The following is a 70,321-nucleotide window of genomic DNA, read 5'->3' on the forward strand; positions in this document are numbered from 1 at the left end:
GTGGCTATGTGTACTTAAGGGTCAATTTATTCTTCATCTCATGTGCGTGCAATGGGAGGTATATAGAGGAGGTTTTGTGTTTCGTGGTGCTAATGTGGTGACTTGTTATCACGCCATCATTGTGGGATGGATGTTTGTAATGAGACACATTTTGTCATTCCTTCTAAATTGTGGTAGTTAGACCCACGTGGAGTTTGGTAACCTAAAAGTCACGTTTTGAACAGAAGAGTAGGTGTTCCTTAGGAATGGGCAAGTGAAAACCTTCCATTGAAAGCGGGTAGTAACCTTACAGGGATGGTTGACAAGAATCCTTCTGAGGAATATGAAATGTTGGTTGGAATCGGGCCTTCCGAGCCATCAATCTTTTGGTGATTTGCCGGTTGGTAGTGAGCGGAGGGATATCTCTTGGGTGGCTTGCTGTGCTAACCAAGACCATTAGCAAGTGAACATGTTTGGGCTTTATGTTGAGAACATGGGAATGGGGAGTTTGGGAAATGATGATTTTAGACATGATTGCATTTTTTAGCTTTTAAGACTTTTCAATTTTTCTTTTAAAATTTTTGATGTTATTAGATAAGTTTAAATTATCTTCTGAACTTTATTAGTTTAATATATTTTTGATATAGAGAAGAGATTGTATGAAACTGTGATTACACGTCATCCTTATTACTTTCCAATAGGAGAATGATAAATTTACTTTTTACTCTTGATTTTTAGCATTTTTAGTTGGATTTGAATTTTTTCAAGAGGGAAAGGCTGAAAATTAGGAGGAAAAATTTGAATTGTCGTTCTCATGTTAGAAAGGGATAGGGATGTCATGTACTTACAGTTTCACACAATCCTTTCTCATCTATGTAATAGCCTTGCCCTTTAAAAAATGGTAAATATGTTTCTTAGTCTCTTTAAAATTAATGGTAAATATGTTTCTTAGTCTCTTTAAAATTTATGAAATTATAAATTAATATAATGATAAAATTACACTTTAATCCTACCTAAAATTTATAATTCATCTCTAACTTTCTTAAAAATAATTTTTGTATTCGTCCTCTTTAACTATGTGATTTAACTATCTTATAAATCATCTTTTTATAAAAATCTTATTAACTATCTTAGTTGTGATAGATCAATAGCAACAAATTGATCGTATATTAAAAAAAAAAAATTGTGCATCCTTCTTTAGAACCTTCTACTCAATACTATCATTGTAATTCTCAAGAAAAGAAGCTATAAATCTCGTATACAAATACTTGCTAAACACAAATATTTCAATTATATATCTAAAAACATTCGGGGAAGGATGTCGGGGGATTGGAAAGATCAAATATCAGTTCCCGAAATCAGCTGGATACATGCACAGATGATTAAGGTCCTTAAGCTACCCAAATTTTATTACACAAATATAGATGGAACAGACAAGGATTTAAAACAAAATGTCAATCAAACTGATGGAAGAAGTCATAAATGAGGTTGTTAATCTCGTCGGGTTTTTCCATGTGGATGAAGTGCCCAACTCCTTCCATTACCACTACTTCCTCCAACATTGGCACCTCTTTCTTGAATCCACCATTGTGAATGTATTCTTTCATGCCGAGCATATAGTAAACCAGGTCCACATCACCCACTACGAACTTGGCAGCTACCTTTACCTCACAACCACCCCATGGTGCCATCAGTTCCCAATTTCTGCGCGCGCAGACACACACATGTAAGGTTAAATCGTGAGACAGAAGGTAAAAAGTACCTATTACGGGGATGTTTAAAGTCGGAAAAAGAATTAAATACCGATCAAAGTTACGGTAATAGTTGATTACACCAGTGAAGCCGCTTTTGTTAAACTTAGTGACATAGTAATTAACTTCTTCCTCTGATAACCAAGAAGGCAATGTAATTGGGGTATTTACTGAATGCCCGAATGGTTTCCCTTTAGGTAACATCAATGGATCTGGAACTTTGTATGTTAGCAATGACTTCATTACTGTCTCTGTACCCATCTCTGCAAACTCAGCTTCTACTTCTCCATATTCCTGTAATGTGTTTCAGTTGTATTTATTAGGATACTGTGAAATTACATATTAGAACCATAAAATAATATATGATATAAAATTTAACAAATCATAAATTAGGATCTGTCATGTCAAATCATTAAAAATAAATAAAGAACAAAACTAAATGCGGAAGCGTACCTGAATTCATCGATTTCTTGAAATCTTCGGATTTTATAGTTTTGATATTCCAAATTAGCACATAAATAATCTAGAGAATGTGACTCTTTCTTTTCTAAAGAGGAGATATTAAAAAGTTACTTTATGTATAATTTGCGAACCATAACCCTAATATATAACTTTTGTAAATTAACCCTAATTTCTAATTAGCTCATTATTAATTAAAATTAGTTACTAAAGTATCTACACATATTTAACACATACTTTATTTAATAATTAAAGCCCAATAAACCTTAATCAAATTAGATCACTTTTAATCAGGCGAACCTATTATGATAGTAAATAATAGCATGTAATTACCCTTATTATATATGTGATGTTCATATTTTCCAACAATCTCCCACTTGGACCACATATATATACTAATTACTCTACAATTAAATGTCATTATATAACCGTATGAGCTCAAAACTTTACTATCATTAATTATGTTAACATAGAATCAAGAAAAATTTTGTTACATATATCGTAACTAAATCCATCCCTAATCATGTATATTAACACAATCAAATGACATAGATCAAGTATGGATATGTAGCATGGAAATTACATGCAATATGATCTAAACATGCCTATTTCCAATTGGTCCTCCTTAAACCTTATTGAGATCGAACCTTACCAAAATTAGAGTGTAAATAAACCAAATAAACTTTATTTCTGCAGAAAATAAACTTAATATCCATAAATTGAAATAACTAAAAAAGTATTTATAATATAAAAGCATTTAAAAGTACAAACTCCCACTAAAACTAAATATCATTAAATGTGATTACACCCATATGAGCAGTGTGCTCATGAAAAACCTTGGGTGTAGTCCATTAGTAAGTAGGTCCACAATCATGGAGTTTGTCCCAATATGTTTTATGTCTACCTAACCATTCTGAACTTTTACTTTAACAACCAAGAACTTAAAGTCTATGTGCTTTTATTTTGATGTGCTTCTGTTGTTATTGGAATAAAGAATTATCAATTATTGTCACAATTTGCACCCTAGTGACAAAGTTTTGCATCAATATTCCATCAAAATTAGAGTCTGTATACCTAATAATCTCTAACCTATCAGACTTCTGATATGCGAGCATGTAATCTATTTTTTTTCTCTAAAGATACCTCATAACCCTCTTGGCTGCTATCCAATGGTTCATACCAGGGTTGCTTAAATATCTATCTAACATCCCGACAATGTACGCAATGTCCGGACGCGTATATACTTAAGCATACATTAAACTCCCCACCCTTGAGACATAAAGAGAATCTTATGCATTTCCTTAATCTCAAAATCATTCTTGGGGTACTAGTCGAGCATTAATTTATAAAACCAAATATAGAACCTTACTCCTATTGAACTTTTGGTATATGCAATTATCTACCAAATTCATCTCCAAACCAAATGAGATAATCATTTGGTAAAATTTGTAAAACTATTGACGAGAAGTTAGCTTCAGCCTATTGATGGAGTTCTTTAATTTGCAAATCATTAACTTTGCATCATCAGACACAAAGTTTTCTAGTTTCACCATATAAATGTATGATCAATGTTACCATTGAGAAACCATTAACTTAACATTCATTTGAAACAGTTTAAGGTCAAAATATTCCACTAAAGCCGTTATAACCCTTTCTCTAATTGACCTTTTTAATGACATTCGTTCTTATGGTTGTTGAGTTTGTTCTTCTAGAATAATTACCTCATATTGAATAGAGAGTTGTTCAACATTACCTTGTTGAGATTCTGGATTTACTTCTTGATCAATGATAGGTATGCGAACCTAAATATCGTCAAAAGTGATAGTAGGAACTGAGTTAGAATCGAATTCCTCCTCAAAAGCAATGATTCTAATATTATTTCTCCTTCCAAACTCAACATCCTCAAAATATATTGCAGTTCTCTTCTAAAAACGTTCCTAATCGTGGGACAATAAAACTCGGCCCTTAGATCTCTCAGAATAACCAATAAAATAGTTGTTTACTGTTTTGGAGTCAAATTTCTTTTCGTGTGGCCTATAAGACTTTGCCTTAATTGGACATCCCCACATGTGAAAGTGTTTTAGACTAGGCTTTTGACCTATCCAAAGCTCATAAGGTGTTTTTGCTGCTACTTTAGTGGGTATTGTATTCAAAATGTAAATTGTTGTCTTTAAAGGTGTTGACCAAATGATCACTTTTAGACTTATCATGTTTCAACTTTTATTCCTCTTACACACAATAAGAAATGAGCTTATTTAGAGTCCATTTATCCTTTTGATAGTTGTAACTAATTTTAAATTTGTTAAACTGTACAAGAATCGATACCAAAATCATAAAAACAAGCAATTAATCAGAAAGTTGAATCTTAAGTGCCTTAAGTCTTGAAGCAACATGGAACATCTCCATAATGTACTCCCTCACATTTCCTTAACCCTTATACTTCATAGACATCAAAAAAGTCAAAAGTAATGTCATCTCAACCTTATTGTTTTTGGTAAAACATTTCTCAATTTCATTAAGAAAACCTTGGCCTCAGTAATCTCTTCAGATTTTGTACCCCTAAAGGCTTTTGGAATGATGTGCTTCATGATCATTAGACTTATGCGATTTGAATGATCTCACCTCTCAAAATCTCTTCTAACATAAGGTGTGTTTTTCACAGTGATAGGTGTGAGCTATTCTTCCTTTAGTGTAAGGTCTATATCCATACACTCAAACACTATAAGTGATTGTCTTTTCCATTAATTCATTGGAATTAGTCCCATTAAGCATGGGTATAAAATTTATATTAGCAGATATTGTGGCAGTAGAAGATGAACTAGTTGAATATAGAACAAAATAGATAAAAACAAGCTCAAATGAATATTCATAAGTAAATAATAAGTTCAAAATAGTGGCTAATCTCATATTAAGATACCAAACACAACATTAATATCAAGCCTTTGGACAGTAATATTAACAGTCAGTGGTACTGTACTCTTGTTGTAGCAATCAAACATTGACAATAAATTATGTCAAATAATGAAATAATCTTTGGACTAACATATTGCTGACATAAAGTACCTTATAATTGTCACACATATATCAGCACAGATGTTGAAATTCTACCAAATATTAACTTACCTTTGGGTCAATTAATAAATGCATGAATCAAATAAACAAATAATCATCTTGATATTTTAAATAAATTAATCTATAAAATAGAGGTCACTTTGGTGGCATTTTGTTTCAACTAATCTATTTAAAATATTAGACATCCTTAATTTAATCCTCAAGCCAAAATCTATATTTATTTGTTCCAAAATATTTAAAATTTAAACTAAAATAATTTGAATAAAGGTAAAATCCATTTCAAGATATTTGACACTCCATTAATATTTCATCTTTGGACAAAATATTAACTTGTAAGTGATATCTTAATGTAGTAATCAAACATTGACAATAAAAAAACATGTCAAAAAATAAATCTTCCTTTGGGCCAATTTATTACTCACATGTAAAACCGAATAATTGTTACATGTTTATTACCACAATTGCACATGTAATATTATTAACCTTCATTTGGACTGATCAATATTAATATAACTTAAGTTACATGCACGCAACCTTTTATATTTTAAAACAAAATAATTTACACAAAGAAGATCACTTTGGCGACTTATTTCTTCGATTAAGTACTTATTTTAAAATATATAAACATTCCAATATTCAATTTTAAAATTTTCATAACAATTAAAGGTCAAAATTATTATTTTTATTGCAATACAATTTCCGGAATAACCCAAAATAACATTGTCTAAAGAGTGCAATAAAAAAACTGAAAACCTTACGCTTTGACTGTTTTTTTTTAAACCATATATGTCAAAACCAAATAGAAATAATGTAGTGATTCAAAGCTAAATAATTAACAAGTACTTATATTTATAATTTTGGTATAGACAAAGCATCAAACAATTCACGCATATACATGTATTCGAAATCAAATAGAAAAATTTATCCTACATATACCATGTAAATTCAAAATTGTATTAATAATTAAACAAAGATTTGCATGAATACTTGAAAAATACATTCAAGCTAACAAATCTCAAAAACAAAATCATAATAGTTGGCATATCCCACAATTCATACAATAAACCACATCATCATAATTTAACCAAATATTTGGAACCATAAAATGCCAAAACTTATATTATAGAACCAAATTTAAAACCAAATTCTTTAAGCATGTATTTTGATGGACATAAATTTGCACCAAACACCCAAAAAAATAATAAACTTGTAATCTATTCAAAAATGAAATGTCACTAAAAACTCATGCCTTTCATGTGAGCAGACAAAAGTAAATCAAAGAGGCAAACACTATAACCTTTTGAAAAGAAAACAAATAAGACTGCCTTCAGGCTTCAATACAGCTCCATCTCAGTGCACGAAATCAACATATATAAACCAAACATGAAAGCTTTGGGATTAAAAAGTTAAAAAAAGGGAATTCAATGAAAATTTAAAATCATAGACAAATAAGTGCAAAATTCTGACTTAACTCAGCCCCACTTCTATGATACTAAATATATATGGAGAATTTGTACGAAAACATCCCTAATTGCACAAATCAATTTTTATGTAATACAATGATACATTGAATTCTATTGCAAATATAATTCAAACGATAAATCTTGAATTATAATTCCATTGTAAATATTCATAATTAAGGGACAATAATGGAAGACCAAAGTTAAAAATTTAAAAATAAAAAACAAAAACAAAACCTTAATTTTCTGTACATAAATTGAGAATCATTAAAAACATCTAATTTAGATATCAAATCCATAAAATATTCATAACGAATTAATCTAAAAATAATAGAAAATCATTTTTCTCAATGATTTGATATGACGAATCTCAAATGCTACTTATTAGGATAGTAAAATAATAATTAATATAAAACTTAATAAAATCATAAATCAGTATCTGTTATATCAAATCATCAAGAATAAATAAAAGAGTAAAACTAAATGCGAAAGCGTACTTAAATTCATCGATTTCTTGAAATATTCAGATTTATGGTCTTAATCTTCCAAATTAGCATATAAGTAATTTAGAGAAGACAAATCTCTCCTTTCTAAAGATGAGATGTTAAAAAAAGTTACATTGTATGTAATTTGGGGAGTATAACTTAATATATAAGTTTTGCACATTAACCTTAATTTCTAATCAATGCATCATTAACTAAATATTAGTTACTAGAGTATATGTATAATTTGAAGAGTATCTATACATATTTTACCCATATTTTATTTAATAATTAAAGACTAATAAACTTTAATCAAATTAGATCACTTTTAATTTGAACTAATCTATTATGATAATAAATAATAATATTGGATTTCCATTATTATATTATAATTTCCATATTTTCGATCAAATTCTGGTTTGAAAGACATTAAAAAAATGTGATTTACCTGGAATCTACATATGTAATAATCATTCCCATAGACAGCTCTCCACCCATCAGTGGGCTTCATTTGTGGATTACGTGGAGTAAAGGGCACACTGAGGGTGAACACAGCTTTCACTTTGTCTGGCCTGAACAAGCACAAATACCAAGCAATGATAGCTCCCCAATCATGGCCAACCACGAACACCTGTTCGTCAGGGGCGATGGTGTTTAAAAGCTCAACCAAATCCCCCACTATATGGAAACAGGTGTAACAGGTGACTGAATCCGGAGCATCCGTGTCACCGTAGCCCCTCAGGTCAGGGGCCACAGCTCGGTAACCCTTGGAAGACAAAGCAGCAATCTGGTGACGCCAAGAGTACCATAGCTCCGGGAAGCCATGGACGAAAAGAATGACCGGGCCTTGCCCCTTCTCTGCAACGTGCATGTTTATGCCATTCACCTTAACTATTCTGTGCTCAACCCCTTCCATCTTTGGCCTGTTTTGTTAATTAAGATGGTACTTAAGTAGTTCTTTCTCACTGCGACTAACTAATTGGAACCCTCGATTCAACTGTGGATAATTTCAGTGAAATCAACTATCTTTCTATGAGAAGTGGACAACAAAGAAGAAATGCAAGCAAACTAGCAGAATAGTAGGAGGTGGGCTTATCTTTGTGAATCTGCTTTGATTCTTCAACCAATTATCTAGAGGCACGTATATTTAGTTTGGCTTTTTAATCTTCTCTTCCAAAAGGAGGATAGAATTTATCCTTAATAAGGTAGATAATATAAATAAGGGCGTGAGAAAATATTCAGCCGAAAAAATTGAAGTGAAAAAAAATTGATTTTTTCAATTTATTCAATTTAACTGGTTTATTTAGTTGGTTTTAACTTTAATTAAATCAAATAAATTAATTAATGTTATAACTCATAATATCATAAGGTTATAAATATTTACATACCCAAATTCAAATTTAAACATTAAACCTGAATAGTGATAACTGTAAAAATAACATGTTTTAGTCTCATTTTTAATACATTTTATTATTATTTGATTTAAAATTGTGAATTTTATGCTTCTCATTTTTTAAATTCATGTTTCTATACTTATGAAGATATTTGAGAAGAAAATGTGTGAAAAACGAGTAAAAATTGAAAAATTGGAACAAGTTTCAAGAGCCACGCGGGCTTGGCCATTTCACACGGGCTGGACACATAGCTATGTGAGCCATACAAGCGTGTACCAAATTGTATGAAAATCACGAACCATACTCCTAACTTGGGGGAAAGCGCATTTTTTTAAGTTTTTCGAGCATTTTAAGATTTATATATAACAAAAACAAGAAAATGAGAATGAGCCGTCATACAATACTTGGGAAAATAACTCAAAAAACACCATTGAAGTTAACTCTGAAGCATCTTTCCATCAAAATTGAAGATCTCCTTTTGATTTCTTTGAAGTTTATTATGAGTTTCTTTGTTTTTTGTGATTATACTGTCTTTGGGATATTTTTTTTTGCTTTCATGAACTAATTTTTCAAATACCTAGGGAGATGAATATTAGGATGGATTCTGTCATTATTTGATTTATATTTTTATGCAATAAATACTTAGATCTTATTCTCAATTATGTGTGGTTAATTCTTGGTTTAATATTTCTAGACTATTGATCCATATTTGATGTGCTTAAATTAGAGGAGGAATAGTTCCTGTTTAAGAGTAGATCTAGAGTAATTGAGTGGAGTTGCATGCAATTTTAGAAATAGAATGAGATAAATCTATCGGATTAGAGTCAAATCTAATTGGGAAATCTATAGATCAAGTTAATGCAACAATATATATTTTAATTAGAAAGAAATTTCAATTAATCAACCTAGAGTCAGATGCTCTTAGTCTTGAAGAGAGAGATTAGCATAATTTAGGGATTTCTACAAATCAAGATACTAAGTGAAGAAATTGCGTAATTTAGATTGATAATGACAAATGAAATCTAGGTGAATTTTTTCCTAGGTATTGTTTCGCTTCTTGGTTGTTTACTCAATTATTTTCTTAATTTATTCTTTGGCGTGTTCTTTAGTTAATATAATTAGTTAATTTTAGTTTTTAATCAATCACTCTAATTTGTCGGTTAAATAATAGAAAAACGGTAATTACTAGTACTTTTAGTCCTCATGAAAACGGTATTTTTGCTCACCGTAGCTATACTATTAATTGATAGGTGCACTTGCTTTAGTCAAATTTTTAATTGGTTTATAACTACAATCAAATAGTCATTAAAACTTAATACTTTTAAAGCGCCAAATCCTTAAACCCAATACTCATTAATATTTAAAACTTAAATTGATAATTTATTATTTATTTTATTATATTCATTTTAGTTTTATCAATTAATATATATTTATAACAAGAGTAAGGATATATTGACCATGTGAGAAAATAAATATCTTTTGAGTTCATAAAAAATATTTGATTTAATTTTAATAATTTTATAATAAATGTAAAATAAAATAAAAATTAAAAGTGATACGATATAATAAAATGAATAAAGAAATAAAAATCAAAGAAAATAAAATTATAAGTACCTCAATTAAAATTTTGTTCAACTTAAAAATAATATCAAAAAGGGAAAACCACACCAAAATGCACACCCCTAAAATTGAAGGTGGGCATATCTTTTATAATAAAAGAGAAAGCTAACTGGTGGTCCTTAGTGGATAATATAATAATATCAAATTTAGTTTTTAATGTTGAGATTTTTGTTAAGTTCACATTTATTTTTTAGTTAAATTTAGCTTTTTCTTTTTTAAAAAAAATTAAAACAGTTAAATTTAACCATTAATCTTTCAAAAAGATTCAATTATTAGCTTTTTAATAGAATTACTAACTAAAACATTAAATTTTTAAACATGATAACTTGCATGACAATTCACATGTATTTTTTATTTAATTTTTAAATTTTAATGAACTTTTATTTTTATTTTTGGAAATTTGAAATTCTTTAAATTTTTAATATTTCTATTGTTTCAAGATTATTTGTTCCCCATGAAGTATATATGAATTATGACATAAATATTGTCAAAAATTAGTATTTTAACCAATATTTTCGTTAAAAATCGATTTGGCTTTTTAAAAGTTAGAGCCAAATTTAGATAAAAAAATTAAGATCAAATTAATAAAAATACAAATAATGAGAACTAAATTTAATATTATACGTTAAGGAAAATGTGTATTAAATTTTTTTATCCCTCAATGAATGTGTATTTAAATTTAATAAACGTTTTATGCATTTTAATTGAAGAGTGCTAACTAGTTTTTTGTATCCAAACCGATCCATGTTTTATGTATTTTTTCTCAGCTGTATTATTGTACTTCCTATCATCTAACCAACTAGACTTGGTAATGCTTGATAGTCTCGACTTTCACAATCTTCCGTATTTGGCTTGAATACTCGATGCATGACAGCTATACTTCTTTCATTAAATATAATTAAACATTTTGTTCATAATTAAATATAATTTACATTTTATTCATTTTAGTCCTTATATAAATGCTTATATTTTCTGATACTTAAAATCAAATTAAAATCTAATTTCCTATTTTTTCATTAGAGACCTTATACTTTTAATCTATAGCACAATTTCTTAATATGGGGACTAATTGTATAATTTAACCTAAAATTTTTGTTTGAAATGATGATTTAATATGCCACGTCAGCTTACTGTTACATCGTTAAAAGAAATTAACGGCTCAATGACTAAAATGTTACAATAAAATAATGTAAGTGATTAAAATGTAATATTTCAAACATAAGTGAGTAAAATATAACATGAGATAAACAAAAGTGACCATGATTATAGCTTACCCCTTAAACTAATAAGCAGAAATTGATGAAATGATTTAATCGTGCACTTTATCATGATTAATAATGATTAAATAACTATTGGGTCGCTTGTTAATTGCTAATTGGGTCTTCAAGCATTTTTTAAATTAAAATTTAATAGCGATTGCACTGTTACAATTTAATCTATGTACTATAATTAATGATTTTCTCAATTTAATTACTTGACTGTTCATTAATATATTTTCACACTAACTTTGCAAATCCTCTTATTCATAATTCACTGACTCGGTTTTTGAAATTGAGTTAAAAAATCTCAATTTTTTTACATTAATTATTACAGTCATATTCAATGTACTGTCAGTCCAGTCCGTCACATTTATGTCTCTAGCTTCTAGAAGTTATCTGCTCCGATGTTCAAGACCAAACATCACCCCGGTTGGATTTAGTAGGCGACATATTATTATTTCAATCGGTTTTACTCGTTTTCAATTAGACTAAGGATATGTTTAGATTATCTACTAATACAAGTTATCTTTTCGTATCACAATCCGACCACATAATATCACCTAGCATTAGTTAAATATTAGATAATCAATGAGCCAATATTTGCTTCCATTATGCTTTGCATGCAAAAACCATTGATGACATTAAACAAATAATATTAATGTAAACAATGAATATTTTATTAAACTATTTTTGTTTGAAAAACACAAGTATACAAAATGAATATACTAAGAGCACAGATCCAACACCTTCTAGATTGTTTCTTGAATGCTTTGTTGAAATTCTAAGTTAACAATGCTATTTGTTCTTGCAATTCTTCTATTACAGTGCTTTGTGCAATGAGCATTTCTCTGGTCTAATATTCTTCTATGCCTTGTGTTAGGAGCTAGTGCCTAACGGACTAGGTGTTAAGTGTTGGGCGTGTGAATAATAATGAAGCTACCTGGATGCACCATAGCTTAAACCACTAACATTGGCTTTATATAAAACTTATTTGCAAACATGGGCCAATTTTGGTGGTTTGAGCTACAATCTACTCAAGTACCTCCACTATTATTCACATGCCCAATACTAACACATATCTTGAGTATTGCAAGTACCTATGTCCACCCATTGAGGCGTCCCCTTCGTGAATTGTACACGAGTCTCCACGAAGATTGGGGATAAAACGTTGACATGGGGGTAATATCTTCAATTGTTGAGGTCCAAGTCAACTGCCTAGAAAACAACACTTCGAAGACAAGACTTCTACTAAAGGAGTCGGTTCTTCCTAAATAACTGTAATGTCACTCTTCAGTTAAAGTTTTTTTTTCTTCTTATTTATTTTGTGAGTTTCTAAAATTTTTATAGTTTAAATTTGTAGATGTTTATGTCTCTTTTTTTTTTTTCTTCTCTAGGGTAGGAAATGTTTTATACTTTTGGAGTTGTTTTTTTTGTCATTCTTAAAACAAAAGATCTAGTTTTAGATGTTTGAATATCTTACCTTTATTTTAAATTAAATGATTCATATTTATATCAAATTAATTTTTTAAAACATCGAATTAAATTAGCTTTTTAAAAATTACATTTTAGTGTCCATTTTTTTTTGGGAAGTTAGAATCTCCTTATTTGTTTTAAGAATTTGTAATAAGGGTAGTTTGGAACTTTAAAAAAAATCTAAGCATTTTATTCATTTAACAAATAGTAACTTCCTACTACAAAGCATTGAATTGTTCTTACATTAAATTGTGCTGTTTCAAAAATAAATAATCTTTATTACTGTTTTTATAAACTAATTTCATATCAAAGTACAAAGAAGAAACAGGAATACGAAAGTTGAATGCTTATTTTACTTACATAATCACATTATTTTCATTTCTTAATTTCTATATTGATTTCATCACTTACCTTGGTTTCCTCTATCAGTTTCGTTTCTTAAATCTTTTGTGTATAAATCTTTTTCAATTTGAAATCGAAAAGTTGGTTTGTTATATTACTATATTTTGGAATGATAGTTGTTTCAAAATCGTAGACATCATTTTTCAGGTGCCATGAAATTATCTGATCACGGACTGGTGAATCGGTTAATAACAAAATGAAACTCGACTCCATAGACATAAAGATATATTACTATATTTGAGTTTATGTTTTCATTCTTATTATTAATGAGAACCTGCTCAACAGAGATATATTATTATATTGTGTTTAATTCGATGTCAATTATGTTTGTTAGGTCACTTCAGAACATATTCAAATATTATGCTTAATTCGATGTCAATTTACCAAGGTGAAAATCCGTTTAAGATGATCAACTTAGAGTTTATTAATGAAATTGATATTTCTTTTTATCATATCATATGAATGATAGGTAATTAGCACAATGTGTATCTCATACTTGCCCCTCCAACTCTACACAATACAGGTAGAATCTAAATTGCATATGGAATCTTAAGCTAAGACTAGTTTATGAATCTGTTTCTGGTTGTTACATTTTAATATCATGATCTTATTTTTATTAATTAGAATTTATATCTTGTATATGTTATATAAACTTAATAGATATTTTTTTTCGTTTAGGAGATATATATATATATATATATATTGTTTATAATTTTTAATATTAATTTCATTATAAGTTTTTTATCGATCTACTCTTTTTATACAATTCATAGAATTACTCATAACTCTTCCACAACCCTTAAATAGAAGGATAATGTGTTTTAACGCACTCAAAACCAAATTATTATATATAACTTGTAAGTACTTTTTAACTTAAAAATACTTTATAATTAAGTTTAGTTAAACGAAAATAATTGAATTATATGAACATTTTCTTTTACATATATGAAAAACAAGTTACAATCATATGTATGGACTGGCGATTTTTTCTCACTCCAACTTCAACTTGGATTCTATATCTTCGTTAAAATATATTATGTATCTACTTTATTTTAAATTGAAATTTAATCTTTGTATTTTTAGTTTTAAGAATTTAGTTTATCTATTTGTTTATATTTTAAAATTCAAATCTAGATATTAGTATTGTTAAATTTTTTGATTAAATTTATTGAGGTGAGATTTTGAAATTAAAAATATATATATTTATAATTGAAAATGAGATTAAATTTAACAAAATAAATTTAAGATTATCTCTGACTAAGCTTCCCTTCTTCTCCTACGTAGTCAGGATTGTTGCCTCATTCTAGAATTAGTCCAACTGGTTCATATTATCATCTCTGATATTCAACAAATATGAAATTTAAATCCCAAGAATTGCTGCCTCATTCCTTACTATTAGATCACGGCCTGTTGTACGAAAAAAAAAAAAAAAAGGAAAAGTTTTTTTTTAAAAAAGATTTCAAACTAAACCCAAGATAAGAAGAGATTTTGTATTACCAAACTGATTCCCAACACCAGGTAAAGAGGAATAAAAAGAAGAAAACATAACCATGATCAGTAACATTCAATGATATGTCACAAATAAAATCCAAAGCAACTTCCAAGTAAATCAACCTGAACCATATGTCTATTGATCACTTCACAACACCACACCAAAAATGTTCAAAGGGTCGTTACTGTTGCTTTCATTTCCAGGTAGAAGACAACAGTTCTCTCTAGACCATGAAAATTTCGGTGACGTTGACATCCGGGCAGCAGCCCTCGCAGTCATTGACATTTTCTTGAGTTCCCTGCCTCAAAAGAATCACACAAACATAGAACTATCAAGAACGAAAGTTCATTCATGTACTTGTACATTATCACGGTCTTTATGGATCTCCACATTGTTTGTTGCAGATTCATCACCAGAGAATCTACTGTTTAAATGGTTGGAGGAAGCATGAGGTCCTGAATCATCCTCACGATCACCCTCCGGTATCGTCTGATCATCAATTGATCCGCAAGGAAGCGACTGCAAGAAGTTGAAGTATGCATACTTGATATCGAACTGCATATCGTACCCTGCAAACGAAACTTGCACGGTTTTAGCTTCTGAAAGATCATGCCAAGGCAACAAAGAAAATCATTTCATCCTTACAGTAATTAACAGCGATAGTGCATCCTCCGTCTCCAGGACTCTGTCTAACATGATGAAACCACATACTCGGCCTGCGCCGTCCAGAAAAAAACAGCAGAATTATTATCCAGATAAAGCCACTGACCTTAGTATTTAAACCACAATACTCAATAACCATACACATAAAATTTAGAATGTAATAGTACTATAGACAGCAGAAATGTATAGCATATATACAATGAAACCCAGATTCGGGAAATTGGAAACAAAGTTTAATGCACAAAAATGCATATGAATAAAGAGATGGGAATCGTTATTACAATGATCAGTGCTAAAAGAGGAAAAGGGAGGCTTACAAGTAAAGAACTTCTCCAGCTTTGACAGTAACCTCAAATGGCTTAGGCCCGTTAAAATACAATGGGAATTTCAAGCTCTCCTGCTTCAAACTCGCCCTTGCAGGACAAGGATCCACACTAGACCATGGCACATATCTCTCCGGTTCTTCGACTTCTAAACGAAACTCCCCATTCTCCTGTAAATCCAATACAACACTCGAAATGAAGCAGGATTTGCACATGCTGACAGTAATTTCAAGCACCCAGTTTCTTCAAGTAAAAACCTGGGAATAGGAGTATCGAGCTGCTGGGTACTCCTTAATATACATGCGGTGAACGTCGGTTGGGGGGAGAAGCAAAAAATGCTTCTCGCCGGAAACGACGGCGTAGAGATTCTCGTAATGGTCTTTGTGGAAAGAAGTCTGGGAGAGATGATTTCCGATCCAGAGATTGACGGCTTCAGGTAGGCAGCCTAAGGCTTCGGAAGCCCATGGAATATGGGCATCGCAATCGGACTCAAGCTCACTGTACTCAGTCCTGAAGCAGTCGTTTTGCTGCTGTAAATATGCCACCAAATGGCTGGGGGGTCGGCGAATGAGGTCAAGGGCTTGAGGGAAAAGGGTGGGTTGGACATGGGCTGAGACGAAACAGAGGGAAGACTGCGAAGGGTGAGGGACAAGGGCATCGGCCTGGCCGTCGGGGGTGAGGTGGAGGGAGACGAGAGAGGAGGAGAGGGCGGTGGCGAGGTAAGAAGGGGTGGACCAAAGAGAAAGGGCTGGCCAGTGAGAGATGGCATTGGAGATTATGCAGGGCTTGTTTTGGGAAACGAAGTCCCTGAGGAACTGCAGAGGTGTGGGCGGCGACCGAAGGCGGTCCACGGTGGTTCCTAGGGTGAGCTCCCTCACTTCCTCCCAGAGGGATTCCACTTTGCCCTCCATTTTTTTACTTGGTTGGATTTGGGCTGTTTTGCTTGGAAATTTAGTCGCTGTTAATCCAAGTTAGGGTTTGGTATGGCCGCTAATGAATGTCATATACCTAATTCACTAATCTAGGGTTTAGGGTTCAAGGGGTTGATTTCTGGAAAATGTGAAATTTTGTTATGAGAAATTGTGCCAATAATTTTTGTTATTATTTTTTGCTGCAATTTTTCCTTACAAATCCGTTTTGCTGGAAATTTCAAAGGAAATGTTTCCTTAGATACTAGCAAAACTCCAATTTTTCAAACAACACTTTCCATTGAAAATTCATGTTCAATTGGTACAAAACACCAATGTATATGAGAAATAAAAATGAGACAGTGACCAAAACACCACACCGTCAAATATATCAAATGCCTAGTAATAGTCAAATCCTACTTCAAAGATCATAATAGAAACATGATCAACCCCCTTATATATGCAAGCGAATAATCAAGGAAACCTAACAAAAGCATTAGTTATATAATTTGTCTAGAATCATCAGCTTAACACTCTCCATCATGAATTGCTATCGGCAAAAGGCATTTTGCAGGTGCAAGAAGGGCCACGGCATTACGATCTGGACTTGAGAATTTCCTATACAATGCTTTGAGCTTACTTTCTGCAGCTGTTGAGTGGAATTTAACCAAGAGTTTTGCACACTCACTGCACACATTAGAAAAGAACATATCAGTTTTTTGTTATTTTATCAGAAGATGCCACACATTGATCAAAATGGGAAAAGGATGGGAGTGATTACATTAGCTGCTCTACCGAGTATCCCGTGTGGTGCTTCAGAGTTTCACTCCACAGAGGGCTCTCCCCAAGGGTGCATCTTGCAGCATACACAGCTGCAGCAGCTAACATGGACGGACAGTATGAAACTGCGGACGGATATTGCATAAGGCCAAGCTCAGCAAGGTAAAACACCAAATCCTCCATCTGCATCCATTATCACCCCCAAAATGAACCAACTGAACCAAATTCTTAAAGGAATAAGCTGTTAGATAAATTTCTACCTTATCATCTGATGGAACAGATGCTTTGATAAACCGGACGAGGAAGACATATGGTGTAGGAACCGTTAGGCACCATTCTAACTTATCCAAGATTGTTTTCTCCATAACCAAGACATGCTCCCTGGCATAAGCATTGTCTGATATGAAAACAAAGTCATTGACCTGAAACAATAAAAAAACAATGTAACAGAAACATCAATATCAACATTGAGGAAAACCTCCCAATTATACAAACGCACACACAAAAAACAGTACCTCTGGTGCCCAAATCTCTTCATATTTGCATGCTACGAGCATTGCACTAATGCCTACCAATTGCAGTTCCTTTCTTCTTACAACCTTCATCGAAAGAAATCGATCAACAATATTCATGGTAAGATAGAGTGTTTCTGGCATGAGCTCGAATTTGCGATGGACTTCGATCAACCAGTCAACAAGGATTGATCTCATCTTGGCATTGATATCCGGCTGCAAATCCATATAGTCGCGTACTCGACCCTCATCCTGCATCAAAAGACGTGTCATGCATATTTCACGTACAGAAGAAAAGATCAACACTAGAAAAGTGAAAGATTATTACTTCTGTGAGCTTGTAGAACTTGTAGATATCATCAACATATTCAGTAACAGCCAACTCATTACCAGCATCAGCTCCATCAATGTTCTCAATTGAATCATTAAGCTTATTGACAAGTCCGCAAGCAGCCTGAAATCAAATCAAAACCAAATCAACCCAGAAACAGTAAACAACACAAGAATAACAGAAAAAAAAAATGAAGAGTTGGAGCAACATAGATATATTACCTTGCTTCGAGCAGAGAGGATTGAAGTGAGGGTTTTGACATCCTTCCTTGAAGATCCTTGTCTTTTGGTAACATGTTTACTTTTCTCAGATTTTTCATCAGAGCTTATCACAATCACGTTCTCTGGTTTTGGTTTGTCAACCTGCTTTCTTTGGACTCCTTTCACAGCTTGTGCAACCACAACAGCTCCTTCGGTGATTGGTTTCTACAAGCAAAAAACACCAAGAGCAATTAGTGGTTGCCTAATATTTGCTACTATAATGCAAATGAAACATTTTTCTGTGTTTACTGGAACTACCTTTCCTTGTGCTGCTGCTCGTTCATTGACAAAATTGCCAATGTCTTGAAGAACTCTTCGGTTCCTTCCATCTGCTAATGCATTTTTCTGCTTCACTTCTCCTGAAAACAAAGAAAGTATAAAAATGTGTTGGATTTCAGGAAAAAAGGAAACATACATACATGTACTGAGAGTGGGAGAAACTCTTGACTTCGGAAAAGATAGTCAAGTCAGTAGTCACCAGCATTATACCCAAAAGGCAATGATGTAAAACTTATCAAATCAAAGGACAATGAATAATTTTCCCAATAAATCATATTGCTGGCTCTATGTTTGTACAAGTTTTCTTTATCTGAAACAAACATATCATCAAACACCCTTTTTTATTAATTATTCTAGATGCATGTTTCCCTTCAACTTTTCCATATACTAGATTTTTACCAGTCAAAATCCTGAAGCTGATTCAACAAAAAGATCCCCAGAAACAAAAAGAAATGTCATCGAAATCAAACCAACAGACCTCCTTAAAGAATCCCAAGATCAAAACAGAAATTTCAAAAATTCAACAGAAAAGCACACAAAGAGTAAACCCAGAAAGAATCAAGATCGGCGCGAGTTTTAAAAAACAAACCATTGTTTTCATGCTGAGGAACAATAGCTCTAGACGCCATCTCCGGTTCTTCTTCTTCTACTTCTTGTTCTACAACCTGGCCTAAAGCTCCACCAATAGTGGCCAACAAAGATGAAAGGAACACCCGGAGACGGCTTCCACGCGCCTCCTCCTCTTCTGGGTTTCTTCTAGTCGCCACCCTATAACTCTTTTCGTCACTTCCAAACAAGAAAGTAAATTCCTTGTTTCTGGCGCTTTCCCTTTGTTGTTTTCAGTTTTCAAATGGATTTTTTTTCTTTTGATAATCGAAATGAGTTGCTAATTAACTCTTCTATTTTTTCTTTTTTACCCCACTAGTGGGGTTCCCTTTTTAAGCAGTGTTTAGGAAGGGACGCTGTCTCTCCAACGGTATTATTTTTGAAAATCCAATTTTGACCGTTTGATTGAGTGAGTATCTAACGGCTACCAAGCGCCTTATTTTGGAAACTTTCTAGCCGTTATAGGTGAGAAATTGAGTCGGGCTGATATGGGCTTCGAGCCGTTTGTTGGTCATGAACAAAACGAAATCTTTTTAGATTAAACTTTCCCTGGGCCTGTCATTGACAAATTCTTTTCGTAATTTGCATATGTCAGGCCCAGCATAAATTATTATTTAATAATTACAATATTTGTTTAAAATTAATATATGTTTTTAATATTAAATGAAAAGTAGTTCAGGTCTAATTGACAGTTAAGTCTAAAATGATGTGATCCATCCATTCGATTACTTGATATACGTATCGGATTGAAAGGTAATCATTTCTCTATCTATTAGGATTACACACAAAATGCATATAAAAATTATAGTCTCCATTGCTTAAGATTCTGGAGAAATCAATTTATCAATATAATTCTTCGTCAAGTCTAATGGTCAAGTCCAATTCCACATCATGTATGTCTTAAATTTGTAAAAATCATATTATTCCTAATATCATAAAATCATTATGTGTATAACATTAAGATTTTGATTTATATAATTTTAAGATCCAAAGATTTTATATGTGGTAGCGGAGCTTAACTTAAAGAATATATAATTTTTAAATGATTTTATAATTGTTTCTAATAAACTATTTATACTAATGAATACTTTTATTTTAAAGGATTAGGTTAAATCATGAGATTTAAGGCTAGTAAAAGTTTTATCTTTTACTGGTAGAATATTTTAATTGATTTATATTATAAATGTCAATTAAATTATGCATATGTAAATTATCAATTTTCATGTAATTAGTTAAATGTTGATGATAATAAAATGTATATTTTGTAATACCACGAAAATTTTTACAAGTAATATATTATCCTTGATATAATAAAATAAGGAAATAAAGTGATAAAAGGGAAGTTTTGAGTTATGGCAACATTGGGAAGTAAATTATGATATCTTGATTCAGGAAAGGACTAAATTGTAAAAGTTAGAAAAGTTTTGTTGCCTAAGAGTAAATACTCAAGACTTAAAGGGTTAAAGTGTAAATATGAAAAGTTGAAGGACCAATAGTGTAAATATTTTAAGGGTAGAATGATCTAGAAACTAAGGAAAATGGATGAATTAGGACCAAATTGAATAAGTGAAGAACTATGAGGGACTAAATTGCAATTTTACCAAATTAAATGATGACTCAAGGATGGAATTCTAAAAGATCATGAAGGGCAAAATGGTCAATTAGTAAGAGAGAGAATTCTAGAATGTAATGATTATGTTAATGATATTTTAAATTAATTAATTAGATAAATATTATTTTATTAATATTTTATGAGATATTTAATATTATTTTATTATTATTTATTTAGTATATAAGGAAAGATGAAGAATTTTCATCATCTTTCCTTTCCATGCAAACTAACGTGAGAGAAAGAGAGGAAGAAAGAAAGTTTTACTTTCTTTACAATTTGGTCCTTTTACCAAAAATTCACCATTTTCACCCAAAATCAAATGAATTTCCATAGCTACCAAGAGAGAAAATGTTAAGGAGAACATGGGGAGTTAGAATATCAAGTTGGATTCAAGAAATAGAAGCTGGAGGAGAGAAAATCAAGTTAAAGATTGGTATCAAGAGAATAAGGTAAGTACATCAAGATTTCAATATGTTTTTAAGTTTGTTATTGTTGATAAATCATGGAAATAATGATATAGTAGAGTTTTATTACATAAGGTCCTATGTTCTTGATATGTTAGTGAAGAGAAAATAAGAGAAAGTGATGAGAAATGGTGTAGAAAAAGAAAATAAGGGTGTTATAACATGGTAATTAATATCTTGCACTAAAACAGTTATGGACAGCAGCAGTAGTCCAACTTTGAAAAATCACCATAAATTTTATAAATTGAATTAGAAGATGAAAAAAATATGGAATTAAATCTTAATGAGTCTAGTTTCTCATAGAAGAAACAGTGTAAGCAATGAATTTGTAAATTTTGATATATAATGAATTTTGTGAGACAAGGTCAGAATGAATTCAGGTTCCCTGTTCAGAATTTGAAAAATAATAAAAAATGAAGAAAAATAATTAGAGGCTTAAATTTATATTTATAGAATCCTGAATGAGTCTAGTTTTATTAGAAACAAACTAGAACATCATTTGAATTCTGTAAAAGGAGATAACTAATTTTAGTGAAGAAGGGTCAGAACTGTCAGACAGCAGAACAGGGGTGACTTTAATGAATAAACTGTACTAATTGGCTAAACCAAAAATTATGAAAATTTTATGATAAGAATAAATGTGAGTCTAGTTTCAGGAAAAATTAACGGATCTTAATTTCGAGTTCTGTAGCTTAATATATAAATATTTTAGTGACTATGACGCAAATGGACAGTTTTGAATGTACATATAAGTAAATAGTGAAATTATTGATAATGTTACTTGTTGTATATTATATAAATTAAGGATGTGGAATGGAGAGGAGGAGGAGGAAAATATGTATGAATATTCATCTAGCATGGCTAATTTGCATGTTTTAGGCTCAGGGACTAAATTGAATAAAAGTAAAATTTTATGGGCAATTTTGTAAAAATGTCAGAAATGACTAAATTGCATGAAATAGATTATTTTATTATTTAAATTACAAAAAATTTAACGAAATTATCAATTTAGTTCAAGATCGGGGGAAAACATGTTTTAGGGATTAAATTGAAAAGTGTTGAAATTATGGAAAATTTTGATATTTTATAGAATTCATGGACTGTTATCAATATATATGAGAATAATAGTTGGAAATAAGGATTAAATTGCAAGAATTTTACTTTCCTGTCCCTAAGGATGGAATCGTCATTAATTAAAAGTTTAGGGGCAAAATGGTAATTTTGCCTAGAGCATTAATTAAATGTATTAGAATATGAAATGAATGAAAATGATGATCAAACTTATTTATAAAGATCCGGACGACACAAATACGATACTTGATCATGGAAAATAAAATATATCAGAATAATGAAATAATAAACACGAGCAATCAATGAGGTAAGTTCGTGTAACTTGAATTATATTCTTAAATGCTTGAGATTGTATGTTATTGATGTGAATATGATTTGAATGTTCATTGTATGAAAATTTATGAAACATTGATAAATTTGATAAAAGGAGAAGAAATCCCGGTTGAATGAAAGGAAAATTCGATGGATCTCTGAAAAGGAATTGACGGTAAAAAGGATCTAGCCGGACGGGTGATCCTATCTGATATAGCCCTCCGAAGAATATGTGTAAAATGGATTTAGCCGGAAGGGTAATCCGAATTAGGTCTGAATTTAGCTTGGATGGTAATTCAGATCAAGCTCATTAGAGTAATTGTCGTTGCGAGGATTTAGCTTTGACCGGTAATCCCGACAATACTCTATGAGTTTATATTACTGAGGATTTAGCTTTGGACTGGTAATCCTTTGTAAGGATGAGGTTCAGGGAGTGTGCTCTCTGATATGAAATGTGTAAGACCATGGTTGAAAGATACCATGGCAACCTGAGTGTAAGACCATGGTTGAAAGATACCATCGCAACCTGATATAAAATGTGTAAGACCATGGTTGAAAGATACCATGGCAACCTGATATAAAATGTGTAAGACCATGGTTGAAAGATACCATGGCAACCTGATATGAAATGTGTAAGACCATGGTTGAAAGATACCATGGCAACGTGATATGAAATGAACAAGACCATGGTTGAAAGATACCATGGCAACATGACAGAAAATGAGTAAGACCATAGTTGAAAGACACTATGGCATCATGTCAAAGATAAATAAGACCGTGGATGGGAGACGCTCTAACATCTGTTGAACAATTGATATTCAGGTAATATGTATCAGATGACGAATGGTTATATGAAATAATTATGAAGATAGATAAACGAAATAAGTATAAGTACATGAAATATAATTTATGTTAAGTTTGATATAAGCTATTCTTGGAATAAATATACATAAAATATATGGAAATGATGGAGCATGAAATATTGATATAATGAAATGAATGATATATGCTTATGAAGAAACTGTAAGAGCATGATATGTTTCATGACATGTACATATATGATTATCTTTGATATGTTGATACAAGGAAAATTATGTAATTGAGACTATTATTAAACTCAAGTGCGATATGTCGAGAAAATAGATATATCGATGTTGAATTTATATGAGATATGTGCAAGTATACTAACAATGTTCTTGTTTGATGCTTATACAACTGTCAAACTGTTGATTGAATGGTAATATATTTATTTATATGACGCATTGAATCGGTAAGTATTTAAATTTTTTTTAGTGATCTGTAAATGGTAGTAATGCTCCGAAACCCTGTTCTGGCAGCGGATACGGGTTAGGGGTGTTACATATTTGACTTTCACACTTATTAAAATTTCGAAATTTACCCTAAGGTGAATTATTTATTTTATGAATAGTAAAAATTATGGTGACAAATTACCATCATACTTTACTTTGATTGATATTTGTTATTATCCTTATGAATAAGAGATAAATTTACCACTATACTTTAATTTTATATGAAATTTTATAAATTTACTTTTATTTGATTGAATTTTGGCACTAAAATTAGAATTTTTTATATTAAACTTTGGTTTTTAATTTTAATTTAAAATAATATGAAGATAATTTTAAATAAAAATAGTTTTTATATTTTACTTTAATATTTAGCAATAATAATTTAATTAGTATAATAATAGAATTAAATAAACATGGTTATTTTATTAAAAATAAACTTTTTTATTTTACAAGCTTTTATTTCATTTAATGGAAAATTTAATTTAGTTTACTAATTTTTAATATTTATAAGTTAAATTATTATTAATTATTAAAATAAAACATTTGAAAGATTTTTCCTATTAAATTATGTTCTCAAATCATCAAAATTAATATTGAGTGGTAAATTTTTATTAAAAATCAAAATTAGTGACAAAAATTAATAAAATTCAAAGTTTAATGATAAAATTTAATTACATAACTTGTTGCTATTATTGACTTAAGCGGTGAAGAAGAGATATTATACTATAAACAAAGGGAATGACCAAACATATTAAGCATTGTATTGTTGAGAATGACTATTGTCAATAACATTAAGACCATAATTCTACAAATTGAAAATGCGAAAGAATATCTTATGCTTGTGCAAGAACGTTTTCATTTTGCGGATAAGCCTCTCATTGGTACTTTAATGATAGAACTAACGAGCATGAAATATGATGGGTCTAGGGGAATGCAAGAGCATATCATTGAGATGAATAATATTATAGCAAGACTAAGGACTCTTGGGATGATGGTGGATGAGTTTTTAGTGCATTTTGTATTGAACTCACTACCTTTGAATAATAGGTCGTTTCAAATTAACTATAATACTATTAGCAATAAATGGGATATTAATAAATTGGCTAGTAAACTCATTAAGGAGAAAGCAAGATTAAAAAGTCAAGGAGTTGAAAAAAGACTTAAGGCAAAAACAAACAAATTTAAGAAAGAGAAAAACTCACTTATTAATGTCTCTAATGGCAAGAAAAATGAACGAATGACAAATAAATGTCACTTTTGTAAGAAAGCAAGACACTATCAGAAAGATTGCCAAACATGCAAAGCTTGGTTCGAAAAAAGGTAAATATTATGTTTCTAAATGTTTTAAATCAAATTTAATTAAAGTTCTTTGTAATACTTGGTGGTTTGATTCCGATGCTACTACTCATGTGTCCAACATGATGGAGGAATTCCTTTAGATTCAAACAACAAACCTAAATTGAAGTTTTCCTATATGTGGGGAACTGTATGAAGGTCCCAATTGAAGGCATAGGGTCTTATCATTTGGTCTTAGATACCGATTATCACCTAAACCTATTTTAGACTCTTTATGTTCCTTCAATTTCTAGGAACCTTATATCTATTTCAAAATTTGATGTTTGGGGGTTTAATGTAAAGTTTGGGCATAATTGTTTCAGTCTATTTAAGGATAATATTATTTTAGGTTTTGAAAACCTTATTGATGAATTATGTAAATTGAAACTTGATAATATGTTTTACAAATTCCTTACTTGTTGATAATGTGAATGTACCCAATTAATTGTAGTATGCCAAATGAAAATTATGCTTACTTGCCACAAAAACGTTTGGATCATGTATTCAAAGAAAGATTAGAAAGATTAATAAAGAATGATAATCTACTAATTTTAGATTTTACTGATATTGGTGTAAGTGTAGATTGTATTATTGGAAAGCAAATCAAATATATTAAGAAAGACGCCACAATAAATATTCAGCTTCTTGAAATAATACATATTAATATATGTGGACCTTTTGATGTTCCATCTTTTAATGAGGAAAAGTAATTTATCACCTTTATTGATGATTTTTCACAATATTGTTATATATATTTGCTTGATGAAAACCCTTAATCAATACATTCCTTTGAGATATACATTAATGAAGTTAAAAGGCAATTAGATAGAAAATGAAAATAGTAAAATTTGATAGAGGTAGTGAATTTTATGAAAAATTTATTGAATCAAGAAGATGGTCAAATTCATTTGCAAAATTCCGTGAAAGTTGTGGCACATGTGCACAGTATACTACACCAGGCATACCTATTGTGGAAAAGCATAATCAAACTTTATTGAATATGATTCGAAGTATGGTGAGTAACTCTTCATTACCTATATTATTGTGGATGCATGCATTGAAACCCATTGTATATCTATTAAATAGGGTTCCTAGTAAAAGTTCCAAAAACTCCTTTTGAGCTGTAGATCAGAAAGAAACCTGGCCTAGCCTAAAGAATTTTTGGTGAGATCATTTTATTGTTTATTCACTTTTGAGTAATTAGTTAACAACTTTTAGTATGAGAGTTCATACGAAATGTACGAGGGTAAGTATGTAATTATTTGATAGTTAGGTAAATTAAGTTTAAATAAGTGCTTGTTCTACGAGTTTAGTTGTGAATTTCTTCTTTAGGCAAAGCTCTGTAAAATTATGTGATGCATCAATCTGCGTTAAATTTTTTTCTTATGTTCATCCCAATGTTTTTTGCTTTATTCACATTGTTATATCAATACTTATACTAAAGTTTATGCCCACATTATGTATCATGACACTGACTACAACATAACAAGATATACTTTTAAATTATTTAAATATTTCATAAATATTAATTACTTAAAAGTATTTAAAATACATTTTCATGTATCGTACTATTAAATTATTTAAACATTAGTAGCTTCTAATGTCGGATGCAATATTTAATTAATTTTTTAAATATTTTATTTTCAAATATTATAATAAAAAATTTTAATTAATAATTAAGCATTTTGAATATATTCAACATGCAATATAATTTTACTTCATATAATTAATACAAAGTTACATCATTCAAAATAATAATTAATTAACATAATTAACTTTAATATTATTTTTATATAAAACTTTAATATCAATTAAGTGATAATTAAGATGGTTACTCTATTTTATAATAAATAAAATTAACATAACTTTTGTTTGCATCCAAATGTTTTTAACTAATAATTGTATATTATAATTGTAATTACCAAAACTTCTATTTTATTTACATTTTTAAAAATATTCTCGTCAATTCAAATTTCTTTCTAAATTGTTGTTTTATAAAATTAAAATTAATTTAATTTTTAGTTTCCAATTTCATGTCTAAGATTAACATTATAAATTTTCAGTCTAATTTTCTAGAGCAATATTACACACTTAAAATTACAAATCACACTTTTTCAAATAACCTTTAGGAAAACACTTTTCAAAAAGTTAAAATATGCAATTAATCTCTATACTTTTTCAAAATTTAAGATTTAATCTTTATATTTTAAAAGCTAAAAATAATCCTTCTAAATTTTCAATTTAAAAATTTTAATCCAATTATTATCATTGTTAATTTTCATCAAAATTGTGAACTTAAGAAGTTTATTTATCAATCATATGTAATGTCATATGAGAAAAATCTAATCAACATATCAAATTGACAAAAATACTAAATAATGTTAAGATAGAAATGAGATTTTAAAATTAGAAAAGTATGAAGACATAATTTTTAACTTTTAAGTATAGGGATTAAATTTTAAATTTTATGAAATTACAGGACTAATATCATTTTTTTACCTTTCAAAAACCTTTTTTTAATGCATTCCGAAGTACAATTACAAATTTACAATGCCAAACATGCCCTGGAGTGAATCTCATAGTTCAGCAAGTGAAACCGAGCGAGCGCTCGGTCGCATCGTACTATTCCAGCCGAAAGCTTATAAGCGCTGGGCACCATAAGCAAGGTGCATACAAAAGGGCCCCAAGCCACAAGAGCCTGAAAATCCTGGAGCTCCTTTTTACTGCTGAATAATCAAAATCCAATATACAAAGATTCTATTTAGTTGCAACTTTATTCATTCCTAGATTCACCAAAATCCCACTGCAAAACCCTTCGTTTATTTATTTATTTATTTTTTATTTCCTAAGTTCTCTCCGGTTGGAAATGGATTTCCAAGTGGTGGTTTTAGCTGGTGGCAATTCGAAGAGTCTAACTCCCCTTGTTTCCAAGGTCTCCCCTCCCACTCTTTTGGATAAAAACAATGACTATAATAAAACCCATTTCTTAATTTCATTATTCCTTACTTTTTCTTATTTTTGGTTCTTGAAATGCTTGCTTGCAGGACGTGCCTAAACCGCTGCTTCCGGTAGCCAACCACCCTGTTCTTTACTACGTTCTGCACCAATTGGAAGAAAGCAACCTCAAAAATCTCATTGTTGTAAGAAAAGAGAGTTCCTTTTTTTCCTTATTTCTTATAAAGGCTTGGGATGTTTTAAATGGATATTATTATTATTTGTTTATAGTTTTTAGGGTTTTTTATTTTGTTCTGAATGTTTGGGGTGGCAAATAGGTGGTTGAAGGAGAAGATGCTGGGCTTCTTGTTGGTGCTTGGATTTCTGGGACATTCGTTGATCGTCTACATGTTGAGGTACTGTATTCTTTTCTTTTTCTTTTTTTTTTTTTTACAAATTAGCTTTGATATTTTTATGTTGAAGCTATGACATTATATATATGATACATATATATATTTCATGAGAAGATATCAAGTTAATTAGTTTTACACCATTTTATAGTTTCATGTACTATTAGATTTAGCCTAGGAAGTTACATGGAGCAACCAATCAAGTTTTGTAGCTTTGTGATAGAAATATCAAATGCAATGAAATAGTGTGAGATAAATCCCTTTTGTGAGATCTTGTGCATTGACTTGTAATGGACCATGACAGAATGCCTATGAGTGTAATATCAAGAAGATAGTTACCCCTTTTGTATGGAGGTGTGGTTGGCTGCATTCTACAATGGGCAAATGCGGTGGAGTCTATAGAGTTATTGCTTTACTGCTTCACTGACTTGGAAATTTGCAGTCCTTGTCTTAGCTAGGCTGGGTATTGCATTAAATGATTGAGGGCGTTGCAAGATTGTAAATCTGTTATCAAGAAGAAAAGAATCAGGCTTTGTCAATACATTAGTCAATATGATTATAGGATAATAGGATAATCAGATTAAGCTCTTCTTATCATATTAAACAATTTTTTATGGTTACTATTATGGCAATGTTTGAACTGTTAGAATATAGAACTAATCGATGCAGGAATGGAAGCAGTAATTTTCTTGTTGTGGCATTTTAGTTTGAACAGTTGAGGTTGCTTAAGATGGTAATTTCATCCATTAGGGCTTTGCTCATTTTATAGAATCTTATGCGTTTCATGTCTTTCCTCTTTACACTGTAGTCTTATGTTATCTAGTACTTGAAAAAACAAGGTAAAATTCATTATTTTGGCATCTTGAGAACCACATTATACAGCTTCAAAGTGAACTGTCCTGTTATGATTTGTTGTCATCAAGAGATATCCTTGGTCAAAAAGTAGACTTGGAAGTGCTTTAGTATTTTCCCTTTTATACTTTCTCTTTCTCCATGCTGTTAACTATTTCTGTTCTCGGTTTTTGCAATCAGTACTGTTCAGTGTCAGAATTTGTTATTATCATTATTCTGAAGCTTCCTAATCAGGTTATGCATGTACTTTACGAAACTCCACTTGTTTGCACATGCAGAATCCCTTAATCACATATGTTCAGTCTATTAGTGTAAGATTTTCCTTTTTTCTTTCTTCAGTTCCAAAAAACTATATCTAAGATGACCATGCATGCATACATGCTTCACTTCATTTCTGTTTTCATAAATATGTTCTTTAAGGTTGTAAGGTTGCATGCCATTCTTGTGACTATGAATCATATTTGTTTGTGGTGAGATACTCTCCTTTTCCTAGTTTAATAACTAACTGGTTTCCTTTTATCTGATGTTGCAGATTGCTGCAGTCCCTGAGGATATTGGAACGGCTGGGGCACTTAGGGCAATCTCACACTACCTCACTGCAAAAGACATTTTGGTTAGAGTTTTTTTCATTAATTGTGTTTGAGTTCCCAAACAAACTAGCTTCTTTCCTTACAGCCCTCTTCATGTTCCTGCAGGTTGTGAGTGGTGATCTTGTTTCTGATGTTTCTCCTGGTGCAGTTGCTGCCACCCACAGGCGACATGATGCTGTAGTGACTGCAACACTTTGCAGTGTTCCCATTAGTGGGTCTTCAGAATTAGGGTCCTCTGGTGGGAAAGACAAAACCAAAAAACCAGGACGATACAACATCATTGGACTGGACCCTCGCAAACAGTTTTTAGTACACATAGCAACAGGTTAGACTTCTAATGTTCTGATTTATTTAGCATTTTCATTGGGCTGGAGTCTTACATAGAATCTTTGAATGCATTCTAGGAGCAGAAATTGAGAAAGATACACGACTTCAGAAGCACCTTCTCCATGCAGTAGGCCAGGTATTGCTTTCAATCAGTCCATTTACTTCTTCTTCTTCTTCTTTTACAACATTAATGCCTATTTGGTGGGGTTGACTGATGAGAGAGTTGCATGCTCCCACTTACAAGTTTAGAGGCTTCTAATATTCTTTATGGCCAATAATTCAAAAGCTGCTCTTGATTCTATTGCTTCAGAGAAGCATTTGTGTTATTACAATAAATTGGCCTTTTTATTGGCAACATGGCTTATTATTTTATTTTAGTCTTGTAATATTAATCTTTTCCATGCACTTGTGCTTGGATCCTCCCTCTCCCTCCATCCATATGTTTGCATATGCGTTTATTTTCCTTTGTCAAATGGAAAAGTAGATTGCTAAAGAAAAATTTTCCTTTTGCATTTTAATTATCTGGAAAAAGACTCATATTTGTTACATTCTGTTGTTATTCTTGTTTTCCTTTTTTGTATTTTAATAGATGGAAATTCGATCTGATCTGATGGATGCACACATGTATGCATTCAAGAGGTTGGTTCCCTGTCATCTCCTACTTGCTTTGAAATCAGCTTTCAAATCTGGGGTGCTCCATTTTCGTATAATTTGTTATATTTCCGCTCAGGTCTGTCCTGCAAGAAGTTTTAGACCGAAAGGATACTTTTCAAAGCTTGAAACAGGATGTAGTTCCTTATCTTGTCCGGAGCCAGTTGGTTAGTAGCACTACATTTCAGGATGTTCAAAGGCCACTCTTGTATAACTGGGTATCTAATTTTGTTCCTGATTCTTTTAAAACTGTCAGAAATCTGAGGCTGTATTAAGTGGAATTCCACAAGCAGAGGAAGATGGTAACAAGAAGGTTAGTTTCCCAAACAACCAAGTAATGGTGTCTCAAATCCTTGCTAATGCATCTACCCCAAGCTTTCATGAACTCTATTCTATGGATCCTGGTGGTTTTGCCCAAACTCGGAAAACCCATAAATGTTGTGCTTATATTGCAAGCAGCAGCAGTTATTGTGTTCGCTTAAATTCCATTCAAGCATTCATGGATATCAACCGAGATGTGAGATCTATTTTTCATTTTGCTTTTTTTATTTGGCACTTTGTGTTTTCTAATCCACATTGTATTTTTCATAAATAACTTATATGTATCACGAACATTTCAGGTCACTGGTGAGGCAGATCATCTGCTAAGTGATAATGTTATAGGCCCTTCACCTAAGCTTGGAACCAAAACTACTGTAAGCCTACATCACTAGCATATCTTTAGAATCATTAAAACCAATTTGGATAACTGCTGGTTTTTATTGTGAATACTAAAGAATAAACATGCAGGTTTTAATATACATGCTTTATACCCATAAAGTAAGGCCTTATCTTCCTATGATTTTAGGTCGGACCACACTGTATGCTGGGGGAAGGTTCAGAAATGGGTGATAAATGCCAAGTAAAACGATCTGTAATTGGCCGTCACTGCCGGATAGGCTCCCATGTAAAGGTATGATGATTTATTTAGTCATAATAAGCAAGTAAGATAAAGCAAAATGTAAATCTGTCAGTAAAGCTTGTCCCATATGATTTTGTCATTTATGGACTTATAAATAAAAGTTTCAAGCTTTGATTTTTGTTCACTTTGCAACACAAATCGCTTTCCATGCATATGCAGGTTGTCAATTCAGTTGTAATGAATCATGTTACCATTGGCGATGGCTGTATAATTCAAGGCTCCGTGATTTGCAGCAATGTACAACTTCAAGAGCGTGTTGTATTGAAGGATTGCCAAGTAATTCTCCAACACTGTTAACTTTTCATAATGTGAAGAATCAACTAATTTCATTAATTTTTATTACATTTTAGTATTTATTACCTTAGTTATTCCATTATGCTTCTTTTAGGTTGGGGCAGGCTTTGTAGTTACCGCAGGAAGTGAGTATAAAGGAGAATCTTTGGCTAGAAAAGAGAAATGAGTGAAGGCAATTGTATCCCAGAAGAAAAATGCGAGGCTTGACCCCATCTCATTTTAATGTTGTTTTTCGGGCATGCTTCTATGGAACTGCTGGCACTGGTAAAATGTGATCCTTGGCAAGTGAAGGTAAGACAAATGTTAACAAGGCTATTTTCCTGCTTATCATTTTATTTTCATTTCGAATGTTTGATGGAGTTACCTTGCTGTGTATTTTTTGGAAGACAAAAAAGGATATATAGAAAGCCCAATTTTGGCTTATGTTTTGGTGGTCCAAATTTTACAGTATTAAAAATGGAATGCCTTTGATTATATGTTCCTATTTATGCTTTGTTTTTGTCCTATTAAAGTTTCTGGTGCATGGTTTTCTTGTTAACCACGAATGTAGTAACATAATATTTGTCCCTTGGATTTGGATTTAAGTATTGGCCACGGATAGGTGTCTGATACTGGCATATATATATTTTAAGATTTTCATATATTTTGGAGGGCAAGGATTTCCTTGCAAAAGAGTTTTGCAAGTCTTGAATGATAATAGAGGTTCAATCAAAGCCAAATCGAGTTTAAGTTAAAAGGAGTCCTAGTTATATGAAGCTTGAACTCATCGGGATTAATTTTTAAAGTTCAAGCTCGATTTGAGATACAAATCGAGTTATTTGAGCTTTGCTAAATTAGAGGCTCAAGTAAGCCTGTTACCTAGTAAAAGATAAGCTCAGTTTTCATGCCAGACTTCAAACTTGGTTATTACGATTATATAAGCAATCAAGCTCAGCATATTAGGAGATTATACAAGATCATAGACAACCAGATCAAATTCATTTTCTTATAGCATGTTTATTTTTCCATAATCATTTTAATCATTTTACTTCAGCAAGGACATTGCAACAGAGGGGCATCAATCATATCCTGGCAAAGTCCATCGTTTTCTTTCCGTCATGTTTCTTGCTGAAAAAATATTTGAAGTAATCTGAGAAGACAACTTCCTTATACAATGGTTGCTCCCCACTTTCTAGCACTTCCGGCAGAGGACTGAAAACAGCATCTGGTCCTGGATTCACAAAAATAGGCACTGAAACTCTGTCTTTGCTTCCATTGGCAACCACCCGGTGTTCAATGCTTTTGTATCTGTCGTTGCTCATTATTTGTAGAATGTCTCCAATGTTGATTACGAGAGCCCCATTGATTGGCAGAACATGAATCCAGCTATCATTTTGAGTTGCTCGAACATAAAGGCCGCCATTATCGTCTTGGAGGAGAACAGTGAGTGCTGATATATCGGAGTGAGGCCGTACTCCTGCTGTGAAGTCTGGGTTCGGGCAATGTGGATAGTACATTAAGTTAACTATCGGCGAACCCATTAATGTATATTCTCTAGCTTTATCTATTTGTTTCACCTTCAGGCCCTCCAGGAGGACCTCCAGCAGCTTCCTTATCACAGACTTTGCACTCTCCACGTAATCCACCACTTCATCCCTGTAAACAGTCATGAGGCAATTGTAAATATGGGTGTTATTTTGCAGTTCGAGGTTTTTTTCCAATCGATATTTTCTGTAATCGACTGTCGTGTCACCCATTACATCCGCAAAACGTCTGCAAATGCATGAATCAAGCTTACCTGTCTTCCGACTTGATAAGAATATATCCAATCCTCTCAAGCACCCATTTTTTAATTGGTCAAGAACTGCAAAAAGGTAACTTCTTCGAAACCTAACCCTCGATGAAGATTGTTATACCAAAAGAGCAGATCCATAACCATTACAAAAGCTTGACATGTGTAGATGCTTAATAGGCGACAATTAAAGCAGAAGGGTAGAAGAAAATAAAATTACCTGCAAACAGGGGGCCATAGGGGGAATGATTCCAGATCCCGAGGACTACAACGAAAGCTGAGGTAATCTTTCCACTCAAGAGCAGCCTCTGCCTGCGGAACAAAGCTTGTTTTCAAAGTCACTGTGTCAGTGGGCGAATTCCCAGCCCAGTACTTGTTTCTCTCTTCGTATGGTAACCCAAAGAACCTATGAGCGGCTTCCTTGACGGCGTCGAGAACATGCAAGGGCACTCCATGGTTAATTATCTGAAAGAAACCCCACTTGCCGGCAGCATCGCTGATCGATTCCTTAACCTTGGGATCATCCCAATTGGAAACGTCGATTACTGGGATGGAGTCGTAAGTTAAGATGTTGTTTGGTAGCAATCTCTCCTCGATTGGTAGAATGTAAAGGTCGGGAACGGTTTCAATGCCTGTATCCACTAATCCCTTTATTCCATTACCTTTGTTTACCACAAAATCGAGTATCTTCTCGGAGTTTGGGTTTCTTGGTGGCATTGCTAGAGATAGAAGAGGTGAGACTGTAAAATGGTTGTCTGAATTACGTTGCCTTCCGTAGTTATATAGCAGTAATCCTGCAAACCGGAGTCCCCGACCACAATAAAATATCTATGCAAGTGTCGGCTGGAGGGTTTTTATTTATTTATTTATTAAAATAATATAAAAATTAATTACAAAAATGATATAACTAAATTAATTATAAATATTGTTTCGGATGCTGTGTTAAGTAACACACTAAAATTCTCTCACTTTCTGCTAATGAGTCAGTAAAAGAATATATATTTTGAAATGGTGTAGCTAAGCGTATCAAGCAGTATCAAAATAATGCTCCTTAAATATAGATCAAATACGATACGGATAAAGAAAAAAATATTTTTTTGAGGTGAGACACCGGTTTGAACTAAAAAAATTTGCTGCTTTAAAAAATTTAAATGAATTGGCCAAATGTTGATTCCACATTTTTTTTTTGCCTGAAAGGGAAAAAGCTATCTCAGCTTTGAAAATATAACACAAGCATAAATTAAAAAATAATAAAATAGTCAAACACAATATAGCAGATACAATTCACCCGATAGAAAAAACAAATAAATAAAAAGTGCATTGACTAATTTGATTCCCATGCCTGGAAATAGAAAAATGAAAGAGAAAGTAAAGTTGCCTTCCAATAATTACTAAGAAGAGAAACAATGAAACTTCAAACTAAAAAAGAAGTAAATGTTGGCATGTTGCACATGCATCCTCACATTATGAAGTTTGTGATCGGTGCCGGCGACCTAAGGGAGGTGCGAAGCTGAATAGGACGGTGGCCTGAAAGAGGTTGAAGCAACAGCCAGCTACCAGCAAGCAGAGGCACGGAGCAAGAGAGGCAGCAAATATGAAGGAAGCAGAGAGGCGACACCCTCAACGTCAACTTTTTTTGTTTTTTTTTTAAGCAGCATTTTTTTTTCTTAATTTAAATCATTGTGCTGCTTGACATTTTAACGGTACCACTTTAAAAAATAATTTTTTTTCTTATTGATGCCATTTTTTTTTTTGTATTTAAAGGTATTTTTCTGGTGTTATTTAATTCTCTGATGGCATCACTTAAAAAATATAACGAGTGAAGTTAGAAATTTTTTTGGACGGAAAAATTAAATTATAATTTTTACAGTAGTAAAAATATAATTTTATTATTTTAATAGTTTATATATTTATAATTTTAAAAGATTAAATTAAATTTTTATTATTTTTAGGGGTAAAGTGTAATTTTACTTTTATTAATTTAAAATTTTAAAAATTTTAAAAGATCTAAATAAAAATTTTCCATTTTAAGTGGGGTGGGGCCCTTACCAACTCCCTAGTTATGCCTCTAGATAGAGGAAATTTTAGGATGGTGTCGCCAGACACTTTTGTTACACCAAAAACACCGCACAAAACGGCTTAATTTTTGTAAATAATCTATTTCAGTATATAATTTTCATAATTAAATTTTTGATATTATTTTAATAAAATACCCGACAGCTGGATCTAAACTATTATTTAACAGCAAATTGATATACTATTATTATTAGCTATTTAATATATTTTTATTATGATATTTGTGTTGTTTTTTTATTTAACAAAAGTTAAATATTTTAGTGCCAAAACGTAATATTGTTTACTATTCAATGTTTAATTTAAGTTTTATGTTAATTTGATAAAATTGATTGATAATATTATTAGGTTTGAATTTTTTGTTAATAGAATAAATTTAATATTAATTGTGAATTTTTTAATTTTGCATTTAATTTATCAAATGCAATTCGATGATGAGATTTAATTCTCATTTTAGGGTTGATTTGATCAAAGTTAATTTCTATTATTATTAGCTAGTTAATGAATTTTCATGAAGTTAACTTTAAAATCCAAATTAAACATTAAAAAGTTAACACTATTATCTTTGGATACCAAAATATATAACTTTTGTCAAATACAAGTACGAGATTGAACTAAAAAATAGCACATATGTCATATTAGAAAAAAAAAGTGTCAAACTAGGTACCAAATTATTTATTAAGCCTTTAAACTTTCATTAATTTCCTTACATTTTACTCAAATCTTATATAAACAAGAATGTATCATGTGGCATGGTTTTATTAAGGGTAAAGTACAAAAATGGTCACTAAAATATTCAAAATTAAACTTTTTTGTTCACCTACCATTAACACTCATTTGTAATTTGACGGAAGTGTTGACGTGAAATTTTTATTATTAGTCTAATAATAAATTTAGTTTTTAAAATTTACACATTATATCAAATTGATTTTAAAAATTTATATAAAATATAAAAAATATTAAATTTCTTAAAAAATACTAAAATAATATTTCACTAAAATTATAAAATATTTGCATGAGGGAATATTACACTATTTTTTTTGGAACACATTGTTTTTATTTAATTTCTTAATTATTTTCTTTGAAGTTTTAATTTCTCAATTATTAATGTTAATTTTTTACTTTTATAACCTACCCATCACCTCCAAAAAGCTTCATCAATGAACAATAAAAGGAAAAAGTTAAGCCTCAAATTCATAAATGAAAATTGAAACTGAAGAAATTTTTTAAATTTTTTATTTAAACTACTTAAATCAAGCAAACACAAAATTTTAAATACAAAACATTCTTCTTCAACAAATTAATGAATGAAAACCAAAATTAGTTTCAGTTTTAATATAAGCTAAAAGCAATAAAAATAATAAAAACAAAAACTCTTATCTCAAAATTGATGAAGACAATCAAGTATCAGTTTCAGTTTTTATTCATCAATCTCAAAAACTTACAACCCTAATCAAAAACATTGAAAATAGAAAACAAACACTTAAAAATTTCAAGCCACTTAATTCAACCAAAGTAAAAACAAACTCATAATCAATAATTCCAATAAAACTCATTTAATCTTTTGCCAATTAAGCCTTTTATAATAATCTGTTGAGTGTCAATGGAAGAAGAGATAAAAGGACTTGATGACATGTTGGTTCAAAGCCTTGTTGATTGGTATTTTTGGATTTTGGATTTGAAAAATTCGTCTCAACCTTAGTTGGAAGAAGCTATTGGTGTCGACATTGATATTTCAAGATTTTAGATTTGAAACTTCATCGACGTCGTGATGGTAAGAAGCCACCAATATTGACGCTAATAATGGCGACTCCTAAGGATAGAACAAATGAGAGCTTTGTTTATTTCAGAAAAAGACTATAGTGAAAACTCAGAAAGGTTTTTTTTTTTTTAACTGCTAGAAATGACAGTTTTGTAATATTTTATTTTTTACCATTTTTATATTTTATATATTCTTTTTGAGATTTTAATAATTTATATAAATATATTTGAAATTTAAATACTTTTTAAATTTTAAATAATATTCTATAAGTTTCTATATATTTTTTAATTTTTTTAATTAACTGGTGATATGACATTCATGTGGACTGCCATATTAGTAAAGTTAACTAAATTTAACTTTTCTATCCGTTTTGGAATGCTTTTACAAACAATGCAATTCAAAGGCTAAAAGAGACATAAAATTTGTTATTTTGTAAATGTTGATGACTAAATTTATTGAATTTTTAGAATTTAAACTAAAATTTAAAAAAATTGTAAACAATAAGGGCTATTTGTTGAATATTTTAAATTTATAATCAAATTGATAGAATGTATAAAATTAAAAAGTTAAACCAATAAAAATTCATATTAATGGTTTAAGTTTAATGATGAAAGTAGAAAATTTTGAAAGTTCAATAGTAGATTTAATAGTAAATTAATTAATTTAATTGTAGAGTCATCATAACAGTTATGTAAATTCAGCTGTTGGTAGGGTTTATGGCGGAATATTAGACAGCTTATAATCTTAAGGATTCAAATTCCTTCACGAGTCACGAAGCTTACGGCTGAAGCTAAGTAGACAGACCATTGGGATTGCTCACTGAATTTATTCATTCATTCTAGATTTTTTGACTTTTAAATGGCTTACGCGTTAAGGAATGTAATTTCCACCCACGGAATTTCAGAAATAAATTAATAATGTTTGGAATGGGTAGTTTTCATTTTCTTCCGCATTTTCAACTTTTTAATTTTATTAAATTATATCTCTAAGTTTCCATCCTTAATAATTTAACCCATTTATATCAAGTCAATTCTGATAATATCTACTCTACCTATTTATGTTGACATTTTGGGCCCTAATGGTTTTGTACGGAAAAAAAATCACCAATACATGGATAAATTTTGAAGATATTATCCTAATGAGATGTTAAAATTAGATATTGTAATTAATGTAAATGATTTAATTTATCAACATTTGATGAAAATTAAAAATGTAAATTATCAGACTGTAAAGGGGAAAAATTGTATCTACTACGTTAAAACTCGAGTTTTAATAAATTACTTTGCCATAATTTTGATCCTTAGTAAGTTTTAACTGATAATATAAAATTAAAATTTTAACTTTTAACAGGGATCAAAACTAAAATTAAACCAACAATTTTAAAAGCGTGGAAAATATAGCTCTACCGATGCTGGATAGTTGTTACGCGTCGATCTCCACCAATTACTAGACGCAAAGGATACTGAAACAAAAGCATCTCTTTTTGTCATTTCGCTGACTTTTTTTCTTCTATAAAAATACGACACTTGGATATCGGAATTACTGAATTACATATAATAAAAATCATATCCTCAGAAAAAAGAAAAAAAACGCAAAGAAAAGAGAAAAATGGCTACTTTGGGTGGAATTAGCCAGGTCGATGGAAGCGCCAATAGCCTGGAGATTGAAAACCTCGCTCGTTTTGCTGTTGATGAACACAACAAGAAAGGGGTACTTTTTTTTTTAATTTGAATTTACATGTCAATTCTCTAAACTTTATTGTCGATTAACGGGTTTTTTTTGGGTTGGGGGGGGGTAAAAAATGTAGAATACGATGCTGCAGTTTAAGAAGGTGACGAATGTAAAACAACAAGTGGTTTCTGGGACTATGTATTACATAACATTGGAGGCGATGGATGGTGACAAGACGAAAGTTTATGAAGCCAAGGTGTGGGACAAGCCATGGATGGATTTCAAGGAGTTACAGGATTTCAAGGTTATTGGCGATGCTCCCGCCGGTTGTACTTCCACCGCTTAAGGTTAAAGCTCAATCCCATTCCTAATTTTGTTTTCTTTTCTTACTGTAGGTGATTAAATGAAAATATGGGTTGATCTTTTATGGACCTTAAAAAGTAGTGTTCATTCATGGAATCTCATTTGTTCTTGGATATGGGGTTCATTTAAGCCTTCGGATAATGAACTTCGTCATAATTCATAGTTGGGGATTGAAACTCATTTCACAAATTATGAAGAGTTGGCAAGCAAATTGATTATTTGGGTTGTCTTTGGTTCAACAAAATTGAATTTTGAACTGTGGATTGATGCTTAAGTTGCCAGGTTTTTTTTGTTGGGATTGATTTGGTTTAACAGTTCTCCATTTTTTTCTTCCTTTCAATGTGCGGTTGCATGTGCATGTTGTTGCTTCATCGATATGCTTGCTTGTATGGCAATTGTTTTTCCCAGAGTATAAACTAAGGAGATTGAGCTTTTAGGATCTTTTTTTTTTCAAATGTTTGATCTTGTTTACCATCTTTATTCTATGTTTATCTGATAGGGATAACTTTTTGTGGACAATTGTAATGGATAAGGTAGGATGAGATATGGGGGAAAGGGGACAAATCGAGGCCTATGGAGTTCGGATAGTGCATGAAGTATGCAATGAGCAAAAGGATGAACTTGAGGGTTCAGTGAGGATTATAACAGTTTGGAAAATAAATTCGAGGATTGGAAAATAAGTGAACTCGAGCGCAATGATGACTAACAAATAGAATTTACATCTTTGGATGGATAAAAGAAATTGCCAACCTTGGTTAATTGTAAGCTGTAATAGTATAAAACCTGAAGAGATGATGTTAAGGAAATTAGTAAAATGGAGGCATGATAATGGCATATGTCATTAGGTTCTAGGTTGCTCTATTTTGTAGGCTTGGGAATATGAAAAATTGAATAATCTTTCCATAGTTCTTTGCCTAATACATGACTTTGCTAGTGTTACTTAGAAACTAAAACAAGGAAACGAATAGTTTGGTTATAAATTTGATTAAATTCTACTACATCGGGAGCTGTCCCGATAACGCTGGATGATTTGATTTTCAAAATCATTCTAGTATTATAATTTTGCCTCATCTATATGTAGCATTAGAGCTTAATAACCTCTATCCCTCTTACAGAAAGAGTAACTCTTCATCTGAATCTCAAAAACCTTATTATCACAAATTTTAACCGTGGTCCCTTACTTTTGGGGAAATTCGTGTTAGCTTTCACTATCAATAATCTTGTTGCTTTTTCTGTTTTATACGAAGTTACATTACTTCTTGTTCTGTTTCTCTGTTTTCGATTCGTACTTGGGAATTTCATTATGCTCTTTTCCTGTTGTATAGGCCTGGTGGTGGTATAGTTTTATTAGTAGTAATATTATCTTTATTTATTTATTTATTTATTCAGGTGACTGGAGATTGTAGAGGAAAGGATATCAGGATACCGAATGCGGGTTTTAAATAAATGTAACTGTCTTATGTTAATTTGGATTTAGACTACTAAATTCAGTGGTATTGAACTTAAGCTTATCTAGAACAATGAAAGCTTATCTAGAACAATGAATGAATAACGTCTATTGATGCAAAGTACATAATTTACCTGTGTCCCTTGTACCCTATTTCTTCTGTAATTTTAGTATGATACCATTATCTGAAGTAAATCTACATTTTGGGGATTTTATCTCCATGACTGTCTTTCTATATGCATAAAGTTAAATTTCTGGCTTCCATGGTCTATGCATAATTTGCACCAAGCTTTTATCATCTGTTGGGATTGATTCAAGCAGAACTCTACCTCTTCAAATATCATAATCATGTTTAAAGTGTGTTATATACATGTTGTTTCACCCATCTGTTCCAAGGCCGCCTTCCATGCTTCCAGGCCTATCTTGCCTGCATCAACTCCCAGCTGATGCTTGGAGATGGAGGGCCAGTTGATGCTGATTCCTTCGGTTTCCAAGGGCAAACTGGTGTTGATGGCATTCGGCTACCAAAGGGCATTCTTTCATATTAACTTCCTCCCTGTCTCCAACTGCTTTCGGCTTTGTGTTTAAGTTCCAGCAAATAATACCAGTTTTTCTTCTGGATTTTTTTTGGTGATGAATTATAAAACATAATTTAGTACTTGATTTCCAGGTTTATTGCTAGCTAAAGAAGTTCCAACAGATAATGTTACCAAGCAATTGTTTTGCAAAATGATAAAAGACAGGTTTTAATCCGAAGGTTCAAATGAAAATGGAAAAATGAAAAACAATACCATCAATCACGTGATCAGATGAGGAATCTTTCCGGTTAGAAACGTAGGGGGAGAGTTTTAGAAAAGAGAGAATAGTGGGGAGATGGGGAGAGGAGGATTTCGAGGACTAAGTCGGTGAATGAAATGACAGTTTAAGTATTAAAATGCATTTTAAAAATTTTAAATACTAAAGTAGAAAATGATGAAATTTAAAGGTTAAATCGTTCATTATGTCTATTTTTTTTATATCGGAATTATGTTTTAAGGTGTTATATTTGGATGCTAAAAATAATTTGTTTATTGATCAAATAGGCCATTTTAGAAAGAAAAAAAAGTTTATGCATATGCAATATTTATTTTTAATCTATATCATGAATATAGTAAATTTTAGTATTATATAATTTTATATGTATACTTAAAATATTTTACATATAAACATAATGATATTTGAAATAATTAATTAAAAATTTTACATAAAAATATATTTAAAATATCATACTCATAATATAAATGAAAAACATTTAATATATATTATGTTTTCTTATCCCATTAATTTGAAATATATTACCTCTCTCTCTTCCCAATTTCTCCTCCTTCATCTTCCCTTTCTTCACTCAAACATATATTACTTTTCTTATCCCATTAATTTGAATTTTTTAAATATTTAACTCAAATAAATAGCATAATTTAAAGACAGTTAATTAAACTCTTTAGACATAATATCAAATTTAACCTTTAATGTTTACATCTTGTGTCAATATAATTTTTTAATTAAATTTAATTATCAACCTTTTAAAAAGAATTTGACCATTAATCTTTTAAAAAAGACAAATGATTTTTTAATAAAATATTAACTAAAATGTTAAATTTTTAAATATGACAATTTGCATAATAATTCATAGTATTTCATGCTATTTTTTAAAAAATTTTAAGTATTTTTTATTTTAATTTTACTTTATTTTTTATAATTTTAAATTATTTGTTAACTCAGAGGATAAGAAAAATTGACAAATGACAAATGACCTTAAGTTAAGATGATGTTTAAATGGATTGAGAAAAATTGTAAGCGTAGTTATTTTTACTTATACTATGGCATGGGAAATGGAATAGGATGGCCCACGTTATCCAGAGAGAACAAGCGTCGTCCTTTGCTTTCATCAGTTGAACCATGTCTCTGCTTATATTGTTGGAGCGATAATGACACTGCCTAGTAACTAAGCTCAATCAGCTGACTCTAAGCTCTGAAAGGGAAACACAAACAATGTCCATCTCTATGACTATTCCACTGCAAACGCCCACTTCCCTTATCTCTCGTGCAAGGCCTCGACTACTCTTGCACACCCACAACTTGTTGTGCCCAAAATCATTGCTCAGAAACAGACTTCACCACCACTCTCATCACCAGCTTCCTACTCCTTTCAAAACCTTCAAGTGCTCCTCCCAGAGACAGTCTTCTGATAATCAGCCTCAAGAATACGAATTTGAAAGGCTTTTTTCAAACCTCAATCAAGCCACTCTCAAGAGAGAACCTGGTATATATATATTGTCCTTTTAATTACCCTTTAAAATTTTAATGATATGTTTGACTTTTGGGTTCTATGATCCCCTCTAGGAAGTTTATCCAGTGCAATATTCCTGGTGGCGGGTACCACGGTATGCCCTTCATTGTATCAGCTCTCCTGCCATTGTTTGAGTTTTTACGTATACATACATATATGTGTATGTATATATAAATATTGATTTGTTTGCCTGATGTTGGTTCAATCTATAGGTGGGTGCAGGGATCCTGGCCATTCCAGCAGTGACACAAGATTCTGGGTTTTTGGCCTCCGCAGTTGCTTGTATCCTTTGTTGGTTTTTCATGGTGATATACAACATTCTTTCTTTCCGTTTTTTCGTTTCTGTTCTTCATCTCTATACTTTTTTATTAAGGCAACCATTCATTCCAGGTTGCCACTGGGCTGCTCATTGCTGAAGTAAATGTCAACACAATGTGTGAACTGGGTTCTGGTGGTGTTTCACTGGTATGTATGTAAACTATATGCCACTCTATCATTCCTTGAAACCAAGTCTGCTTAGATCACATTTTGGTTAGATCTTTTGTAAGCTTACCATTAGTTTAATTAAATTCAATTAATTCCTATTTCCATATGGCATATTTCAGGTATCTATGGCCAGGAGAACTCTTGGACCAGTTGGAGTTCAAATTGCTTGGTAGGCTGAAAAGTCATAAATTTGATATTAGCAAGTACATTTTACAATATCAAATGCATGCTTTATGTCTATAAATGAATAATGGAAAAGTCAACTTAATTAAATTTTGTGTTGATTTATCTTATCTGGTTTGAAATTGTTTGTCAAACACCTTATAAAATTTTTGCAGCTTTTTAAGTTGTCTGAAGTCATTATTGTTTTGTTTTGTCTGCTTGTCTTGCAGTTGGTCATACATATTTATACATTATGCCCTTCTTGTTGCCTATCTGGCTCGTTCTTCAGATATTTTGACAAACTATCTTGGCCTTCCCTTGTACGAGTTCTAAGCTTCTAACCAACTTATCATGATACCACGCTTCTACTATGATTAATGTATCAAACAGTTGTTCCTATGTGGTTTTAGGTTTTGATGACAGCCTTCGATTTGCAGATGGGAGAGTGCAACATTGTTCTCTTTGGTCTTTGGTGGCATTTGCTACTTTGGAAGGTTGGTGTTGTTTCATATTTTCTGACATGAGTATGGGCGTATGATCCTCCAAGAACCCTTCAAAAACATGAAATGCTCTTAAAAAATTGAACATATACCTGTAACTGACACTCACATCTGTATTCAAGTAACATAAGTTGAAATTGTCATTACTCATTGATGTGCTTACGAACGTGCTAAACTATTTGATAGCAAGGCTTTTTAAGTTTGCTTACAAAACTTTCTTGAAAGTTATGTTATTCAAATAAACTAGTTCAGATGCAAATAAAATAATAGTTATTGTAATTATCTCAATAAAAAATTATTTGCATCACCAAATTTAAGCTCAAGTACCAAAATGCTCATCTTTTTATAATAGATATATACATGAAGCCAAACCTTGAGTTATAAAGAATTGTTAGCAATATGGGATTACTGACACTATCGTCCCTACATTTCTTTTCTCTGCCAAAATTATTCCTTGTAAGTTTAAAAATGTACTTCCATATTTCTTTGTTTTAGAATGAACAGATTAAGATTAACTTGGACTTGTGTTTCAACTGTAGCCAGCGCTTTATTGGTGCTGTTAATGGAGTTCTTGTATTCGGAATCATCGCTTCTTTCACTGCTCTTGTGGTAATTCCCTGACTTTTTTATCAACAATATCGCTTAACTTTCATTATTTATAGCTTAATTAGGTCCTCTCTCACTGAGTTTGCTCTTAAATATATCTGATGGATTTGTGTCAAGTCTTTGCACATTTCACTAAGAAAATGATGTTTTTTGTTTTTGGCTTAGGCTGTTGCAAGTGGAGGCCTAGAGTGGGATGCTCTTCTTAAAGCTAACTTTGAAGCTGTTCCTATGAGTATACCGATAATTGCACTATCATTTGTTTACCAGGTAAAATCATTAACATATACTCGTATAGTTGCAGAAATCCGTACCTAACTTGCAAGGTACGGACACCAACCATACCTTACAAGTTCGGCACGGATCTCCATCCTAGTAAAATCCAATGTATAACTAATTTGTTTACGTGATTCAGAATGTTGTGCCGGTTCTCTGCACAAATCTTGAAGGAAACATGTCAAAAGTAAGGTGACAGATCTTATCATTAAGGTTCTTTTTATTCCTTTCCATTCCCCCTCCATTCTGATTTTTTTGCCAAATGGGGGCACAACATTTGTGTTATTTCTTCTCAATATTTTGTTTGTCAACTGATCTCTCTGTTTGTGTCCTTATGATAAAATCTTTTGTTTAATGCAGGACTGCTATTGTTGTAGGCACAGCAATACCGCTTGGTTTATTTCTTGTGTGGGACGCTGTTGTTCTAGGATCTATTTCAAGTCTTGGCACGGGCTCCGATCAGATGGTAGATCCATTGCAACAGTTGCGAGCTAGTAATAGTGGAGTTATTGGAGTAAGCTCATTGTACTTTAATGGATTTCAGCCAAAAAAATTTCAGGTTCAAAGGGGTTTGTAATTGACACCATTTTTGGGGGTGTTTGAAACGAATTTGCAGCCAATAATTGAGGTGTTCTCACTTCTTGCAATTGCAACATCATATATTGGATTTGTTTTGGGACTTTCTGATTTCCTGGCTGATTGTAAGTTTTCCTTGGATATTGTCAATGATTTCACATGCATCAATATCTTACTGCTTGTCCCACATTGGCTTCAATTCGAAGCTTATGTTACTTGAATATGTATACTACACAACATTATTCAGCTTAATTTCAATGCAACATATGTCATTGTTATAATGCATAAACTACCCATTTTTGCTAATTTTATTTTCCAATGATTTCAGTGCTGAAACTTCCGGCCGGTGAGAATAGGCCTCAGCCCTATCTCCTTACACTAATTCCACCACTAGGACTTGCTTTGCTAGACCCAGGGATATTTTTTAAAGCCTTGGATTTTGCTGGAACATATGGAGGTAACTCTCTAGTTTAAAGCACTTTCTGCACCTTTTTCCCAAGCTTTGGACATTAACTAATTTAAGCTATTTTGTTCTACCTCATTGTTTTGCGGAACCGTCAAAATCTATAAAAAATATACTTGAGATATGCTCATATCTAACTTTTTGCCGAATCCATGAGACAGAGTTTTAAGATAAATATGCTTTTCCACTTGTATATTGAGAACTTAAGGTTTACTACAACTGGATTCATATAATCACACTTACAATGCAACAATTAATAAGTTTAAGATTTGAATCGCAAAGGATTTTCGTACCTTGCATCGGAAACAACAATAAACTGTTCTAGTTTTCATTAAAAGCCTAAATTCCTTTGCCTTGTAAAGTGACAAAATGTTGCATGTGTTTGGCCAGTCTTGGTATTATTTGGAATACTTCCTGCAGCTATGTCTTGGTCAGATCGGTACTCCACTCCATCAACATCAGTTAAACTGCCAGAGCTCGTTCCCGGAGGAAGGCTTACCCTGACTCTGGTAATGCTATGTTCAGGAGGAGTCATTGTTACTGAAATACTCGAGAGCTTAGGCCACCCATGATTATCCTAAAGTAAATGTAGTATCATATATTTGAGGAGCATTTCCAAAAGAGTTGCACCAATTCAAACTTTGACTTTGCTGATATACAAACATGCGCATATATCCATGGGAAGATGAGCAAAGACATGTATATTCCGAGTTCTATATATCTACCTTGGCCATCTGAAATTAATCAGTAACCTTTGCAGTAAGATGAATGAGAGGTTGCACGAGGCAAGCCACCAATCAGTCCAAAAGTAAATCAGTTCACCATTGCTCCGCCCACTCTCCATTGGTTTGCAGCCATCAATATCTACTTCAACAGTGAATGAGAATAAATGCTTGTGAAGGAATAGCAAGAAAAGGCCTGATTTGAAATTTATCTCAATTAGCAGGCTTTTTCTTCCCTCCGAAAGAAGATATTAGTATTCAATATCAAAGAATTGTATCCATACAGATAAAACAACCTAAGCGCTTTAGCCAGAACCTATGACCAGTAACCCTGTCTAGGTTATAACAGCATTAGAGTGGAGCGGGCAGCAGCAAGCTATTCAATACTTGCACTTGTGGGCGCACTGTTTCTCTGTTGGAACTTCATAGCATCAGCCAACTATTGTTTGTGGTTATAAGAAGAATGCACAATATTCTATTTCTAGTATTTCCTTACGAAATGCATCTTCATCTCGATATCCTTTATGCGATCATGTTGAACTGGATTATTGGCTATTCATATGGTTGCTTTTATTATCACAAAATAATTCTATAGGATGTTCTTCAAGCACTCTCTTCAGGCACATTATTTCACACTCCATTAGCCATCGTCTCAATGTCTGCACATTTTCATTTTACTAAATTTTCCCATAGAAATATACAATTTCCGAAATAAACCCTATCCAATATACACCAGTGAAAATCTCCACCGTTTTACTGCTTCACTTGGTTACCGGTGTAATAAGAAGAGGAAAAAGTTTTATTTATGAGTTATGCATTGTAAGAGTTAAATATGAAATAAAGAATTTAATACAATTTTAAACTTGAAATTAGAAAAAAAGTAATAACTCTTGTTAAAGATAAGACATATTCAAAATAAGCTTTTTTTTTTTCAAAATAAATAAATGAATTAATTTATTACTAACTAATATACTAAAATATGTAAAATTAATAATACCCCGGAAAAGACACAAATTGCAAAGGCAATGTCAAGCCTTCCTATGAGACGCTGGTACATCCCTTTTTCCACTGGCACTCATTGGTGTTTTCTTCAAGCTTATGGTTAGCATCCACATCCACTCATCCCGGTTTCCTTTAGTCAGTCTAACATACACTTCCTTAGCATTGTTTATAACTTGAAAAAAGCTTTTCACCTATAAAGTACTTTTCAAACTCTACCTAACACTACTTTAGTAGCTTACTCAAAACCTCCATGAATCGAATCTCCAAATTACCATCAATAATTGAAGTGAGAGAGTTTGGCAACAATGGTAAAGATGAAGTTCAAGATTATGTCTGCCTACTGATATGGATTATCATCAATAATTTTGTTTTTATCTAAAAACCAGTAAATAGCAGTACCAACTACTCAGCTGCAAGTTCCGGTACCTTACAAAAATAAAATTCAAGAAGTAGACAGTTAAGTTATTACGGAAATTAAACTACTACTCCACAATACAACAAATTTGTATACTTCAGCCCACAAAAGTACTATGGTTTACGATCTTTTTAACAAGCCAGGACTCATATTATTATTATATAAATCAAAAGAAAATTGGTATAGCTTTTTCTTTCCTGCAGATTTCATTTGCTTATGAATTTACATTACATGGCAGCTGCTTTCAAACAGAGCCAACAAACTACTAAGAATTTACATTTGCCACCCTCAATCCCTCCCACACACCACAAATGGCACGTTATAAGCAAAAAAAAAAAATTGAAGTAAAATCAACTGAAATATATATCATAAAGGAGGGAAAAATAAAAGAAAACCCAATCCGAACTCTCTACTTATGCCATTTCTGCTTCCCTCAACTCTTGATGAACAATGGAAAGCCGAACATAATATGATCCACTGAGATCATCCCAATAATCGGGACTGCAACCTTGCCAAAGACTTACATGTACATATGGTTATTTCACTGTGTTAATGAGCCAAGTCCTCACTCCCAACACCAAAACTAGATTTGTCTATCATGCGCACATTGTATTGCTCATATACCCTTGCTCTGTTCTCTGCCCACCATTGTTCCGCTTGTTTCTCGCTAAACCGCTTCTTACTGCATTTAAAGTTTCATAAACCATTTATTTCTCTTCAACCTTGGATGGTTACACAAATCAAGGGTAGTCTAAACAGACATGGTTATTTCCAGGCCATTAAATGTGTCTGGGTGTGGGTGAGGAAATAGGAGTGTTAGCGTTGTAGTTTAAATTAAATCATATCAACAAGCTTTTCACTCAATTTAGTCCCATTCACTTAGTTCAGAGGCCAAAAACACGGGTTACAAGCTTAGCACTTAGGGATGCATTTAGGAGTAAAATTCAAAGATTATGTTCACTTACCCGTTCTTCAAAGCCAAGCATGAATATCAGTTGATTTTCACATGCTTAGATAATGCCAAACATCTGACATCAGGCTAGTTTATGAACACTTAAAGTCATCCTACTTGAATTTGCTTACTACAAGCAGAAATGTCCTCCCCATCAAACCACTCCCACTTCCCCATTATTTCAGATTGATTTTCTACAAAATCTAGAACTGCCAAAGAGAGTAGTAAAAACACATACCTGAAACGAACTCGCTTGAGATCCTTGGCACCTCCTGGTAGCGAGGTAAGTGTTATATACACACCAGGTTCATCTTGCTCAACCCATTCATTCTCATTTCTAGATTCACTCTCTTTTGTTCTACCTCCACTTTTTGTTGCTGGTTCAATATGGCTTTGTTTGTTATGGCCAGAACTACGAGTACTCGCAATGCTAGATCCATTAGAAAGCAACTGGCTGTTCAATACATTTGAATCTTGTTCTTGGCACACTAGTTGACCATTCAATCTGTCAATTGAAACACTAGAGACATCACCGGAAGCACGGTTGGAGCCAAGCGAAGTAAATGAAGGTGATTTGATGCTCCGTGCAGCCCCCATAGGCAATCTTTCAGCCATATCCTTTAACTGTTCACATAAATTATCATCCACATCAGTCAAAAGACACTATTAAAATATTGAATGTCCAACTAATCACTTAACTAACTCTAGTGATACACTGAGAAAGTATATAAACAATAGAGCAGAATAAAGAATATGTAATGCACCGGTAACACCATGCATCATGGCTAATACATTTAATACAAAAGCATTTAATATGCAATTGAAAAAATGATATATATTAGTGGCAGTTTAGAAGAAGGATTCAGATTTCAGAAGCTAATTATTCAAAATTAATTTTGTCTTGATTTACAACAGCAGAACAGGCCAGCCATCTGTTAAACCAGAAAACAAGGAAAAATAATCCACTAAAAGTGTAGTATAATCGAACTTGGGCATGCTTGTGATCTCGTGACATGCTCAGAGTCACAGTCCACCACAACCTGCAAAATATTTCTACTTCAGACCCATTGGGCCTCATGATTAAATTCCAGATAATGAAACCCCATAAGTGAAAATGATGTGAATTGTTCAATTGAACTCTATACACAGCCAATGAGGGATTCAAGGCTCCCTATCAAGACATGACATCCTATCCAGTCCAACAGGTGCCCACTATCCTCGTGGCACATTGCTAGTATCCCCCAAAGCCAGCTTGGTATCTAATGTCACCGTCCAGACCAACTTACAAGGTATTTTACCCATTTTAGCCTATTTGGCACTGCTGTTAGTCCTACAAAATGTGCCTTACTGGCTGAAAATAGTGTAACAGTAGAACACAGCCAATCAGAAATTTGAGGCTTCCTTTTCGGACCATGGCACTAAGTTTGTTGCATTATGGTAAGCAGAGAGATTCAGATATAAATAAGAGGAAACCACAGTATAAAAACTGGGGAAAATGACTTGATAAAGCTAAGAAAAGAACAGAGGACAAAAAATGTATTTCAAAGCAATAATCACTCCTAATACATTGCAATTCAGAGATAACAGATGAAGTTTTATGAATATAAATATCCATGGATAACAAACAAACATAAATCCATCTTACTTGGGCAGTAAGTGACTTGATTACTTCCTTTGCCGCTTTGCATTTTGCAGTCTCCTCATCTGCAATTGCTATAGCCTCCTTCAGCTGTTTCGTTGTTTTCTCCAGCTCAACTTCTTGAAGTTGTGCTTTACGTGTAAGATTCTCCACCTGAGATAAAAGAATGGTAAGACATAAAAGCATAAGCACTGAATAACCTGTGAAGCAAGTTAAACAATCTTACAGAATAAAGAAAACAAGAGTAGATCTTCTATACTGTAAAATGTCCTGCAAAAGTTAGAAAATATCATCTACTTTCCCAGCCCATTTTTAGCTCTTAGATTTTACTCCTTCCTCATTTGTTGACATATTATCTGTGAGAGAAATCTTAGAGCTTGCAGAATTTATTGTAAAATAGGAAGTCATATCTTGACCATTATTCTGAAAATAAGACTTTATTACAGTGCATAGCAGAGGCACCTTTTTTGATGCATTCACACAGTTGCTTTGAACAGAAATATATAATCCATGCTCATCTGTTATCTAGGTCCAACAAATATCAATTTTACCATCTAAAACACTAAGCGAGATGGGTTCTCATGATCTAACCACTCTCACAGTTCAATGACACAATATAATGTTTTCAAATTCTTTATCAAGCTTATTTCACCTTAGCTAAAGACACATTAAACTGTAAAATGTAAACCCTGTAGGGCACTGCAATTTATTTAGGTATCATTTGGCACCATATTTTGCAACTTTTCTTTTTGCTCAAAAAAATCAAAAAGAAAACGTGTCTGAATATAAAAGGTTTTGTTTCTTGAAAAGTTAAAAATTAAAAAAGTTTTAACTTTTGGTCAAAAAATTTATTATATTAATTCTTACCTTTATTAAGAATGATTACGTTAGGATTTCTGCTGCTTTCAAATCACTTGTTCATTTTTAATCAATATGATTTTTTTTTCCTTTTGAATCTTTTAGCAATTTGTAGGCAAAATTTAAATAGGAAAATACAAGGAGCACAACAGCAATCAAAGGGAACATTAGTTAAGAAATGAAACACAAAAAATAAATCTCCACAAGAGCAATGAGAATTGCAAAAGGCATAATACCTGAGATCTTAATCTAACAACCTCTTGACTAAGGTTATCATTGGTCCTCTTAGCATCATCAACAACTATTTTTGGAGAGGTGAGGCCTCCAAGAGTTGGAGTTGGTGTAGTTGAACGAGGAGGGCTAGGACGTCTTGATATTGGTGATGTTGCACGAGAAACAATTCTTGATCCAGGAACAGAAGCTGAGAAAAATTTCTTGGATGATCCAAATACCGGATTAAAAGATTTAGAAATATTAAGTGCTCCCCACTGGGAGCCTCCATTTGGAACTGGCGAAACTCGACTACTATTAAATTCTAGCTTCTTGTTCCTCTTTGATCGGCTTTCTCCTTGCTTTAATGATTCCATTGACGAAAATCTAGCAAGTTGTGCACGAGTTTTGAATTCCACCTTATCATCTTTATCAACAAATTCACTAGTCCCCTGATTTATGCTTCCTCTTCTACTTACAGAAGATTGCGATGACGCCTCAGTTTCAATGGCTTTCCTCAGCTTATTAAAACAATTGTCACATACTCGATAGGGTTTGTTGGGATTAGGAGCCATTGAAGCCTTGAGACATTTCTTACAGCTACATGCATGACAAAAGGCCAGTCCACAATTATAACAATTGTGACGTTTTCGTTTGAAGTTAAAGGGGAGGCGACAACCAGAACACATGGACTGATCAATGCCGGAAACCCATTTATGGAGACAGATTGCTGCAGTGAAGTTGGTGCCACAAGCAATACTTTTGACTTGCTTGTCTTTCAGAGCTTCTAACAAAGTTGGGGTGTTTCTATCATCAGCATCCCCATGACCTAATCGACCGTTTGCTCCCTTCCCCCAAGTATAGACTTCAGTTCTGGAAGTCAAAGCTGCAACATGATAAGCACCACAAGAAATTTCCTCAACAAAACTCTTGGAAAGCTTTCCTTCAACACGGGTAGGAACCTTTCCATCAGCCTGGGGATTTCCCAGCTGGCCATAAACAGAACTTCCCATAGTGTATACATGCCCTGATGTTGTAAGGACAACTGTCAGACTGTGTCCACAAGCAACTTGACAAAAGTTTGGTTCAACAAGAGCAGCAACACAAGTAGGAACAAGTTTTGTTTCTTTATCACCATGCCCAAGACGACCTTTATCCCCATCTCCCCACGTAAATAGCTTCCCCGAGGAACAGTTGCTAGAACTCGAATTTCCTGCCATGACTTCAACAACTGCAGCAGTATGCCACACTCCACAAGCTGCTCTCACAGTGCGGAGCCCCTTTAGGGATTCCACTTCCCTTGGTATTGAGACACTATTACGATCTCCATGACCCAAAACGCCAAATGTGCCATCACCAAAAGTAAACAATTGACCAGCAGAGGTTACTACAGCTGTATGCCAGGGGCCACAAGAGATTGACGAGACATGTATGCCCTCCAAGGGTCCATTCACTCGTTTTGGCACCCAATGACTTACTTCATTTCCATGACCAAGAAGACCAAAATTATACATGCCGTCACCCCATGTGTACAAATCACCTGAAAGTGTTACAGCACAAGTATGGTACTCACCACACGCTACAAGCTCAATATTGGTATTACTAAGGGCATCAATAAGCTTTGGATGCAAAACATCAGTGTCTACACCATGCCCAAGTTGACCTCCAGATTCCTCTCCCCAGGAGAAAACTTCCCCCTGCTTGGTTACCAAGGCAGCATGTCGACCACCACAGGCAATATTCTGGACATCGAGTACAACTGCAGATTCTAAAGCCTTAGGCAAAAAGGAATCCATTTTAATACCACAACTGTCAACTTTATGAAGTCCACCACCCAAAACACCATCCCCAGTGCCTTCACCCCAAATGAAAACATCACCTAAAGCATCACCGTCATCATGACCAGACCCTTGGCTTGATGAACTAACTGCACTCGAGAGACTAACCCTAAAAGCGTCCATAGCCATTGTCTTCATGTGACCGTGTACACTATCTGATCCAGCAGAAGACAAAGAATGAACCGAACCACTAGCAGAATCAGGAGGAAAGAAACCCTTGGGAGGAACAGTATATAATACATCTGAAAATGCCTTATCCAGACCATTCTTTGGAGGACTTTCATACGGACTATGAAGGCCAAGATGATCCCTACCATCCTGAATTTAAGTAGAAAACACATCTAAATTTGCAAGCTTGCAGTGTTATAAAGCAGATTCTGCAGAAGTGGTTGAAACTATACCTTCTGCAAGCTATCATTACTACTAAATGGAGAATGCAAAGGTGAACTTCTTCGAGTGTATGTTCTTGGACTATTTGCTTCAGAAGGAATGCCATCACTTCTTGATTCTGTCCTCCATTTTCTTTGGTGGCTACGGGAGATTAATGCTTTTAAACCACTAAACCAGACTTCAGCTTCATCTTTATCCTTGCAAATCTAGTATATAATTTTATTCCCAAAAAAACTAATACTAATAAGAACACCTTCTAGTTGCTTGTATATGGCACAGGAAAGGAGGCATAAAACAATAATCAGACAAACAAGAAACCATGCTTATAAAGAGGCATATTCTTACCAAATCCAGCGATCTCTCATTATATATAAGTGAAAAAGACTGATACTCTTTCTCAGGCCGAGGATATCTTTGAAAGATAGGCTGGGAGATCACATAGACCAGTTATTATCAGTACCAACAGAAAATCAAAATTAATAATATAGTCTGTGTCCTGAAGACAAGACATAAATGGTGAAAACAGGACTACCAAAAAAGAATATACAAACGCCACTAGTAAAAATAATACGCACAGAAGAGACCTACAAAAACTCATTACCCACTACTTCATGCAATTGTGTTATATTCTATAGCAGTGTGGATAAACTTTTCACAATTGGTTTTCAAGTTTCTTTAAGGAAATAACTGTTACATATAAAAGATGAATAATGAATACTGCCATAGAAGAGATAAGGATAATGATTAACAATATCAGCCAAAACAAACTTCTCTTTTACATTTTAATCAGGCATGTACCAACTCTCTAAATATTGACAGAATTAGGGCAAAAGTAGGCACAGATAATACACCATCTCTACGGAAAACCACTTACAGTGCGCTGCCCAGATATAATTCTAGAGACATGACTTAGTTTAAGATGTTTCTCCTCTTTCCCCGAGAACCAAATTAAAACAGACTCATCCTGAAAGTGGAATAACAATCAAGAATTAGGCTTCTAGCACAAGAAAAAAGGATAAACTGGAAAATCATTTGCAATCTAAGCTTTCGTCTCAAGCTTTTTCAATGCAACATATGCTATTTCAGGCAGTTATAGACCAAGATTTTCAACAAAGGGTATATTGACAAAATACATGATCCCATAGATTTGCATATACAAGTGATGGCATGTGTAAGCTTCAATTTTCTTTTATTATCTTAAACTGAAGGGTCATGAAGGAACCACTATTATTATGTAATAAATCAAGTGATGACGAGTTCTACAGATGGCAATCAGACTGTAGTCTCACCAAATCCATTTTAGCGTGAATTGTGATAGCATAGAGGTGACAGCACATGGTTATAAATAAATATGATGTGTTATCATCCAGAATAGGTTGATTGTTGTTCAAATATAGATAGTTTGTATCCCAAGTTGGCAATCAGAAATAAGTCTTCTTACCAGCAGTTTTAACCTGAATTTTATAGTAGTATTTGAGCAAGAGTTACAAAAGACAAACAAATAGCACCAAATAGTTGTAAACAAAGTAAAGAATTATCATGCAGAATAAGACTCATTTCTATTCAAATAAAATTAGCTTTAACTATCCAAATTGACACCATGAATAGCCATATTATCAACATCTTTGAACCCACTTTTCCTCTATATATCACTAGTCATTCCATATTTCATTAACTAAAATAGCTAAACATAGTTTTCAATATGCTTGTTCTCGGCTTAAAAGTCGTGTAAAACGTTATTCAAATCTTCCATCGAAGCTGATTGAATACAAGGAAAATTATGCCCCAAAATAGCTACATATTCTAAAGAATCATGTTAAAAATTTCAAGCATGAGACTAAAAACTGAGCCAAACTTACATTTGAAAGGCGGAAGGGGCAAAATTTTGGTTTTCCTCTTCTTCCGTACTTAAGCAGGTATGCCCCTTTCTTCAGAGCAGTAATGGCCTGTTGCAAAGAGCATCCAATAAGCTAACTTGGGCAGCTTTAGCACACTTGACATAATTATAGCTCCAAGATAAGCTTACATGTAGCAGAATGACAAATTAAGGAAAAACATCCACTGCATCATAATATCATTTAGAAATATATATATATTCATTACAATAGAAGGGGAAAAAGAATTATGGAAAAATTTCTTCAAAATTCAGAAAGAGAAAAAGGCTGAAATAGTAATATACAACAATAAATAAATATTTGGGCACACTAAGAAGCTGAATTCTGAGAAAGTGAAAGGCAATTCCCTTTGAGCAAAGCCAAATTCAGATTAATTCCCACCTTGACTGTTGTACAAGCATACTAACACTCAGCATCTAAGCCATACATTTTTCCAACTTATTTTGAACAAGAGATACATACATCAGATTTTTCCCTGGATCAATCTCCAAGGATCCAAAGACAAATGAAAGATCCTCAAGAGGGAAAATTTGTGTCTATAGATGTGACATAGAAAATATGCAAGTCCCATTTATTTATCTGTTGCTAGATATCAATTTACTTGGTACTTAAATTTCAACTACCCAAGAATAAGAAGTAATCTGCAGAAGTTTTAAACTACTCATAGCAGACAAAATTATTTCCGGTCTGTTACACTCTTCCTCCATCTAAAGTAGCATATCTTGGATATGAGATTGTAGTTATCACTGGCTTGTCAAAAACAAGACAATGTAATGAGTTGTTAGTATACCTTAGATGCAACGGCATAACAGTATTCATTATATGAAAAATCATTGATGGTGAACAGAGAACACTAATCAGCCGAGAATTATCATCACTCAAGTTGATTTGAGTCTATCAAGTAAGGTAGCACCATAATAAAATGCCTAAAAGTTTCATCACTCCTAGAACATAGGGTGCTTGTATGCCATTCCTTGGTCACAATACAGGTTTTACTCACATGGTGATTCAAATAGCAAATTCTAAGATCGTTCAAACAATGCAATAACAAGATCAGCTGGCTTCCTCTCTTTACTCTCACTATGAAACGCTTTGCAAGAGCAACTTACAGTTAAAATAAGCTGAATATCGCTAATGGGACTTCACCCTAGAAAGCTACAAGAAGAATGCCGCCATGTTTTCTACTTGATCCTACAACTATGCATAATTTACTCATACACATCACTGGACAATCATTAAACAGCTGAATTACTCCTAAAGACCTCCCCATATATAAAGCATCGAATTAGCAATTTCAAACAAGAATCAGAAGGAAACAGGAAGCCAAAAGGAAAAAATTCAATCCAACAAACAGAAACCAAATTCAATAACTGAACTACAAAGAAAATCGGCAATAAAATAAAATAAAATAACCTGCTCGACATCTCTTTCGACGGGGCCGGTTCTGCTAAGATCGGAAGCCATCCTATCCGTTCTTGACATAAGCGAAATTACACTTCACTGAACCAAAAAAAAGGAGCACCTAAAGCCCCTCAAAAAGTTAAGGATCCAAAAAAGAAATTAAAACTAACCCACCTAAGAAATGTTCAAAATAAACTCATCCATTTTCAAAACCAAACCCTTCCATCCAAATAACTCGTGTTGCTCCTCTCCACAGCTGAACCCTAACTTTAACCTCTCGAAATCCACCCAATCTCCGAAAAGTTGGGACTCTATCATCACGAGAATCTCACTGACTCCAATCTTCACTCTATTACATGTCTTTCAAAATTTCAATAATAGTACTTTAAAGCAAATACGGAGACAACAAACTTTGAAGTAGTGAAAGTAGTCAAAAAAAGAACAGGTGAGAGAAAAAAAGAATCAATTAAGAATGGGGGAAGGGAAGGCAGAGAGGTGTTTGCAAGGAGAGAAAATCTGGGAGGAAAGTGGAAAAGGAATATAAAAATGGGAAAGATTTAGGAAAATTGTAAACTATGATCTGATTACGAGTTGCAGAAGAGAGAGAAAGAGAGGAGACGGAATAAAGAAATGAGAGAGGAACAAAAAAGAAAGAAAAAATAAAGTGAAAGAAAATAACAGAGGGGATAATGCTAATTGCTAAATATAAATTCCCACAAATATTTTTAATCTTAATTTGTTACTTTGATTAAATAATATTTGCTTTCTTCCTTTTGTTTTCTGATTTTCTATTAGTTATCGGGTTCCTTTTTTCTGTTTGGAGGCCGAGAAAATCGTGGAAAGAAAATACAGTGAAATGATGTTACTGAAACAGTAAATAGTGAAATCTTAAGTCAAATCTTAGTCAAATGAGTTTTTATTTTTCTTTTTCATTGGTATCAATAGGCAATACGAAGAGGAAAAATTTTGATTTTACTCATTTTTCTTTTCTTTACTGTGCAAAACAAATATTTTCACATCATTTTGGAAAAAAATTCAAAATCACTTAGAAAATTAGTAAAATTATGGGTAAACTGTAAAAATAGTCACTTTTGTTTGCTTCAGATTACATTTTAGTCACTTATATTTAAAAATGTTACGTTTTAGTCACTTATGTTATCGTTTTGTTACGAAGTAGTCACTCTACCGTTAAACTTCATTACCTCCCTAACGTTAGTCCTACGTGGCAGTCCAAATAGATTTTAAATGCCAACTTGGATGTCCATTTGTTGGGATGAAAATAAGTTTTGAATTAAATAAATTTAATTTGGACTACTATGTAGAACATCCAAGTTGGCATTTATAACCCATCTGGACTACCACGTAGGACCACTGTTAGAGAGGTAACAAAGCTTAACGGTAGAGTGATCGCTTTGTAACAAAACGATAACGTAAGTGACTAAAACGTAACATTTCAAACATAAGTCACTAAAATGTAATCTAAGGTAAACAAAAGTGACTATCTTTATAGTTTACCCGTAAAATTATTTATTTTAAGGGTTAATTCCTTATTCCTAGTTTATTTTCAATATTTAATTAAGTATGTATGTTTTTTTCTTAATTTAATATTTGAGCTTTGTTTTAATGTTTAATTTGATATTTAGATGAAATGACATCATATGATCCCATAAAAGTTTGACACATGTGCTCCAATAAAAAGTATAGGCACAAATAAAAAACTTAGGTATCAAATTGAACGTTAAAGTCAAACTCAAGTATCAAATTGGGATTAAAATCTCATATATCAAATTAAACATTAAAACCAAAATTAAATAACAAATGATGTACTAATCCTTTCTTTAATGGATAGTGAGTAGGGGTGAGCGTTCAATCAAATCGAATAAAAAATTTTTGAGTTAATTAATTTAACAAATCTTATTTTATCATTCTAACTTGATTTGAAAATTTTCGAATCAAGTTAAACTCGAACCAATCGAGTGAAATTGTTCGAGTTAAATTAAACATGTCAAATTAAAATATTGTTAGAGTATAATTAATTCCATGCTATAACACATAAATTTGGAACCATATATATTTGAAAACTTTTTCAAAACAAAATAATAATAAAAAGATACTTTAATATGATAAACTTGAATCATTAATTGACTTATTTTAATTTTTAACTTTCTTTATATATTTTTTGAAATTTTTTGAATTTTTATAAATATTTTGAAATTTAAAAATTATTTTAAAATTTTTGTAATTTTTGTTGAGAGAGAGACTAATTTGCTCATTTTCAAACTTGATAGGGACAAAAAAGTATTTACACTAATTGTTATTCGAATTATTCGAGTCATTTGAATTGTAAAATTCAACTTGATTTAAACTCGAAACTCAAATTATTTATTCTAGTTTACTTGAATAATGCGGTTCAATTAACTCAAAATTTAAAAAAAAATTTTAACTTTTTTAATCGAATCAATTTTGTTCACCTAATAGTGACATTGAATTAATAGTGTTATAATTTTATTTATTAACTAATAATTTTAATATTATTAAAATATTCATCATACAAAAAAATAAAATATGAAATGGTGTAAAATTTTACACTCCTCTAAATAATGAATTAAAAAAGCAAACATGTAATATCACATACACCAACACGTCATTTATAAACTATAATATATATTTATATGAAAGCACAAATTTAAGAAAAAATTTAACTAACCAATACACCCATTGTTGTTTTATTAGATTATTGATTTTGCTTTTTTAATATCTTTTTATCATTTATAAATATTTATCATATTTATTAAAAAATCTAATTTTAATAAAATATTTAATTAAGAATTTTGAATTTTAAATGACATAGAAAAACTTGTAAACTAATTAATATACCATTTTTGTTTATTATATTACTAATTTTACAATTTTAAATATGTATTTTAGTATTTATAAATATTCATCATGTTCAAAAATAACATTATAGTTTCATTAAACTATTTAATTAAATAAATTTATTTTATAAAATAATGTATTAGTTTTATAAATAAGAATTCTCATGCTCAAAGCAGCTATGAAGGCTTATTCTTCAAACCAGTAATCTAGATGCAGTGCTTAGCTCATGGCAGGAAAGTTTTGAATGGATTAAAGGCATGGTAGGGAAAAGCTCTTCCCCTTTCAATTGTTCCATTGACATGAAATGAATGACTGTAATTACTTTTGCTTTAGGGGAGGAATAGTAGGATCCATAGTTTTTTTTTTTTTTTTGAAAGATAAAACAAAATTCCTTACGTGTTAACAGCATCAGCCACAATGGCTTGGTGAAACAAGGGGGATACTCATCAATCCAAGATAAATCAGTAGGAACATTGAGATTGAATTTAGCAAGATCATGGGTTGCTTTGTTCCCATCTCTACCTGGGTAGCTAATTTGCACCATGGAATATCTTTGGGGTAAAGCTTTAGCAGTAAGGAGAATAGGACCGATGTCAAAATAATCCTCATCATTGCTTGCTAGGCCTTTCATCACAACAAGTGCATCACCTTCAAGAATAATTCGAAAGCATCCCGTATCTAAGGTCGTTTCAATGGCTTTTACAGCTGCAACAGCTTCTGCAACAGTTGGATTAGCAACATTAGACAGCTTAATGGCTGCAGCACCCACAACGAATCCATCCGAGTCTCACAAAACAATTCTTGCCCTACCTTTGCAGCAGTGACTAAGGAAACTAGCATCAAAATTAACCTTAATGAAGTTATCATTAGGTCCTTTCCATTTACAAAGTGGCGTTTTATACGGCCTTGCAGATCCTTTTAAATTTGCATCAAGAAACTCACTGCATATTTTTAGCACTCAACAATTCTGACAGCAGAATCTTTAGCATTTTTGAAATAATAAAAAACGCATTTCTAGAAATCCATAGTGACCACAAGAGAAAATAAGAACCGATCGAAATCCTCTTTTTTAAGTTCCCTCGGTGCCAATTCAATCCAATCAACTCCACTTGAGACCTCTCCATTACGTACCCTCTCCGGCATATCGCTTTTCATCATGACACTCTTAGCAATAGCGCATTCTCAAAGGGTGTAGGGTATCCTTTGACTCATAACCACGTCTCAAACAAGTGACTTTCATACCTTGGAACCGCGTATTCAATACACAACTGGAAGGCAGAATGTTGTTGCAACTCCGCCAAGCAAAAACTTTGATCTTGTTGCTAACATTGGCTTTCCAATTTGATTTCCATATAGATATCTGTTAGAACTGTTAATGGGTCGGGCCACTCGGCTCGGCCCAAAGGCCTGCTTGAAATGTGAGAGGGTTTGAGTAAAAATATAGGCCCGAAAAATGGGATTGGATAAAAAAATAAGGCTCGTTTAAAAAAGGGTCGAGCCTCAGGTAAGGTATTTTTGTCTGGGCTCGGCCCGACCCGAATTCACTAAAGGACAAAAAAATATAATTTTTTTAATATTATTTTATTATTATTTTCTCCCTATTTTGTAAATATTTTAGTATTATGTTACTACTATTTTATTGTAATTGTTAAATATTGTATAAAACTTATTTTATTATTAATTTTGTTATTATTTTAAAGACATTTGTTAATTTTGTTATTATTTTAGAGATATATGCTTGTTAAGTTGCATCTATCTTAGTATTATTTAAGTATACATATATTTTAAAATTTATTTTCAATTCGTTGGGAAATATTTATTTTGATGTTTTTAGTATTTTTGATGTATTATATGTATTTTAAAATTATATAAAAATAATATAAAAATTAATATTGGTAGGCCAGGTCAAGCCCAGGTTTTTAACATTTTTATCCGAGTCAGGCTTGGGCAAAATTTTAGGCCCATTTTCTGGGCCAGGCCTGGGCCTAACAAACGGGCCTAAATTTATAGTTGAGCCCAGTCCGGCCCATGCACACCTCTAACCTGTGTGGCCCTAATTCATTTTCTTCTTGGATTAGAGATCGATAACCACTTCCAACCGAATAGATTCCATTATTGTTCCCATTCCAAACCAAATTATCTTCAATGTCCAGCTTCATCAATGGGATTTTAAGAATGGCATCTGCTTCATCATTTAAAATTCCTCCCTAATAACATTCTCTTTCCATTGCATTCAGTTTGCATCATGAGAGTTCACGCTTTAGCATTATGAGGTATGTTGTGGTAAGGAGATTGGACCAAGCAGCTTTGTTGCATAGGACCCAAGCATCTTCTTTAATACAGGTTAAAATTCCATTCCCAATTCTCCATCTTATACCTCTCAAAAACACCTTTTTGTTGCTCCAAACACTTCTCCAGATAAAGGATAAATTATTTCGAATCATCTCATCCAATAAGGCACAATTTAGAAAATATTTAGCCTTCATGACCTTGTATCAAAGCGAATTGTTGTTATGGATAAGGCGTCCGCCTTGTTTAGCTAGAGCTATAAGGTTAAAAAGTGGAAATCTTGAAATCTCGTACCCCTTCATTCTTCACCTGACATATTTCACTCCACTTAAGCCAAGTAATACCTTTCCCAACTTCTATGTTATGCCACCAAAATCTATAAATTACCTTTCTAATCTCATCACAAAGAGTTTTCAGTAGGAGGAAACACTGCATGACATACAACGGTATTGCTTGATCAGGCTTTATCAACCAAAGCAATAAAAGCCCTTTTCTTCCTTTATTTCCTCTTTAATATCCTCCATTGTGTTCAGGCTAAAGAAAAGTGTAGATTTTTCATAATCAATCTTTTGTCCCGATTAGCTTTCATGCAATTTGAGCATACTAAGGAGTCTCTCCCCACTTTCCTTATTAGTTTTGGGGAACATCATGCTATCATCGGTAAAGAATAAATGGCTAATAGTCGATCAATTACGGCAAGCTCCAACACCCAACTTGTTTCTTATGATCATTTCTTTTTTCAACAATGCAAAAAGTCCTTTGGCACACAAAACAAAAACCAAAGGTGACAATGGGTTTCCTTCACGGATTCCCCTCAACGGTGTGAATTCTTCCATAACTTCCCCATTGATATAATCAATAAGAAACTTTCTTAACACATTTTAATGTAAGTTCAATCCACTCTTCGACAAATCCCATTCCTTTCATCACCACTTTAATGAAGCTTCAATTCACCTTATCATATGCTTTGCTCATATCCAATTTTAAAATAAATCCCCCCTTTCTACCCTTTTTTTTTTCCCTTTTAATTGAATGCAAAAGTTCATAAGTGTAACACCTCTAACTGGACACAATCGCTAGGTCCAAGTTACAGAATGCTACATTCGTTACCGTAACAACAATAAAGAATTAGATAGTGTTTAATCATTCACACATGCAATTAAGTATCAATTACATTCAATTTGTGCTAAACAATCATTTTTAAGTTTTAAACAAGCTTATGAAAGCTCTTTTGTTAGCTAGAGCATGAAATAGGACCAAATTGTAAAGTTTAAAAATTCAAGACCGACGTCGTGACTTCATTCAATTCAACGTCGTGACATCACTTACTGTTGGATGATATTGTGACGAAGGATATTGATCATCGGGACGTGGCCCTGCTTTTGGCAAAATACACATTTTTCTACCTATTCCATAACTTCTAACCAAAACCTTTCAACATGTTCACCCAATTACCACTTCCACTTGATTCAAACATATCAAAACATGTCAAGCAAGTTAAAACATTCAAACTCAACCTATTATCAAGACATTCAATACTTATTCATTAATTAGACTTAAATAATTCAAATGTCATTAAAACATAACAACCAATCCATTCAAGTTTACACCAACTTACCTATCCATTTCCTTTATACCCTATGAACCTAAATGACCTTATTATGAAACAACATAAAACATACAATAAACATACATCCAAGCTTCACACTCAACTTTGCCAACTCCAAACATGATCTCAATCTAATCAAAACCAAATCATGACATCTCACTCATTCAAATACCAACTTCACCTATGCCAAATCTACCAAAGCATGACATTCCACTTTAATCCATACAAGTTTGTGCATATTACATATCAATGGCTTATAGGCCTTAAGCATGTACATCAACAATCAAGAATAAGTCACATATTACAAGTATACTCCTAGGTACCAATTTCCAAATACATATTCATCTCATTCATTCATTAACCAAGCTACCACTTCTACCTCAATCTATGTCATTCCAAATGCCAAACATATAATTATAGATCATCTCTTACTCTAGCATAAAATATAACTATAACCAAGTATGTACCAAATCACAAAGGCAATACATTGCACAAAATGGTTATGTCATACTTGCCATGTAGAAAATATTTTCACATGCTAAGGTACACACCAAGACACTTATATACATGCCACAACCCTAGACTTAAAATGATAGCAAAACTACTGATTTGGTGATAGTGTGAGCTTTGGGACGATTCAGCTTGATGAGTTTCAAAAGATGACGATCTACAAGGAAAGGAAAACAAACAACGTAAACATATAGGATGCTTAGTAAGTTCATATGTATATTATAAGACTTGCATTTTTTTTTTGTGAAGAACGACTTGCCTTTTTTTTTTTTTATTACCTAAACATAACAATCTACATTATCTTGGCATAACTTTGGCTAGACATGGCAAAATCAAACCACCAACAAGGTGAGCGTTAACTTACAATCGACATCATTTAATTTTACAATCATTTAACTTGTCAATTCTTGTCACTTTATATAACTTGCCTCATAAACACGTTCAATCAAGGAATAATACAGTTACTTACATATCAAAGGCATTATTTCAATCAATTTTTTATGATCAATTCATTCAATGAATTTCAATTTAGATATTAAGATTATTTCATTCCATTTCAATTTCTCAATTTCATATAAATCTTATCGCCTAATGAACCTTAATAGACGGACTCGGATACACAGATAACTACACCACACCAATTGTTCTTCTGAGCTTAGTACATTTATATACTTGGTTACCCGTCCAGGCTAAACTTTTATCATGACATTTCAGGTTACTCTTCTGAACTAAACTTGGGTCACATAAATACCGAAAATCCGCAACAAATGTTGGATCTCGTTAATGTCTGTAATAAATCTCGTGAAAGCATGCACAACACTCTATTGGCATGCCAATCGTATCCTAACCCTTCACTAAGTTCACGTGAGCATCTTTTACGCATATAACATCACATTTTAATTTAGTCCAGTCTAGACCTTCATACCAATTCACAATTAATCAATCTACAATAAAACATACATATATAAAATCAAATATATAACATCCTAAAATAATAAATACCAGATGAACTTACCTGTTCAAAACACCAAACAAGTTGATTTTTCAAGGACTAATCAACAATTTTAGCTTTTCCTCGATTAACTCTATTTTAATCTGATTCTTGATCTAAACAAATTATTTTATACAATCCATCAATATCAAAAATTTTCATATTATGCTATGACATGAATGAACCTATATAACATCATTTTTTGATACCCTTAAAATTTTACATTTTATTCAATTCAGTCTTTGAATTCGAAATAGCCATAACTTCCAATTTTTAACCTCGGTTTAAAATCCCACTTCACATACATTCATAAGGGACCCTTTACCTTCTATTTTTACTGAAATTTAATAACAAATTTTCATTTTATTAACTTTAATCTCTATGTACAAAACTAATAATTAAACTTTACAATCTAGTCCTTTCATAATCTAAGCTTAAAATCTATCAATTTCAAGCCTAATTCTTTAAGAAATCACCAATGGAAACTTTAAAAAACTTTAACATTTTTACAAATTGGTACATGGGCTAGCTAAATCAAGTTCTCATGACCTCAAATATATAAAAATTTCAAGAAAATGACTTGAATTTACCTACTAATTGATGACCGAAAGCAAAAAGCTTCAAAGGATTTTTTCTTCTTTCAATTTTGATAAGGAAGAAGATGAGTGAAAAAAAATGATATCCTTTTACATGATTTTTCCTTCCTTAACCGGATTCGATTCTTTTATTTATTTTTTCTTACGACATGACAATTTTTATTATCAATTTTTTTGACTAAAGCATCAATCTACGTTTGATAATTTTGAATCAATTGAAAGGGTAAGCCTATTTGTTTCTGGTTCTAAGAGTAGTAGTTCTAGTGGTCGACCCGCTTCTTTCAAAATGTTTCTCATTATTAAGAAAGAGTAACAAAGATAAAATACAAGCTTGTTTTATAGCAATAGTAATTAATCGTTGTTGTTTTAAGGTCAATCTATTTACTCGCCTAGATAATATTTTTCCACGTTCACTAATAAATCGACTAATTAAACTTGTGTTTTATAATCAATTTGATTCCCCGATTGGATTGGAGGCAAACGCCTACAAAAAGATAGCTTGGATTTAAGAAAGAATTGCTTGGATTTATCCATGATTTCTTTATTCCTTATTTCTAAAAATCCTATCATTATCTCTGTTTAGTAAGATTAAGGATTAATTAACTTGATTAATTAAACTAATCATGCTTTGATTAACATAAATATTCATTAAACAAACATAGTGGATCCTTTCATCACCATCCACTAATTCATATTATAAAATGGTTTAATTACCATTTTGGACCTTTGGCAAATTCAATTTAAGTTCCTAAGTCTTTGGCCAATTAAAAACTTATAGTGATTGAACATTTACAATTTAGTCTATGCACCTAAATTAACTATTTAATTGACAAAATTGATGGACCAAACATTGATATACTTTTATACTAACCTCCTAAATATTCACATTTAATATTTACGGACTTGGTTTACGAAAATGGGATTCTGAAACTGTATTTTTCAGTACCACTGAAAATTGGGTTGTTATAATAAGCCACCGTAATGTTATCCGTGATTTGCCTACCTGAGACAAAGGCACTTTGGTTTTCACTTATATAAAGCAAGAGTATTGGCTCACCTCATCGAGCTAATGATTTGTTTATTCTAATTAAGAGGATTGTTCTTGATAGATTGGTAGGCAATAAAGTAAGGCATAATATCAATTTTAGCTCTTAACGTTTACATCTTTTGTTATTTTGGCTCTTATTTTTTTTAAGCTAAATATGGCATTCAACCTTTTAAAAAGAGTCAATTTGACCATTAACATTTTGAAAAAGAGTCAAAATGATTTTTTTAACCTAAATACTAACTAAAATGTTATATTTTTAAATACAACAACATGCATGATGATCCATGTGCATTCCATGCAAATTTTAAAAAAAAATTATGAACTTTTTATATTTTATATTTTAATTTTTAATTTATTTATTTATTTTTATTTTTAAATTATTTGTTGACAACGTATAAGACAAATGGTGTTATACTAGCATGATGTGTACATGGACTGCCATGCGAGTTGCCACGCCAACAATATTAAAAAAAATGTTTTACTAATATTTTCATTAAAAAATTTTGACTCTTTTGAAAAATTAAGAACTAATTTTAACTAAAAAATATAAAGATTAAGGATTAAATTTTTATTATACCATAAAGTATTTACAAATGTTTAATGTCATTTATGTAAGGATTGGGTACTTATTGTGAAAGTTAGTAAGATTTAGATTGATAGACAATGAAGTAACCACAAATGTTTCATGTGATTTATGTAAGGATTGGGAACTTGTTGCGGGAGTTACTGAGATAGTTACTACTTGCCTAGTTGTAATTTGTAGCTGCATTTTTGCAAATGAATTTTTACTTATTCAAATATATATATATATATATAGATTTTATTACAAAACATTTGTTAAATAAATTTATAAATTTATAAATTAATATGTTAAAATGTTAAAATTTATGTTGGATTATTTTATATTTAAGGTGTTATTTCTTTTCACTAATTTGATTTTGTAAAAGATGTTAAAATATGAGTTTGGAGAAATTTTTAACTGATCAGTATATTTTTTATATTATTGACTTTGTAATTTTAGATATATATTTTATTATTTTTAAATATTTATCACATTATAAATAAAAATTTAAATTTTATTAAAATATATAATTAACTAAATATGTTTGATAAAACTTATTACACTTATAAATAAGAATTATATTTTATTAAAGACCTTTGTAAAATTAACTATATACTAATACGTAAAAATGTTAAAATTTATTATTTTAACCAAATTCATTTTGTATCATATTTTATTAATTGATTTAATACCGTTTCTTTTCTAATTTTGTGTGTGTGAATGTGTCAAAATATAATTTAAAATATGTGGAAAGTTTAAAGCTTGATAAAATAAAAGTCCCTCAATGAAATTAAAATACATATAAAAATTAATTTTAATATTATATCTTAAAAATTTTGTTTTGAATTAAGTTAATGATAAAAATATATTAAATGTGATATTTTTATTTTCATTTAATTGAGTTTTTAATTTAATTTAATTAAAATATAAAGAATAATAGTTTTCAAATTTTAGTTTAAAACAAGAATGAAATAATACATTTGGATGTGTTATGTGGTGTGTTGTTATATGTTGGATGCGCCACATTGCATGTTATAAAGTTAGAAGCTACAATCAGTTTTTTTTTTTTAACGTTGTTAAGGTTTTAGGCCAAATCCAAAAAGAAAAATACTTTAAGTATTGAAGTGAGAAAATTAATATAGTTTAAAGGCTAAATTAAATATTAAATAAAAATTTATTAATAATAGTACGATAATTTGATAGAACACAACTTTTAATTTTAATTAGTAAACTTAAGCTTTCAATAATCTCGTATATTTAAACCTGAATCTAATTTAACTTTTAAACGTACCTAATTTTTTAAACCTAAACTCAATTTTAAATCTATTATTTGTAAGGATAATTTAACCCTTAAAAAGTTCTACTTTAGACACATGCTCTAATAGCGTAAAGACAATTTGTATAGTA

The 70,321-nt window shown here is 31.9% G+C and overlaps 8 protein-coding genes across 10 annotated transcripts; 3 read left to right on the top strand and 5 right to left on the bottom strand.

Annotated features, from left to right (window-relative positions):
* Positions 1–1,172: 1,172 nt before the first annotated feature.
* On the bottom strand, positions 1,173–8,389 carry LOC108457104 (uncharacterized). Its single transcript, XM_017755959.2, has 3 exons — positions 7,652–8,389; positions 1,783–2,024; positions 1,173–1,683 (listed from the first exon to the last, which is right to left on the bottom strand). The coding sequence occupies exons 1-3, from the start codon at positions 8,117–8,119 to the stop codon at positions 1,434–1,436; spliced, it is 960 nt and encodes a 319-aa protein (XP_017611448.1). The 5' UTR covers positions 8,120–8,389; the 3' UTR covers positions 1,173–1,433.
* Positions 8,390–14,808: 6,419 nt separating this feature from the next.
* Positions 14,809–16,895, bottom strand: LOC108457106 (lysine-specific demethylase JMJ32). 2 transcript variants are annotated; one of them, XM_017755962.2, is made up of 4 exons: positions 16,087–16,895; positions 15,824–15,999; positions 15,489–15,559; positions 14,809–15,412 (listed from the first exon to the last, which is right to left on the bottom strand). In XM_017755962.2, the coding sequence occupies exons 1-4, from the start codon at positions 16,738–16,740 to the stop codon at positions 15,189–15,191; spliced, it is 1,125 nt and encodes a 374-aa protein (XP_017611451.1). In that variant the 5' UTR covers positions 16,741–16,895; the 3' UTR covers positions 14,809–15,188. The 2 variants fall into 2 exon arrangements, with proteins under 2 accessions (XP_017611451.1, XP_017611450.1); XM_017755961.2 differs by having other exon boundaries at positions 14,809–15,424.
* Positions 16,896–17,017: 122 nt separating this feature from the next.
* Positions 17,018–19,839, bottom strand: LOC108457105 (G2/mitotic-specific cyclin S13-7). Its single transcript, XM_017755960.2, has 8 exons — positions 19,489–19,839; positions 18,879–18,979; positions 18,582–18,785; positions 18,358–18,483; positions 18,033–18,281; positions 17,778–17,939; positions 17,519–17,700; positions 17,018–17,424 (listed from the first exon to the last, which is right to left on the bottom strand). The coding sequence occupies exons 1-8, from the start codon at positions 19,526–19,528 to the stop codon at positions 17,265–17,267; spliced, it is 1,224 nt and encodes a 407-aa protein (XP_017611449.1). The 5' UTR covers positions 19,529–19,839; the 3' UTR covers positions 17,018–17,264.
* Positions 19,840–28,148: 8,309 nt separating this feature from the next.
* Positions 28,149–33,882, top strand: LOC108457144 (uncharacterized). 2 transcript variants are annotated; one of them, XM_017756015.2, is made up of 13 exons: positions 28,149–28,541; positions 28,654–28,749; positions 28,882–28,959; positions 30,338–30,418; positions 30,501–30,720; positions 30,800–30,858; positions 31,312–31,361; positions 31,453–31,540; positions 31,630–31,890; positions 31,994–32,068; positions 32,221–32,325; positions 32,494–32,610; positions 32,723–33,882. In XM_017756015.2, the coding sequence occupies exons 1-13, from the start codon at positions 28,476–28,478 to the stop codon at positions 32,792–32,794; spliced, it is 1,368 nt and encodes a 455-aa protein (XP_017611504.1). In that variant the 5' UTR covers positions 28,149–28,475; the 3' UTR covers positions 32,795–33,882. The 2 variants fall into 2 exon arrangements, with proteins under 2 accessions (XP_017611504.1, XP_017611505.1); XM_017756016.2 differs by having other exon boundaries at positions 30,806–30,858; positions 32,723–33,102.
* On the bottom strand, positions 33,507–36,075 carry LOC108457145 (feruloyl CoA ortho-hydroxylase F6H1-3-like). Its single transcript, XM_017756017.2, has 3 exons — positions 35,863–36,075; positions 34,620–35,193; positions 33,507–34,263 (listed from the first exon to the last, which is right to left on the bottom strand). Exons 2-3 carry the CDS (start codon positions 35,114–35,116, stop codon positions 33,690–33,692), a joined length of 1,071 nt encoding a protein of 356 aa, XP_017611506.1. The 5' UTR covers positions 35,117–35,193; positions 35,863–36,075; the 3' UTR covers positions 33,507–33,689.
* A 3,588-nt stretch (positions 36,076–39,663) lies between these two features.
* Positions 39,664–41,844, top strand: LOC108454118 (cysteine proteinase inhibitor-like). Its single transcript, XM_017752442.2, has 3 exons — positions 39,664–39,944; positions 40,042–40,252; positions 41,658–41,844. The coding sequence occupies exons 1-2, from the start codon at positions 39,843–39,845 to the stop codon at positions 40,249–40,251; spliced, it is 312 nt and encodes a 103-aa protein (XP_017607931.1). The 5' UTR covers positions 39,664–39,842; the 3' UTR covers position 40,252; positions 41,658–41,844.
* A 1,717-nt stretch (positions 41,845–43,561) lies between these two features.
* LOC108454486 (uncharacterized) lies at positions 43,562–48,419 on the top strand. Its single transcript, XM_017752960.2, has 14 exons — positions 43,562–44,017; positions 44,098–44,138; positions 44,257–44,349; positions 44,435–44,509; positions 44,650–44,699; positions 44,923–45,012; positions 45,130–45,186; positions 45,732–45,801; positions 45,964–46,065; positions 46,211–46,263; positions 46,432–46,585; positions 46,688–46,772; positions 46,976–47,104; positions 47,501–48,419. Exons 1-14 carry the CDS (start codon positions 43,747–43,749, stop codon positions 47,680–47,682), a joined length of 1,452 nt encoding a protein of 483 aa, XP_017608449.1. The 5' UTR covers positions 43,562–43,746; the 3' UTR covers positions 47,683–48,419.
* A 958-nt stretch (positions 48,420–49,377) lies between these two features.
* LOC108456859 (PH, RCC1 and FYVE domains-containing protein 1) lies at positions 49,378–59,269 on the bottom strand. Its single transcript, XM_053018970.1, has 9 exons — positions 58,445–59,269; positions 56,996–57,082; positions 56,011–56,100; positions 55,482–55,562; positions 55,148–55,342; positions 52,935–55,064; positions 51,847–51,993; positions 50,440–50,825; positions 49,378–49,931 (listed from the first exon to the last, which is right to left on the bottom strand). Exons 1-9 carry the CDS (start codon positions 58,511–58,513, stop codon positions 49,799–49,801), a joined length of 3,318 nt encoding a protein of 1,105 aa, XP_052874930.1. The 5' UTR covers positions 58,514–59,269; the 3' UTR covers positions 49,378–49,798.
* Between the last annotated feature and the right edge of the window lie 11,052 nt (positions 59,270–70,321).

The sequence above is a fragment of the Gossypium arboreum genome, chromosome 9, assembly GCF_025698485.1.
Source record: "Gossypium arboreum isolate Shixiya-1 chromosome 9, ASM2569848v2, whole genome shotgun sequence".
NCBI lineage: Eukaryota > Viridiplantae > Streptophyta > Magnoliopsida > Malvales > Malvaceae > Gossypium > Gossypium arboreum.

What these genes read in the sequence shown, in the direction of transcription:
- LOC108454118 (XM_017752442.2), top strand. Translation starts at nt 39,843, where the DNA reads ATGGCTACTTTGGGTGGAATTAGCCAGGTCGATGGAAGCGCCAATAGC. An exon ending in ATGAACACAACAAGAAAGGG is followed by an intron (nt 39,945 to 40,041) that starts GTACTTTTTTTT and finishes TAAAAAATGTAG; the next exon opens with AATACGATGCTGCAGTTTAA.
- LOC108457145 (XM_017756017.2), bottom strand. Translation starts at nt 35,116, where the DNA reads ATGCCACCAAGAAACCCAAACTCCGAGAAGATACTCGATTTTGTGGTA. An exon ending in CTATGGCCCCCTGTTTGCAG is followed by an intron (nt 34,264 to 34,619) that starts GTAATTTTATTT and finishes GACTGTTTACAG; the next exon opens with GGATGAAGTGGTGGATTACG.
- LOC108454486 (XM_017752960.2), top strand. Translation starts at nt 43,747, where the DNA reads ATGTCCATCTCTATGACTATTCCACTGCAAACGCCCACTTCCCTTATC. An exon ending in TCCTTTGTTGGTTTTTCATG is followed by an intron (nt 44,350 to 44,434) that starts GTGATATACAAC and finishes CATTCATTCCAG; the next exon opens with GTTGCCACTGGGCTGCTCAT. An exon ending in GTTCTGGTGGTGTTTCACTG is followed by an intron (nt 44,510 to 44,649) that starts GTATGTATGTAA and finishes GGCATATTTCAG; the next exon opens with GTATCTATGGCCAGGAGAAC.
- LOC108456859 (XM_053018970.1), bottom strand. Translation starts at nt 58,513, where the DNA reads ATGTCAAGAACGGATAGGATGGCTTCCGATCTTAGCAGAACCGGCCCC. An exon ending in GCCCCTTCCGCCTTTCAAAT is followed by an intron (nt 56,101 to 56,995) that starts GTAAGTTTGGCT and finishes TTCCACTTTCAG; the next exon opens with GATGAGTCTGTTTTAATTTG. An exon ending in GTAATGATAGCTTGCAGAAG is followed by an intron (nt 55,065 to 55,147) that starts GTATAGTTTCAA and finishes ACTTAAATTCAG; the next exon opens with GATGGTAGGGATCATCTTGG.
- LOC108457105 (XM_017755960.2), bottom strand. Translation starts at nt 19,528, where the DNA reads ATGGCGTCTAGAGCTATTGTTCCTCAGCATGAAAACAATG. An exon ending in TCCTCAGCATGAAAACAATG is followed by an intron (nt 18,980 to 19,488) that starts GTTTGTTTTTTA and finishes CTTTGTTTTCAG; the next exon opens with GAGAAGTGAAGCAGAAAAAT. An exon ending in GAGCAGCAGCACAAGGAAAG is followed by an intron (nt 18,786 to 18,878) that starts GTAGTTCCAGTA and finishes TTTTGCTTGTAG; the next exon opens with AAACCAATCACCGAAGGAGC.
- LOC108457104 (XM_017755959.2), bottom strand. Translation starts at nt 8,119, where the DNA reads ATGGAAGGGGTTGAGCACAGAATAGTTAAGGTGAATGGCATAAACATG. An exon ending in ATTACATATGTAGATTCCAG is followed by an intron (nt 2,025 to 7,651) that starts GTAAATCACATT and finishes AACACATTACAG; the next exon opens with GAATATGGAGAAGTAGAAGC. An exon ending in TATTACCGTAACTTTGATCG is followed by an intron (nt 1,684 to 1,782) that starts GTATTTAATTCT and finishes CTGCGCGCGCAG; the next exon opens with AAATTGGGAACTGATGGCAC.
- LOC108457144 (XM_017756015.2), top strand. Translation starts at nt 28,476, where the DNA reads ATGGATTTCCAAGTGGTGGTTTTAGCTGGTGGCAATTCGAAGAGTCTA. An exon ending in TAACTCCCCTTGTTTCCAAG is followed by an intron (nt 28,542 to 28,653) that starts GTCTCCCCTCCC and finishes GCTTGCTTGCAG; the next exon opens with GACGTGCCTAAACCGCTGCT. An exon ending in TCATGGATATCAACCGAGAT is followed by an intron (nt 31,891 to 31,993) that starts GTGAGATCTATT and finishes CGAACATTTCAG; the next exon opens with GTCACTGGTGAGGCAGATCA.
- LOC108457106 (XM_017755961.2), bottom strand. Translation starts at nt 16,740, where the DNA reads ATGGAGGGCAAAGTGGAATCCCTCTGGGAGGAAGTGAGGGAGCTCACC. An exon ending in CTCGATACTCCTATTCCCAG is followed by an intron (nt 16,000 to 16,086) that starts GTTTTTACTTGA and finishes TTGGATTTACAG; the next exon opens with GAGAATGGGGAGTTTCGTTT. An exon ending in CACTATCGCTGTTAATTACT is followed by an intron (nt 15,425 to 15,488) that starts GTAAGGATGAAA and finishes AAACCGTGCAAG; the next exon opens with TTTCGTTTGCAGGGTACGAT.